This window comes from Bidens hawaiensis, unplaced genomic scaffold (assembly GCF_021521415.1).
Source record: "Bidens hawaiensis isolate Kalapana, Puna unplaced genomic scaffold, B.hawaiensis_p1.1 tig00002759_1, whole genome shotgun sequence".
NCBI lineage: Eukaryota > Viridiplantae > Streptophyta > Magnoliopsida > Asterales > Asteraceae > Bidens > Bidens hawaiensis.
In genome coordinates, this window is record NW_027491149.1 from 2,948,319 (window position 1) to 3,017,915 (window position 69,597).

General features: G+C 33.6%; 6 protein-coding genes across 6 annotated transcripts; all 6 read left to right on the forward strand.

Moving 5' to 3' along the window:
• Nucleotides 1-4,690: 4,690 nt before the first annotated feature.
• On the forward strand, nucleotides 4,691-8,295 carry LOC143621014 (immune-associated nucleotide-binding protein 9-like). Its single transcript, XM_077092552.1, has 5 exons — nucleotides 4,691-4,931; nucleotides 5,028-5,302; nucleotides 6,242-6,406; nucleotides 6,479-6,613; nucleotides 7,945-8,295. Exons 1-5 carry the CDS (start codon nucleotides 4,691-4,693, stop codon nucleotides 8,155-8,157), a joined length of 1,029 nt encoding a protein of 342 aa, XP_076948667.1. The 3' UTR covers nucleotides 8,158-8,295.
• Nucleotides 8,296-8,542: 247 nt separating this feature from the next.
• Nucleotides 8,543-12,823, forward strand: LOC143620991 (putative BOI-related E3 ubiquitin-protein ligase 2). The gene is made up of 4 exons (XM_077092534.1): nucleotides 8,543-8,656; nucleotides 8,721-8,780; nucleotides 10,507-10,722; nucleotides 12,141-12,823. Exons 1-4 carry the CDS (start codon nucleotides 8,543-8,545, stop codon nucleotides 12,675-12,677), a joined length of 927 nt encoding a protein of 308 aa, XP_076948649.1. The 3' UTR covers nucleotides 12,678-12,823.
• Nucleotides 12,824-24,483: 11,660 nt separating this feature from the next.
• Nucleotides 24,484-30,607, forward strand: LOC143620992 (immune-associated nucleotide-binding protein 9-like). The gene is made up of 6 exons (XM_077092535.1): nucleotides 24,484-24,525; nucleotides 27,043-27,241; nucleotides 27,348-27,622; nucleotides 28,555-28,719; nucleotides 28,792-28,926; nucleotides 30,258-30,607. Exons 1-6 carry the CDS (start codon nucleotides 24,484-24,486, stop codon nucleotides 30,468-30,470), a joined length of 1,029 nt encoding a protein of 342 aa, XP_076948650.1. The 3' UTR covers nucleotides 30,471-30,607.
• A 2,276-nt stretch (nucleotides 30,608-32,883) lies between these two features.
• Nucleotides 32,884-40,749, forward strand: LOC143620993 (uncharacterized). Its single transcript, XM_077092536.1, has 6 exons — nucleotides 32,884-32,981; nucleotides 33,100-33,149; nucleotides 33,256-33,459; nucleotides 37,174-37,621; nucleotides 38,542-38,650; nucleotides 40,048-40,749. The coding sequence occupies exons 1-6, from the start codon at nucleotides 32,884-32,886 to the stop codon at nucleotides 40,582-40,584; spliced, it is 1,446 nt and encodes a 481-aa protein (XP_076948651.1). The 3' UTR covers nucleotides 40,585-40,749.
• An 11,631-nt stretch (nucleotides 40,750-52,380) lies between these two features.
• Nucleotides 52,381-55,918, forward strand: LOC143621015 (immune-associated nucleotide-binding protein 9-like). The gene is made up of 5 exons (XM_077092553.1): nucleotides 52,381-52,621; nucleotides 52,733-53,007; nucleotides 53,940-54,104; nucleotides 54,177-54,311; nucleotides 55,638-55,918. The coding sequence occupies exons 1-5, from the start codon at nucleotides 52,381-52,383 to the stop codon at nucleotides 55,848-55,850; spliced, it is 1,029 nt and encodes a 342-aa protein (XP_076948668.1). The 3' UTR covers nucleotides 55,851-55,918.
• Nucleotides 55,919-56,246: 328 nt separating this feature from the next.
• LOC143620994 (putative BOI-related E3 ubiquitin-protein ligase 2) lies at nucleotides 56,247-60,527 on the forward strand. The gene is made up of 4 exons (XM_077092537.1): nucleotides 56,247-56,360; nucleotides 56,425-56,484; nucleotides 58,211-58,426; nucleotides 59,845-60,527. The coding sequence occupies exons 1-4, from the start codon at nucleotides 56,247-56,249 to the stop codon at nucleotides 60,379-60,381; spliced, it is 927 nt and encodes a 308-aa protein (XP_076948652.1). The 3' UTR covers nucleotides 60,382-60,527.
• Nucleotides 60,528-69,597: the final 9,070 nt, after the last annotated feature.

The window sequence follows — 69,597 nt, forward strand, 5'->3', positions numbered from 1 at the left end:
TGCCCCTTGGACCCCGCTAGGGGCTGCCGCCCCTAGAACCCCGCTGCCAGGGGCGCTGCCCCCGGACCCCCGTTCGTTGTGGGTCATATATAGATAGAAATACAAACGAGTAGCAGTAGTTAATTGATATGTGTAAATATTATACAGTTAGCCGAGCCCAGTTAAAGAAAGGAATTACGATCAACGGCGAGCGTAACAGGATCCAGGTGAGTTTCTAGCCCCATTCCTTGTTATGTTTTCGGGGCTGTGTGCATACTTGATGTGTTGTTAATACATTTATCCTAAGTGATAAGTGTATGCCATATGTGATATATGTGATATGTATGAATGATTGCTTGATGGTTCGTGAACGATCTTCGGATATTGCACGTACTGTCAGGTTGTAACGTTATAAAGCCATATGCGATATATGTGATATGTATGAATGATTGCTTGATGGTTCGTGAACGATCTTCGGATATTGCACGTACTGTCAGGTTGCAACGTTATAAATATGGCAAGTATGTTTATGTGTATGAACGTAATAAAGTTAATAAAAGAAGGAAATGACGGTTGTATGGTTGTATGGTTACGAAAAGGGTACCAGACCCTAATAATATCTGTGATGTTAGGGACCAGACCCTCATAATATCTGTGATGTTAGGGACCAGACCCTTATAATATCTGTGATGTTAGGGACCAGACCCTTATAATATCTGTGATGTTAGGGACCAGACCCTTATAATATCTGTGACGTTAGGGACCAGACCCTTATAATATCTGTGAGGTTATAGGGCGAAAGGCTCTTTAAAACGTATGATTATGAATGTAAAGAAAGTATGTAAGTAAGAAAGAAAGTATGTAAGTAAGAATGAAGGTATGAGTACTTATGTGTGTATAAAAGAAAGTTATGAGGTTAAGTACGTATGTATGTAACAAGGTATTGTATGGTAGTGTATGATTAACTAGAACTCACTCAGCGTAGCTGACTTTTAGTATGCACGCAGGTGAGTAGGATGAGACAGCTGGCTTGAGTGGAGGACACATGGCAGAAGACTAAAGCCTGGCATCTGAAGATCCGATATGTTTTATAAGTTACGTTTTGATTTTGAAAGACAAGAGGAATGTTTAAAGACATGATTATGAATTGATATGTAATGTTTTATGAAAGTTTTATATTCCGCGTAAAGTTTTTAATTAACTCTGATATTTAGAACTGTGTTTATGAGTAAATCCAACACGCAAGTAGGGTTACCGGTAACGGGGCCTTACATTCAAATTCGTTCCCCTATGATTACAAACGAAATCCTAGGTTATTATACCTGATTTTGTCATTAATTGATTATATCGTTTCCTGTTCGACCCCATTTACCAAATAAACGAACTCTGACTTTTATTATTATAACCAACCTATCAAGAAACCCAAAATACCTATGCAAACTCAGCCCCCACATCTTAAAAAATTATGCATAATGTTTCATGGTGTTTTCTTCAGGAATTTTCATTATACGGTTTGACTTTTATGCTTCAAAACCCTTTGACTCGTGATTTCTCATTGTTCCATAATCTTTCCGGGTAAGTTTGCTTCATGAAAAAGTTTGTTTTTATCTAACTAACAAAATCACTCAATCAATTTTACTGATTGATGGGCTTTTTTCGGTCAATTGCTCGCCGGTCCATTTTAGGGCATAATAGTCAAAATATTTGACTATTCGATTTCTCTATTAAAATTAGCTTTCAGGCCAGAAGACTTTTATGTTTATTTTGAGATTTTGATTGTACTGACTAAAACCCAACTCCCGAATCGCAGTTCGAATTATGTTTAGTACTTGCTCGCTTATTTATTAAAAATATCATAACCAGAGTTCTATACATCCGTTTGGATTAATTCCATCGGCTATGTTCTTGATTTTTATTTTAACTCTTTTTTTATATGTCTCAGGTCTATTTGGATCAGAATACATGTGCTAACCTTTCTCATTTATTTTATCTCACGGTTTACTCGTTTAATTATCAAGGTAAGTAATCACTCCCATAAATTACAGATTTTAAACCTTTTGGGGAATTTATGCATACCATATTATATTAACCATAATACTATCTCAATTGCAAATCTCAAATATTGTGTTATTGATCAATTGAATGCTTACGTGTTATTTGTTTACTTGCTCATTTATTTGTTTATCGTATTCGGAGTGGTCCATCATAATCACATTAAAGTATGATCATACGCCGTCTCAGTAGCCAAAGCCCGCAAGGCAATGGTCAACCAACATAATTATTTGTATTTCTTTCATCTTAGTAGCCAAAGCACAATTCGCAAGGCAATGGTCAGGCGACACTAATGACATGCTTTCATTTAATTGTTGATACTCATTATATTGATTTCCATATTTCATATAATATATTTATTATAAAAAACTGGTGATTAGTTACTCAACATGTGTTGTTGACAAACTATCTTATTTTCACGCATATTGCATGATGTTTATCTTGGATGGTTCAAGTTATTAATAAACTTAATTTATTTGGCTTTTAGGTTATTAATAAAAATACAAGATGTTACTATTATATTTGTTTTGTCTTTATTTGTAATCTCTTTTGAATAATGTGTATGTGATTTGAATTTAATAAAATAATTAGATATTGTCACTAATATTGTATGTTAATGCCTGATGAGCTGTGAACCAACAGTTCATGTCCCGACATTTCCGCCGTAGGTTGGGGTGTGACATAAGTAAACTAGTATATTAAATCATAGATTCCAGTTGTACTGGGAAGAGCCAAAGTAACTGAAGAAAATCTGTTCAAGTAAGTTACTTAACTACTTTCAAAACTCTGATACATGCTCATAAAACTATTTGGACTGTGATTGATCATGTATTTGCATGATGCATATGGTGTGGCACCCAAGGTGTTATATATATTATAGTAATCATTATATTTCCCCGAGGGGACATGCACTTAATACAGTAGTAGACTCGTGTAAAGTCTGTATGTGCAAATATATAATGTTGACCCGACTTTAACGTGAAACAGACGGGTTATAATTATGGCATGACATGCAATGAGCTCATACTTGATCAATAAAATTATTTTAGTATCAGTTTATTAAATATGTCGGTTTATGTGACTCACCAGCCCTGTGCTGACGTATTTTTACCCGAACATGTTTTACAGGTTGATAAATAAGGGCATGGAGTTAGATGCTAAGTGTTGGAAAAGTTTAGACGTTTGATCCTATTACCATTATGTTTTGTATTATGTGTAATAGTTAGACATGTAACAAATTTTTTTAGTTTTTAAATAAGCTTACGTTTCCGTTGAAAGTCTGTGCTGATTGATCACTTTAAGTACCCTAGTCTGGGTGGGGTGTGACACTATGATAGTCTTAACTCGCGACAATAATGCACATTGCTTTTTGTATGTCAGTCGCTGGATATTTAAATAACTTTTTTATAGAGTAAATTTACAAATTACATAATTTATTTATGCGGTCCACTGCTGATCATGTCCTCTAACTTCAATAAGCAAATTGGACGTCTCTAAGGTTCACATGATGAAAAGTGCGACAATCTATGAACTTTAGTGACACTTAATGCATTTGTTGAAGTTAAAGGACAAGATTTGCAAGTGATCCAAACATAATTGATTCTCTTTCATATCCTCATATGTTTATAGCATCACTTACCAAATATCTAATATCCTTTTGTGTCCTTGTGATTTATGGGCGGATGCACATTGTGCCCATGAAAGTCTTTAATATATATTCTTTAGCTTTTTAATAATATATTTAATATATTTTTTAATCATAAATGAGCAGAAGTGAAATTACCAAAATGGCCTACATGGTTGATACATGGCATGCCCGGGTTTTCGGATAAACATTAATCAAAAGGACAAAATACGCGGCACTTTAACTTTCAAAGGATAGTGAGTGAAAGTGAATTTATTAAAGAATCCGATCTATCAATTGACTATGCTTACAGAACAAATTGTAATTATATTTTTTTTAATCACAAAATTATTCTTTTAATAAACCAGGTTCTGGAAATTCTTATTTATAATAGTCATTTTTTTATAAAAAATGTACCTTATATTTGGAACTAGTCGTTGCATATTTTAAAAATTATTTAGTCAATACTTTTTATTTGTTGAACGTTTAAAAGTTAAAAAAAATATATTTTATTTTTAAACGTTGCACACACGACCCCAAATGAACCCCGTCCGCTCGCATCCAGAATTCACACTTACTCATCCCACCTGAAACTAAACAAACATGTCAATCCAAGTCACAAAACTTTGTGTTGAAGATGGTCTTAATTATTTATAACTTAAAAAAAAGGTTTTATCATTATAATCTTTTCCTAGTTTTGGTAAAAATTACGTGTAAATCCATTAAGTTTGTGTTCCGCTCACCACGCAAAATCTTGGTCTCTTATCCGATTTGACCAGAATTATGATTTCTTCTTCTCAATTAATAATAATAATAATAATAATAATAATAATAATAATAATATATTGAGTCCCATTCATTCATCTTAAACCTCAAATACACATTCGATCGGCGAATCAGGTACCTTGTTGTTCAATAATTATAATAATAATAATAGTTGTATTTGCAAGTTAGGGTTTACATCTATCACTATTGATTGATTGATTTATGATAATTGTGAGTGAGTTGGTTTAAAAGGTTAGGGTTAGAGACAGGATGGGTGGAAGTTCAGTTGATGATGACTGGGAGTTCACATCAGTATCACCTCTTTTGAATGCCCTGCGAACACTTGTTTTGGTTGGAAGGACCGGTAACGGCAAGAGTGCCACCGGTAATAGCATCCTTGGAAAGAAAGACTTTCTTTCCAAGGCCAGCTCGGCCGGTGTCACCACTACTTCCGAGATCAGGACCGCCGTCCTCGAAGATGGACAGATGCTTAATGTCATTGATACTCCTGGTATAAAACATTTTTATTATTATTATTAAGTTACAGTTTTGAAGTAGCGCAATAATAATTATGGGATGTTTCTGCTAACGGCTAACACAAATGCAGGATTGTTTGATTCTTCTGTTGATACTGAGTATATTGGAAAAGAGATTGTGAAATGCATAAATATGGCGAGGGATGGTATCCACGCGGTTCTTGTTGTCCTCACAGTTCGGAACCGGTTTTCAAAAGAAGAAGAAGCTGCAATAAGTAGTTTGAGGACTTTGTTTGGGAGCAAAATTAATGATTATATGATTGTCGTTTTTACTGGTGGAGATGAACTTGAGGAGAATGAACAAACTTTGGAAGAGTTCTTAGACGACTGTCCTGTATCATTAAAGGTGCACGTTAATACACAATATCTTGCTATTTTTTATTTTCATTTTCAAACTTATTATATACTAATCATCAGCCAATAATTAATTTTTTCTTTTACCTGTTTTCTCCATAAAGTAGGCTGTAGGGGTGACTATACTTTACATCTGTATAACCGTTTAATAAACATGTTGTGTTCAAAAATAATCAGTCTTTGGGTTTCACTTGTCATTTCTAAACCGTTTAATAAACATGTCGTGATCGGATTACATGTTTAAACTGTTTAGTAAAACGTGTCGTGTTCGGGTTGACTTGTCTCCTATATAACCTGTTTAATTAAACTGGTTTGACACGCCAATCTAAAATTAGAATATAAAAGTAAAAACAAAAGGCATATGTTAAAGGCCAACCCATTTATGACCGTTTAACCAATTTAATACAACCCATAACCCATTACCCACTAACCTGTTTATGATTCATTTAACCTGTTTACAACTTGATTATAACTTTAATCCATTCACTACAACCCGCCAACCTCTTTATGACCCGTTTAACCTGTATACAACTTGATTATAACTTTGATCAATTTATTACCACCCGCCAACCGGTTTATGACCATTTTAACTTGTTTACAACTTGATTATAACTTATTTACAACTCACTGGCATTTTTACAAATTGTCAACTCATTTGACTCGTTCAGATAAATGAGTTATACGTGTCGTGTTCCAAGTACACGATTTTAAGTGTCTAGATTCAGGTTGACTTATTGACGGTTGACACATGTAAGGCCGCGTTCAGATTCGTAAATTTAACCCAAAATCGGTTAACCCGACACGATCGCCACCCCTACATGCCATCAATTGGGGGTAGTTTTGGAAATTGAAAATGGTATTATTCACGAGTTTATTTTTCCTATTGGAAAGTGGAAACTATTGACTAATTAAAATTCAACTATCGGTTCAGGAAACCCTTAGCTTGTGTGGGGATAGATATGTCGTTTTTGATAACAGGACAAAAGATAAGAACAAGAAAACACAACAAGTACAAGAACTTCTGTCTCTGGTCAACATGGTGTTGACCAAGAATAACGGGAAACCATACACCGATGAGATTTTTAGTGAATTGAAGGTGAATAATGTCATTTTTTATTATCATTTTTAAGAATATTTTTTTAATCCAAATTGTACATTTACTTGACAGAGAGGGACTTTGAAGCTTCATGAACAAACCGAAGAAGTTCAATCGTTGCAGGGATATACAAAACAGGAGATATCTGAGCTCACAGAACAGATGCATAAATCATATGAAGAGCAACTCAAAAGAATAACTGAAATGGTATCTTTGCAGTTTACTGTCATTTTGATTTTTCACTGGTTTGCACATTAATTGAAAATCAACTGAACAGGTTTGCAAACTCGGTTTTTGGGTTCGGTTATCGGTTCCCCAAAATCTTGCATCTTTGGATAACTGAACCGAATTTAATCGAGTAAATCGAGTAATAACTAGATTAATCAGATAACTGAACCGATTTGTGAATTTGGTTTTCGGTTCCACAACTCTTGCTTATTCGAATAACTGAACCGAATTTAAATGAATAAACCGGATAACAACCGGTTTAATTGGATACCGAACTGAATTGTGAATTCAGTTTTCTATTCGGTTTTCGGTTTCCCATATCTTGCTTATCCGAACCGAATTCAATCGAAAAAACCGAATAATAATGGGCTTAGGTGGATAACCGAACCAAACCAAACCAAACCGAATAATTCAGTTGAATTCGGTTTGGTTAGACACACACAAACAATTCAAAAAAGAATAAACTGCATAAATTGATTTCCTATCAGATGATCACCCTGATAGGCTCATAGTTATGGGCAGATCATGTCAGATTGGGTTGACCCGCATGTCATATTATGCTAAAAATTAATGCCTTAAGGATGATTACAAAACTTGTGTTATTAAAAATTTAATCCAAAATTTTGTATAAATCATTTAGGAGTTTGTTGAATACATTAAATGTACTCTTCAGGCAAGTTTTGACTAGTTTGACTCATTCCTTATAGTTAAAAGAATTTAGCAGGCCCATTTGAGATAAACATAACCATTATGGGTGTGCATGAAACCGAAATAGCCGAACCCAAACAGAAACCGGCGGTTTGGTTCTATATTTTTTAAAATAACAAAATTTTCAGTTCGGTTTTGCATGTAATTGAAACCGAAAAACTGAACCAGACTGAATTTATGGATTTTCATATTTTCATTTTGTATGTTAAGTAATTTATATTAGCGTAAACGTATAATAATCAATTAATCATTGATGAACAACATGATTTAGGCCATTCATTATTTTGGACCAAATTTTGGTTCGGTCCAAAAAATTCAAGCTCAAATGGTTAAATTGAAACCAAAAAACCGAAACTGAATGGCCCATGCAGAACCCTAACATGGTCCATAGCACCCCATTTATAGACAAATGGCTCAAGATGACCAAATATAAATATAGCTAATAAATAACTATCCACTGCCACACAATATATGAATTTACATCTTGCAAAATTAAAAGAAAATTTTCTTTATATGGTATTTCCTTTATTCAACTCGTGTAGTGCATGAGCTTCTAGCCTAGTATTGCAAATAAATGGATATACGGTGTGATCGTTTCACAGGTGGAGTCGAGGTTGAAGGAAACAACCATCAGACTTGAACAACAATTGGCAGAAGAACAGCTTGCAAGGTTGAAGGCTGAAGAGACGGCTCAAGCTGCTCAAATGAAATCAAATGATGAGATCCGTAAGCTGAGGGAGACTTTAGAGAGAGCCCAAAGGGAGACCGAGGAGCTTCGTAAGAGAGCTGAAAGTGATAAATGTTTAATTTTGTAAGTCAACTTCGGCTCCTTTGTCCAAAAACGTATGTATTATATTTTCTATCACAACTGCTTGATAACTTTCATATGTTCCAACTCACTTGGAATTCTTATATGTGATATAAATCTAATGTTTGGGTTTTGATATCGTATGATTTGAAGCACTTGGGTATAAAAGTACAAAATGACAAGTTAATAAATATGTGAAACATATAAAGTATACTAGAATACAAATCTTTCTTCAGTGATACCTAGACAAAATTGCATCCAACACAAACATACAAAACTCTTATGACTTCAAATTAATCCTATGCTTCATCTCACCACTTAGACCATTTATAAACTCCTCATCGCATTTCAAACCTTTCATATACTCCGGCAAAAGACAAGCTTCCACATCCATGCTCCCGCCACCGTCCCGACCGCTTCATATAACCTCAAAGCCACCCAACCAAGCCAACAATTCCCCCAATGTTGCAGTTGCCCCGGGCTACCAAAATAATCACCCGGCAAAGGTGGGTTCAATATAATCACCGCTTCATTAGTCATTACCACTTGCGAGTTTGCAAATGGTTACAGTGTCGGGTAGGGACCGCCGTGCTTGTGTTATGCACCTCCACAAAAGCACTGATAGCTCTTGTAACTCGAGATCTTTTCTGTGCTGCATTCGGCATTCGCCTTTGGTTTGAGTTTTGAGATTGAATGCAATGAGAAGTTAAAGAATCTCTCTTTCAGGGGTGGGGATTGCAACCGTTCGATGAACTGATCTGATGGTGACGGGTATATGGAAGGTTTAATGATATAATCACATCCTTCAATGGATATATATACCCGTGATTCTGATATCATCGTTTTTGGTGGTGTTGGATTGGAATTCTTCGCTCCAAGCTGCCAGAAAGAAGTTCCATCGGCAACAACGTGGTTAATGGAGCCGCGATGAAGATTTCGTCCACAAGCTCAGTCACATGTGAAGATTTCAAAACATTATGAGTGGGGGCAAAAAGTTAGGACAAAGACCGTTAAAATTGTAAAACTATTCATAATTATTTACATGATGATAATAAAACATAATGAAAGTGAAATATATGAAATATATTTTATCAAATTTAAACATTTATAAGAATTTGGAAAACAAAAACACTTAAAATTCAATCAATTAACCACTTGAAACACATAATTTATCTACTAATCTTATTAGTAATCACCAATTTCTAATTTGAAGTCACTTATCTACTCAATTCAGGTATTTATAATTCAAATGACTTATTCATAAAATATTGAATGTTTAATTTTATGATTGTTTAAAATGCAAACAAACTAAACATATTTTTTTTCATTCCATAGTAATAATTCATTCCATTCCTCCTCTCATTCATACATAGTAACATACAAAACGTTACCTTTGTATATTATTATATAACAGATTGAACTACAGTGTCTAAACATTTAAAGTTTCAAAGTAAGTAGGACACCACATTTTGAGACAAGAAACATTATTATAATTCTTAAATCCAAATATCAAATTAACTATAGCAAGAGTTTAATGAGGAACCAAAATTCCAGAGTACATAATCACTATACTTGTTTTTTGCAACTGCTAATAATTATTTCGAAATATATATTAATTTAACCCTATCATAAGTACCTTTTATTCTATTTTTCAGTGGTAACCTAATCGCAACCTTCAATCTCAATCGCAAACCGCATATTCACATCCCATTCTATTAACCTTTCATTCTATTTATCAATGGAAAGATCATCTTTTGAGTTGCTTATAAATTGCTACCTTTTAAGTAATCCTCTACTTAGAAATTATGAAGTTTATTAATTTCTTTTAACAAAGTTTTTAATTCTGCGGTAAGCCATTATACCTACTAATCGCCAATAACCTTGCTCAAGCCTTGAAACAAGTTTCAATCGTCCCTAATTAGTTTGACGCTCCAGATGTCTGAACCCACAACCACCCTAGAAGGAAACCCCTAGGGTTTTGGTGAAGGTAGTTGTGGAATTGGTGGGTTTTGAATTTGATTTGATTCAGAGAGATGATGGGGGATTTTGATTCTGATTTTGTTTTTTGTTGCTGTTAATATAAGTTGGAGGGTGGTTTTGTAATGTTTAGAGGTGTATTCAACAACATGGAAGCTCCAATTGCAGCTACATCAACCTCCCTATATTCCTCAATGTAAACCCTAAATCTCTCTGCTTCTACTTTTTTTAGTGTTCGAAAACTCGATATTAATCGGATTGGAAATTTTATATGCAATTTTTTAACACAGGTCTTAATTTGTGTAGATGTAATGAACGTTTACATGTAGTACATATGAATTTTATTTTTTGCATCATCGTTAAATGGTGTTCTTGAGAGCAGCAGTTGTTTGGGAATAATAATGGGAATTCTCAGATATCGTCTATTGATTTCTTGCAGCAGCGATCGGTTTCAACTGGTTTAGGGTTGTCTCTTGACAATGGTAGATTGGTGTCATCTGGTGAGTCGTCTTTTGTTGCTGGGCTTGTGGAAGATGAACTTGAGCGTGAGTTGAGGAGACAAGATGCTGAGATTGATAGGTTCATGAAAATTCAGGTATGTTTGTGTGTTAAAGAATCCATTTACGTGTTCAGTTAGATTTCATTACATCAGTTTAAAATGCCAATATTCTGTTAGGTGCAATCTTTTAATAGGGTATATAGTGTCATTGCATTATATATAAAGTTTTGAGGTTGAAGTCTTGAACCAAATTAGTCTTTGATAGTTATTTAACATATGACAACTGTTTGTTTTTCTTGTTTGAAATTAGACGACACTTTATTAGTGAATTTGATTTTAAGGAGGCTGTGGATTGAGTGTAGCACGCCTATGTAAAAGTCACCAACTTATTGCACGTTGACTCATGATTTTTTATGATAAAGTTGCACTGATCTCTCTTAAAGTGCTTATAATTAAAGTAGGTTTTTCTTGACTAGCCGGTCTGCTCATTTTATTATTGTCAAGATTTACATCAGTTTCAATTTTATACAATCTAAAGCATTCGCAATGCTATTGTGGCATTTTCATAGAAATTATTAGTCTATTGCATGTGAAATTATTAGTCTATTGCATGTAAGCTGATGTCACCAGTATTTAAATCTGACTGTTTAATTGCACCCGTTTTACTCGTATGCTAAAACTGAGTGTACTTTGTATCATCATTTCATCATCTCTGTAATTCATTATCCATTAATATATTATGGCATTCCAATCCATGTACTTATGAATGGGCCAATTTTGGGTTGTGTCTCATGTTAAAAGGGTCAAATTAAAAAAAGAAGTTATAGTGTATTTCTAATGGAGACCACCCTCTTAAATTCCTTTTTGGAGTTGTGTGTTAAATATTGTTTTGTAATGATAATTAACACACAAATTATATTCACTGTTTAAAAATATGAGCAAATCAGCGTTTTTGTGTCAACTCAACCCGACCCTGCTCGCTTCAACTTTTATTTAAATTGACTGAACTCTTTATGAAACATGATCGTTCCCATCTGGTTACCTCTAATTATCCATTAAATAGGTTAGCTAAAACTAGGGGTGTAAATGAGCCAAACCACTTGTGAGCTATTCGTGACTGGCTCATTAAAAGCTCGTATTAAACCAAGCTTAAATGAGCTCAAGCCCATGCTCAAGCCTATAAGCATGTTTAGTAGACAAGACCGAGCCCAGGCTTCACTTACCGAGTGACTCGTGAGCCTAATTGTGCTACAACAGTTTTGAGATTTTTAACGAACGAACATGGACAAACACAAACATGTTCATTTCCTTAACGAACTAACATGAACAAAAACACTTGTTTGTGTTTGTGTTCGGTTAAAGTTAAATGAAAGAACATGAACATGCCCTCGTTCATGTCTGTCCAGTTCGTTTACAGGCCTACCCAACATTGTTTCTCATACCAGCATTTTTCCTTATTGGCTTATTTATAAGCGAACTTTTACCGATTCGTTAATATATATTGTATCAAAAAGGCTGATAGACTCAGGCAAGCAATTATGGAAAAGGTACAAACAAACCAGCTTCAACTAATCTCACATGTACAAGACAAGTTCATCCAAAAACTTCGTGAAAAGGAAACCGAGGTTGAAAACATCAACAGAAAAAACATTGAACTCGAGTTACAAGTTGAACAACTCGCCATGGAAGCTGGCACTTGGCAGCAGCGGGCCAAACACAATGAAAACTTAATCACCACTTTGCAATATGATCTTGAACAAGTGTACAACAACAGCAAACACATCAAAGATGGTAAAGAAGGGTGTGGTGATAGTGAGGTAGATGACACCGCCTCGTGTTGCAATGGGCGCGCAATTGATTTTCATCTGCTATGCAAGAATAATACTGGGATGAAGGAGATGATGACGTGTAAGGCGTGTAAAGTGAACGAGGTTTGCATGCTTTTGTTGCCGTGTAAGCATCTTTGTTTGTGTAAAGAGTGTGAGAGTAAGGTTAGCATGTGCCCGTTGTGTCGGGGGTCGAAGTATATTGGTATGGAGGTTTATATGTAATGGGTTGTTTGTGGACGGATCGGTTTAGATGAATTTAAGGATTGTTGTATGGTTTACTTTAAATCTATGTGTATAGTGTTGATGTGTTTTGGTTGCAGATTTATAATACGCTACAATGCATGTAGACGTGGTACGATCGGAGACATTTTATTAACCTGTTGGCATCAGCCAAAACATGTGAAGGATTGTTTGGTTATAATTTACTTAAAAGTAACCGGTTTAATTATGAACGTATTGAATGAGTTTGTTTTTTTTATTTTGGACAGTCAAATGTGAAGAATTATGGTTTTTCTCAAGTAAAAGTGTAAAACACTCGATTGTTTTGCTATGATTTTAAATTCAGACAATTATTTTAGATTAAACTACATTTATCTTAATCATTTTTTCACTACACTATTTCTACCTGACTTCTTTAATCCCGAATTTTTTTTTTGCTGCTTTATGAATTGCTTTTTAATTATCTGTTTTTTTTTTTAAATAAAGACGTATGAATTGCGAATTTAATAAATTAAGCCGTTTATATGACTTTTCTTTTAAATTAGTTTGTTAAAGTATAGTGGTCGGGCGACGGACTGGATTAGGCAACAAGTCAAAATAAGTTTGAATCAAACTCGGTTTGAGTAAGAACAATTTTTGAATGAAATGGGATCTATTCATAACGAATTATTTTGAAAAATTATCAATTTAGTTTTGGGTTTAAACGGTTCTAACCAAAATTTACCTGGGTTGTAAAATTAGTTTTGAATGGCTATGTATTTATAAATAGACCCAAAGTGTCGCCCAAACCGGCTAATACAAAGTCATCGTACATTTTTAACAATTTAAACATAAACAGTTATATAGTTAATAACATTATTTGTTGTATTCTTTTGAGAATACACGAGTTATTAAAACAGGAAGCATATAAACAAAAAGAAAAAGCTAACATAAAAAAATTATTATTAATTAATAATTATAAACATAAAGATAACACAATACACTTGGAGACTATATATTAGAGGAGGTAGAGACATTTGTACCTTTTTTGGTATTCAACAATAATTTCCTCAATTTACGATTTTCACGGTGAACATAAACGTCAATTTGAATACCTAATGTGAATTACAGATATTGTCATTTATGTTTGTATCAAATTTCACACATTGTCCTTTATGTTTAAAATTGATATGTTTTACCATTTACGTTTACAAATCCAACAACGGTTGTCCTTTAGCCCTAACCTAGTTAGTTTTTCTCGTTAAATCAGGGTCATGTGCATTACACGTGAGGGCAAATTTGTACTTTACCAAATTAATTAAAAATACATCGATATACGTCTCTTTCTTTCTTTCTTTCTTTAACCATAAATCCACACCACCAACCCACCATCCAACCACCGGTGACCACCACCATATTCTACCTCCGTCTCTCGATAAAAAACACCCTCAAACCGTACACGTTTTCACCATTTTCAATTTCATTTTGCCACCTCTTTTCCCCCAAATCTTTAACAGAACCCCACATGGCTCCATTAAAGATTCACAATTTCCTTCTAATCCTCATAATATACTCATCAATTTCTTGGAGAATTAGAGGAGTGGGTCTTTTATTTGGACTATAAGAATCAATATTCTTCGTTGATCTTCTCCGTAATAGTACAATGTATAAATAGTACAATATGAAGAGAGATTACATGACATATCTAAGGTTATACAATCATTCCTAATAAGTATAAACAACTTAAAAATACAAAGATACACCAATAATAGTGACAACTAATTATTGGTTAACACTCCCGCAGTTTGAGTTGAAGGTTGACGAAGGCATAAACTGGACCGAAACCGTTGGAAGAGATGCTTCGGTAGACCCTTGGTGAATATATCGGCATATTGATAGTCGGCAGGAACGTGTAGGAATTTAATTGTACCAAGTCAAACCTTTTTTCGAACAATGTGGATATCGAGCTCGACGTGTTTAGTGCGTTGGTGTTGCACAATATTTTCCGAAAGGTATATGTCACACCCCGAAAATCTTAACTTATAACAGCGGAAGACTTAACTTAAGTCGTTCGTGTTATGACAAATGCCGATAGCCAATAACAATAGAACAAGAAATAAAAGATTAACCTTTATTTAATAAAATATTTATACATTATCAGAGTCTTATATACGTGCTATCGCACAGTTTATTAAAATCCCATTTTCAACTTTTTTCAAACACAAACCGCCCTCCTTTCCATGCCTCATCGAAACCTTTACTTACCTGAAAAGCATATTAAAATAACGTCAACACATATGTTGGTGAGTTCTCTTTATTAAAAATAACACACACACACACACACACACACACACATATATATATATATATAAATACACACACACATATATATACACATATATAAGTACATATATTATAATATAATGAAAATAACGCAATTGAAACTTCCATATAAATCATCATGAAAAATCATAATAAATATTGTTATACCAATATATCAAATAACACAAAAACGAATTTATATATCCAATATTTCCATAACATGGTTCAACAACCATTCTTTTTATCATAATCCATTACCATAAGCAATGGTGGTGGCCTTTCCTACTGTTCTTTTAACATGGTAATAATATTTTCCAACAATCGAACTTACCATAAAACGAAGCATTTTATCTTTTAAACAAATCGTACTGTTGTAGACGAGCAAATAATACAACAAGTGTATGACTATCAAAATTGATAACTCGATACCTACCATACTCAAAATATTCCCATTTTTAACCCAACACGATTGGAAATGGGGGACGTCACCCCGATAAATCTACCAATATTTCTGTGCCTATATTAATTCGGTTAACAGTTATTTAACCAATTGTTGACTCATCACACTTTTTACTCGGTTTGTACAATAAAATGTTTTATATAAACTTCAATAAAAATCGATAAAGAATATGTTTTCCCCCAAAATATAATAAAAACATTTCGAAAACGAGGGGTTGATAGAGAAACTCCTGGTTTAACGCTTTTTGTTCCAAAATCTCGCGTACTATATTAGTACACGTTTTGTTAATAAAAACTTGGTTTTGGTTTATAAAAATTCTTTTAGTTTGTTAATCCTAATCTAGTGTCCACACAAGCACATAAACAATTAAGTTCCTATTAAGTTAACGAATACGTATAGTTCGGTTTTCGTTAACTATTATTTAAATAATTAAATAAATTAATAAACAATTAAAATATATAAATATAATAAAATATTTTAAGTTTCAGTTGCTGGAAAGTTTTAAGAAAATATTAATATATTATTTTTCTCAATTCTTGTCGGTTTTGTCGGTTTTATGTTTAAAATGAACCGTTTGGTTTTTCGTATTAAATGAAACTTTTAAATCATGAAAAATACTTGTTAAATATATATTAGTCAAGTTTTATAAGTTACCTTGTAAAAATATATCATTTTCATTTTCGTTAATATTTTCTTAAAAGAGCAACTTTTTAACGTTTTCGTGTCGGTTTTCGCGACACGAACCGTTTAGGACTAAGTTTTATCATCTTGTACTTTTCAGATATATTGACTTATGTTATATATAAGTACTTTACAACTTTCGGGGATCTCCGAAAACAGTCCCTAATAGTCGTGTCGGTTTACGTTTAAAAGCCGATTTTTCGACCGTTAAAGTTACCGACGAGTCAAATAAATCAAATAAAGTCCACACCAATTATATTATGAACTAATTACACATATAATAACACATAATCCATCATAAATTCCAGTTTTGATCACATACTCTCACAAGACACATTTAACTTAATTTTAAGTTCCTAGTTCATATTCTAAGTTTGTTAACAATGTTACTAATTAAGTTTACCTAAGAATCCAGATTTTTAACTTATTTTATGAGTTCACAATAAGTTAAAATATTACTTTTTAATAAAGTTCTTCTTATTCTATATTGGAAGAATCTAAGTTCGTGATTCAAGTATGTCTTTTCTCAAAGAATCAAGTATTAGCTTTTTGATGATTTTATTTTTTACTATTATCAATTAATTCACATCACTCCTATCATTATAAATCTTTAACAAATCACTCAAATCACAAGATTATGTACTCTTATGAATTTTCTAAATGTTAATCTAACAAAGTTTCCTATTATAGTAACTTTCAACTTTTAATAATTCTAACTAATTCAATCTTTCAAATTTGATTAAGTATGAATCTAAGTTCATTTCATTCAACTAGTTTTATAGGGTTTCAAGCATCCTAAGTGTTCTATTCAAGTTTTATTCTTTCAATTTTCAATTCAACAAAGTTTCTATTTCTAGTAAGTGGTTTGCTAATCCAATCAATGTGCTAACTAATCCATTCTTTAATCATGCACCTTATCTTAGTTTAAAGTTGTAATTAATCACTTATTGAACACATTCATATCAAGTATTCATATCAAAATAAAAAAAAATTAACTTTTCATTAATTAAAGTTTCCTTTATTAGCAACTTAACAATCTTTGTCAATCTGCAAGTATCAACTACTGGTTCTATGTGTTTACTGGCATGTACCCTATTTCATTTTCAATTATATTGTTCCATATCACCTATTGATTCATCATTCCATCCAAAATCCCTTAATTAATTCAAAATCTAGAAATCCCCAATTTTTCACTTATGAACAAATTCTTGTTTTGTTTACTTCTAACAACAATTTTCCAATAATTCAAGTCCATATTATCAAACTAATAATCAATAATTATCCTAAATCCATTCTAACATCAAACCATAACATCAAGTTTATTCAAGTTTGTATCAAACAATCAAAAGATCAACAACACTTAAAATCAAACTTAGCAAGCAATGCATGATCCTTTGGATGAATGTATGTGTTGGGTGTAGATTTTCTATCCTCAGGATGAGCTACGATTCAAGGATTTTGGGCTATCCTGTCAACGCTAATATTCCGAGGATGATATTTGACTAATTCAATTGTCCTATATTATTTTTATTTGTTTTGCAGATAAGATCACATGTTAAATATGCTAATATGAACGTGGACTTACAACGGCTAGTGCTTGAACTTCGTCAAATGGAACGTGGGCAAGCAACGGATTATGGAAGAAATAGTCTAGGGTTTCCGGATTATTCGGGATAACAGTTGTAACTTTATCTTATATAAACGAGCTGATAATATCACTAGAACACACACCTTCACTTACCTACTGGCATGCACTGTAACACTTAGCTTACGATCACTTATCAGCTCCATCATTTGTAACCACCATTTTATTATTAATAAGAGTGACCGTGATAGTTTTCACTGTCCAGGGGGTTTTTTGTGCCGGAGATTATCATAATCACGTACCAATTCGACCAAAGATTACGTTGTTAATCTTTGACTGAAGCAATTCGACCAAAGATTACACTGTTAATTTTTGACCGAGACAAGATTATCATAATCAAGGGTTTTTTCCCTCGTAATAACATCATTGTATTCAATCATTTTACCATTAAGCACCCCGCCTCACGCACTAATTTGATCAAAAGTTAGTTTGCTAATTTTTGACCGAAACAGTATGCATGTATAAATGAGTTTGATCTTCCCTCTTACACATACATACATACATACATACATACATACATACATACATACTGTTTTGGACAAAAATCTACTAAGGATCAAGTATCCAAATCTGTTAAGTGAGGTAAGGTGCTAACTCGATAATGACAAGTGTGCAATCGTAATATTGGTGAACACAAAGGTTTGATCACGAGGGAAAAAGCCCTTAACCAAGATAGTCTTACTTCGGTCAAAACTTATCAAGGTAATCTTTGGTCGAATCTCTTCAATCAAGGATTAACTAAGTAATCGTTGATTAAGTCCTTTCGATCAAGGATCAACAAGGTAACCTTTGGTCGATGAGTATGTGATTATCGTGATCTCCGGCACAAAAAACCCCCGGACGGTGAAAACTATCACCGTCAAGTTTATTAATGGTAAAAGGTATTACAATCGTTGTGGAGTATATGATCGAGATTACAACAATAAGCTAGTGAGTAGAGAGAGTAATTGTTTCTGCTCTAGAGTGTGTGTGATGGTACATGTGTTTCCTACTCGATCATAGCTCAAATAAATAAGAAAATATCACTAACAATATTTCCTAACTATCCGGAAGTCTTCCACTAGCCGCTCCACGACCTTTGACCACGTGCCAATAGCCATCCAGTAGCGAAATAGGTGGTAGACTGAGTCTTAGAGGCGTTGCACTTGATAAATATCTACCTTCATATAAGAAACAACCATTAAAAACACCAATTACTGAGGATCCTTGATCCTGGCATAGCTCTGGAACTCTTCAGAAGGATAATTGATCTAGACACGTCTTCAAGAATAACATATCCTCAGCACTCAGTTATTTGTGACTCAACAAGAAGTCCTATAAATCCGCCATTACCCCCACTAAACGTGTTACAACCATTTGACCACGTGATGCAGGTGCCTTGTAGTGAAATATATGGTATACCACATCCTATAGCCTTTATACCTATCAAACATTAACCTACACATGAGAAACAATCGTTAGTAATACCAATTGCTGAGGATCCTTGATCCTGACAGAATATGGAACATATTCTAAGGATAACTGATCCAGAAATATGCCAAGATAATGTATCCACAGTGTCAAATTTCCGTGCCCTAACAATTGCCCCAAAATGGCGGTTGTGATAAGTTCACAGCTGTCATTTTGCCTTTGAAATCAAACTTCCTGCAAAAATAGATGAGATTTGACAAGCTAGATATAATTATCAAATATCTATAGAGTTTCCTTGGGAACTTCCCTTCTGGCTATATATCCAACTCACCTTTTTGGTCTTTAATTTGCTCCCTGCCTCACTAATTGCGATCGAAAGTCGTATCTCTTTTTCAGTCGTCAAAAATATGTATATCCCCAGATAACCTACGACCATTTTTTATTACTTTTGAGGTGGCCCATGCTTCTTTTAGTGGGCCAGTGGATGATCCATCAATTAAAGAATACCTTTTCTTCTCGTGGTCACTGGACAAAACAAACAGAACATTTGTTATGTAATTTTGTAACTTCAAGATTCATATTAAATAATTCTTTTTTTTTTTACTATTTTTAAATGCGTGTTATCATTTTTAAGTTAGACAATTTAGTCATGAGATGAACGACTAATAATAGTGATAATCATAATAGTTCTATTCAACAATTCAGCCGTTGATCATAAATTTAATAATAGACTCCAATTTAGATGCTGTCTCTTGTAACTTTTTAAATCAAAATATGAGCCACTTGAAATATTATTCAATAAAAACTAACTCAAAACAACTCAAATATGTAGGAAATATATTTTGGATATATATATATATATAGGGGTGGGATCTAGAGAGAACTCCTCTTAAAGAGAGAACTAGAGAACTAGTAAAGAATTATTTTTAACTATTTTAAAAAAAATTATTTTTTGATTTTTTTTCTTTCCTCATTCTAATAAGATGATATTGACCCTAAAAAAAACAACTTGTCGGTGTAGTACTGTAGTGCATATGTGCATTAATGCCTACTGAATATATACAATAGTGTTTTATTGCAATACAACACAATTGCATTATCCAATACACACTATTGAATATATGCAAATACGACACTAATAATTGTATGCAAAACAAATTATCGCATATATGTAATACAACACTAATGTACATATGCACTATATCGATTTTTTTTTAATTTTTGTATATAATATAACACTATTGCAAATAAACAATACAAACAACTATATATATGCTATTCAACACTATTTCAAATATCAAAATGCACACTATTGCACATATGCATTATAAAAAAAGTCGGTGTATTGCATGTATGCATTACTCGTTAATTTTTTTTATTTTTTTTGTTTTTTTTAGTTTTATTTTTCTGTGGTGAAGTATAACAACATATAAGAAGGATGAAAGAAAAAAAATTTAAAAAATATTTTTTTAATTAAATTAAAAATACTTCATTATTAGTTTTCTAGTTCTCTCCATAAAATGGAGTTCTCTCATGATCCTCTCCCTATATATATATATATATATATATATATATATAATTTAGACCACATCAAAAGTTGTAACATTTCGGATTTTTCGTATTTGTATTCGTATTCGTTTACCTGACTCGGGATTGTAATTCGGATATTTCGTATTATTAAAAACTTGTATTTATTGGCATTAACTTTGTTTAACTTAGTTTACACTCTCATAACTTTCAAACTCGTCAAACAACTCTTAAAAACCCATAAAACGGCAAAAAATCGTGTTTATAGAAGTACAGAGACTACTTTTGCCAAAAATCAATAAACTTAAGCCGCAAGATAAGTCATATGACGTTATAATGTGTCCAAATTCGTTCCCCTATGATTACAAACGAAATCCCTAGGTTATTATACCTGATTTTGTCATTAATTGATTATATCGTTTCCTGTTCGACCCCATTTACCAAATAAACGAACTCTGACTTTTATTATTATAACCAACCTATCAAGAAACCCTAAATACCTATGCAAACTCAGCCCCCACATCTTAAAAAATTATGCATAATGTTTCATGGTGTTTTCTTCAGGAATTATCATTATACGGTTTGACTTTTATGCTTCAAAACCCTTTGACTCGTGATTTCTCTTTGTTACATAATCTTTCCGGGTAAGTTTGCTTCATGAAAAAGTTTGTTTTTATCTAACTAACAAAATCACTCAATCAATTTTACTGATTGATGGGCTTTTTTCGGTCAATTGCTCGCCGGTCCATTTTAGGGCATAATAGTTAAAATATTTGACTATTCGATTTCTCTATCAAAATTAGCTTTCAGGCCAGAAGACTTTTATGTTTATTTTGAGATTTTGATTGTACTGACTAAAACCCAACTCCCGAATCGCAGTTCGAATTATGTTTAGTACCTGCTCGCTTATTTATTAAAAATATCATAACCAGAGTTCTATACATCCGTTTGGATTAATTCCATCGGCTATGTTCTTGATTTTTATTTTAACTCTTTTTTTATATGTCTCAGGTCTATTTGGATCAGAATACATGTGCTAACCTTTCTCATTTATTTTATCTCACGGTTTACTCGTTTAATTATCAAGGTAAGTAATCACTCCCATAAATTACAGATTTTAAACCTTTTGGGGAATTTATGCATACCATATTATATTAACCATAATACTATCTCAATTGCAAATCTCAAATATTGTGTTATTGATCAATTGAATGCTTACGTGTTATTTGTTTACTTGCTCATTTATTTGTTTATCGTATTCGGAGTGGTCCATCATAATCACATTAAAGTATGATCATACGCCGTCTCAGTAGCCAAAGCCCGCAAGGCAATGGTCAACCAACATAATTATTTGTATTTCTTTCATCTTAGTAGCCAAAGCACAATTCGCAAGGCAATGGTCAGGCGACACTAATGACATGCTTTCATTTAATTGTTGATACTCATTATATTGATTTCCATATTTCATATAATATATTTATTATAAAAAACTGGTGATTAGTTACTCAATATGTGTTGTTGACAAACTATCTTATTTTCACGCATATTGCATGATGTTTATCTTGGATGGTTCAAGTTATTAATAAACTTAATTTATTTGGCTTTTAGGTTATTAATAAAAATACAAGATGTTACTATTATATTTGTTTTGTCTTTATTTGTAATCTCTTTTGAATAATGTGTATGTGATTTGAATTTAATAAAATAATTAGATATTGTCACTAATATTGTATGTTAATGCCTGATGAGCTGTGAACCAACAGTTCATGTCCCGACATTTCCGCCGTAGGTTGGGGTGTGACATAAGTAAACTAGTATATTAAATCATAGATTCCAGTTGTACTGGGAAGAGCCAAAGTAACTGAAGAAAATCTGTTCAAGTAAGTTACTTAACTACTTTCAAAACTCTGATACATGCTCATAAAACCATTTGGACTGTGATTGATCATGTATTTGCATGATGCATATGATGTGGCACCCAAGGTGTTATATATATTATAGTAATCATTATATTTCCCCGAGGGGACATGCACTTAATACAGTAGTAGACTAGTGTAAAGTCTGTATGTGCAAATATATAATGTTGACCCGACTTTAACGTGAAACAGACGGGTTATAATTATGGCATGACATGCAATGAGCTCATACTTGATCAATAAAATTATTTTAGTATCAGTTTATTAAATATGTCGGTTTATGTGACTCACCAGCCCTGTGATGACGTATTGTATTTTTACCCGAACATGTTTTACAGGTTGATAAATAAGGGCATGGAGTTAGATGCTAAGTGTTGGAAAAGTTTAGACGTTTGATCCTATTACCATTATGTTTTGTATTATGTGTAATAGTTAGACATGTAACAAATTTTTTTAGTTTTTAAATAAGCTTACGTTTCCGTTGAAAGTCTGTGCTGATTGATCACTTTAAGTACCCTAGTCTGGGTGGGGTGTGACACTTTGATAGTCTTAACTCGCGACAATAATGCACATTGCTTTTTGTATGTCAGTCGCTGGATATTTAAATAACTTTTTTATAGAGTAAATTTACAAATTACATAATTTATTTATGCGGTCCACTGCTGATCATGTCCTCTAACTTCAATAAGCAAATTGGACGTCTCTAAGGTTCACATGATGAAAAGTGCGACAATCTATGAACTTTAGTGACACTTAATGCATTTGTTGAAGTTAAAGGACAAGATTTGCAAGTGATCCAAACATAATTGATTCTCTTTCACATCCTCATATGTTTATAGCATCACTTACCAAATATCTAATATCCTTTTGTGTCCTTGTGATTTATGGGCGGATGCACATTGTGCCCATGAAAGTCTTTAATATATATTCTTTAGCTTTTTAATAATATATTAAATATATTTTTTAATCATAAATGAGCAGGAGTGAAATTACCAAAATGGCCTACATGGTTGATACATGGCATGCCCGGGTTTTCGGATAAACATTAATCAAAAGGACAAAATACGAGGCACTTTAACTTTCAAAGGATAGTGAGTGAAAGTGAATTTATTAAAGAATCCGATCTATAAATTGACTATGCTTACAGAACAAATTGTAATTATATTTTTTTTAATCACAAAATTATTCTTTTAATAAACTAGGTTCTGGAAATTCTTATTTATAATAGTCATTTTTTTTATAAAAAATATACCTTATATTTGGAACTAGTCGTTGCATATTTTAAAAATTATTCAGTCAATACTTTTTATTTGTTGAACGTTTAAAAGTTAAAAAAAATATATTTTATTTATAAACGTTGCACACACGACCCCAAATGAACCCCGTCTGCTCGCATCCAGAATTCACACTTACTCATCCCACCTGAAACTAAACAAACATGTCAATCCAAGTCACAAAACTTTGTGTTGAAGATGGTCTTAATTATTTATAACTTAAAAAAAAGGTTTTATCATTATAATCTTTTCCTAGTTTTGGTAAAAATTACGTGTAAATCCATTAAGTTTGTGTTCCGCTCACCACGCAAAATCTTGGTCTCTTATCCGATTTGACCAGAATTATGATTTCTTCTTCTCAATTAATAATAATAATAATAATAATAATAATAATAATAATAATAATATATTGAGTCCCATTCATTCATCTTAAACCTCAAATACACATTCGATCGGCGAATCAGGTACCTTGTTGTTCAATAATTATAATAATAATAATAGTTGTATTTGCAAGTTAGGGTTTACATCTATCACTATTGATTGATTTATGATAATTGTGAGTGAGTTGGTTTAAAAGGTTAGGGTTAGAGACAGGATGGGTGGAAGTTCAGTTGATGATGACTGGGAGTTCACATCAGTATCACCTCCTTTGAATGCCCTGCTGTCACACCCCGGTCGTAATGGCGGAAAACCGAGGCGTGGCGACTAGGTCGTGATTGATTGAGCACAATAGTATAAAAGTCTAAATGCATAAACATAACCAAACTGTCAAATATTACATCATCCAGGTAACATGAAACAAATTGTTTTAATACAAAATATCAAGTTTCCAAACAACTCCTAGCCTAGCCTTCATCTCTCTAAGGCCTCTATCAGCTATTAGCTACTTCCTGCTTCATTTCCTGAAAACATGTAATAAAACGTCAACTACAAAAAGTAGATGAGTGAATTCATAGGTTAACTAATACTGTAGTGATAAGCCCTACACAAGCATACTAGGCTAAGTTGTAGGGGTTTATATATAGGGTGTACCATCGGCTAACCCACCACTCCTACAACTTATCCTACTATGCTTGGTATGCTTATCATCTCAACTGAATCTGCAAGAGTTTCGTATAAAGATTCCAATTATTGTTTCCATGCATGCAGGAGGAACGGTATCAAGGATATATGTATAAGATACCCAAGAATCATATGTAACCATGCCATGATGAAAAATGATAATGATGCATAATGATCACACAAGACCTGACATCGACCCCACACAAGACCACACTATGTTACTTGATTTCCTTGATGGTAACCCAAATCGATCACTTTGGGTACCATGAGAGAATTCTAAAGCGTACTTTAGTATCCCTTGGATTCCTAATCGATCACTTAGGAGATCCTTCGGATCCTTAATCGAACACTTAAGAGATCCTTCGGATTCTTAATCGAACACTTAAGAACCCCATAGGTCACGTGTATTCTAAATCGATCACTTTAGAATCCCACATCTAGTGACGGCCTGTCTACCAATCGTCCACTTGGAGATCAAACCTATGCACTATTGTGACCTATATTGCCACTGTTCACACGATCACAAGACTGACCAATGAATAATGTGTTTTCATGATAAAGTATAACGGGTACATGACTTTGATTTCCAAACGTCCAATGTTCCCTAAACGCTGAGTGATTCCCATATTTACTCCTGAATATTTGATTATGCATACACAACTTCCGAGAAAGTTAAGGTACGCGTAACCTGCCATGATTACTTGTTTTCCCAATGTTCATTGTTTGCAAAAGATTTGTCAAGTGTTTATGATAAGTAATGTTTGAATAAATGTGTTTTGTCAAAACGTGTACATTTACCATGTTTTCACCCCCAATGATTTGAAAGGCTTTAAAAGAAAAATGGGGGCTATGAACTCACCTTGTTGACTAGGTGTGGTTGCTAGGGCGGTCGGGTGCTGTCAAACGTCGATCCTCTAAGTCTAGACAAGGACATAATAAGTTAACAACGCAGTTTAAGTCTAAGAGTGTAAGCCTTACACGATCTCGAGCAAAAACTAGGTTTTAAAGACGAAACAGCTTGGTTCTGACCTGATTCGATCGAATAGGAACACATTCGATCGAATCGAAACACATTCGATCGAATAGACACACATTCGATCGAATAGAAACACATTCGATCGAATAGACACTCATTCGATCGAATAGACAGACGTTCGATCGAATACGAAGCTCATTCGGTCGAATGAGTTGGAGACCATTCGGTTGCTTTCCTATTCGGTCGACTGGACTGGTTCGATCGACACATTCGATCGAATGAACTGATTCGATCGACTGGTTCGATCGACTGGACTGATTCGATCGACTGGTTCGATCGAATGAGTCTGATTCGACTCCTTCAAGCTGGGCGACGGAGATACCCACGGGTTTTCCAGATTTTCCAGATTTTTGACCCAAAATCGAAGTTTTTGACATGGAAATGCTCGGGATTGAAAGGGGTATCGATTCCTAGTACTTTTAAACACAAAAGCTTGCATTTTGACACCAAAAATGACGGTTTTTGACCAAGAACACACTTGACACAAAAGTCGGAGTTTTTGCTCGATTCGGGGCGGGTTTTGGTTGTAAAAACGTATGATTTTCAAGAAGATCTTACCGACAACAACGATAAACAGATTGGTGGACTCGAATCTTAGATTGGATGACTTTCTCTCACTACTCTCTCTCTAGAAGTGGGAGTGTTTGGGTGGGAAGTGTTGGTGGAAATGAAAGAGATGGTGTAAGAATACTTGATTTTCCGCTTAAATACTCGGGTGACTCGGGTTCGGGTTTAGACTACCGACGGGTCAAGACTAGTCGAGTTCATAAGTTTTTAAACAAACTAAAACTTTTTCAGCAAAACTTTTATAAACCATTTTCCGAATAATTATTTAAAATCTTTTTTTTTTTTTTTTTTTTTTTTTTTTTTTTTAAATAAGAACATTTTATTTTTCAAAAGCATAAAAATTAATATTTTCCAGACGTAAATGTCGTTTTATAAAATAAACATTTCAAATGATAAAAGCAGATTTCTCCAATGATATGGGTTCCGAACTTATCGTCCAGAACCCCAAAGTGTATAGTTTCCGATGATTCCTTGATTTTTGTCTACCAGTCAAATTCCAGGGCGTTACACCTGCGAACACTTGTTTTGGTTGGAAGGACCGGTAACGGCAAGAGTGCCACCGGTAATAGCATCCTTGGAAAGAAAGACTTTCTTTCCAAGGCCAGCTCGGCCGGTGTCACCACTACTTCCGAGATCAGGACCGCCGTCCTCGAAGATGGACAGATGCTTAATGTCATTGATACTCCTGGTATAAAACATTTTTATTATTATTATTAAGTTACAGTTTTGAAGTAGCGCAATAATAATTATGGGATGTTTTACTTTTAGACTGCTAACGGCTAACACAAATGCAGGATTGTTTGATTCTTCTGTTGATACTGAGTATATTGGAAAAGAGATTGTGAAATGCATAAATATGGCGAGGGATGGTATCCACGCGGTTCTTGTTGTCCTCACAGTTCGGAACCGGTTTTCAAAAGAAGAAGAAGCTGCAATAAGTAGTTTGAGGACTTTGTTTGGGAGCAAAATTAATGATTATATGATTGTCGTTTTTACTGGTGGAGATGAACTTGAGGAGAATGAACAAACTTTGGAAGAGTTCTTAGACGACTGTCCTGTATCATTAAAGGTGCACGTTAATACACAATATCTTGCTATTTTTTATTTTCATTTTCAAACTTATTATATACTAATCATCAGCCAATAATTAATTTTTTCTTTTACCTGTTTTCTCCATAAAGTAGGCTGTAGGGGTGACTATACTTTACATCTGTATAACCGTTTAATAAACATGTTGTGTTCAAAAATAATCAGTCTTTGGGTTTCACTTGTCATTTCTAAACCGTTTAATAAACATGTCGTGATCGGATTACATGTTTAAACTGTTTAGTAAAACGTGTCGTGTTCGGGTTGACTTGTCTCCTATATAACCTGTTTAATTAAACTGGTTTGACACGTCAATCTAAAATTAGAATATAAAAGTAAAAACAAAAGGCATATGTTAACCCATTTATGACCGTTTAACCAATTTAATACAACCCATAACCCATTACCCACTAACCTGTTTATGATTCATTTAACCTGTTTACAACTTGATTATAACTTTAATCCATTCACTACAACCCGCCAACCTCTTTATGACCCGTTTAACCTGTATACAACTTGATTATAACTTTGATCAATTTATTACCACCCGCCAACCGGTTTATGACCATTTTAACTTGTTTACAACTTGATTATAACTTATTTACAACTCACTGGCATTTTTACAAATTGTCAACTCATTTGACTCGTTCAGATAAATGAGTTATACGTGTCGTGTTCCAAGTACACGATTTTAAGTGTCTAGATTCAGGTTGACTTATTGACGGTTGACACATGTAAGGCCGCGTTCAGATTCGTAAATTTAACCCAAAATCGGTTAACCCGACACGATCGCCACCCCTACATGCCATCAATTGGGGGTAGTTTTGGAAATTGAAAATGGTATTATTCACGAGTTTATTTTTCCTATTGGAAAGTGGAAACTATTGACTAATTAAAATTCAACTATCGGTTCAGGAAACCCTTAGCTTGTGTGGGGATAGATATGTCGTTTTTGATAACAGGACAAAAGATAAGAACAAGAAAACACAACAAGTACAAGAACTTCTGTCTCTGGTCAACATGGTGTTGACCAAGAATAACGGGAAACCATACACCGATGAGATTTTTAGTGAATTGAAGGTGAATAATGTCATTTTTTATTTTCATTTTTAAGAATATTTTTTTAATCCAAATTGTACATTTACTTGACAGAGAGGGACTTTGAAGCTTCATGAACAAACCGAAGAAGTTCAATCGTTGCAGGGATATACAAAACAGGAGATATCTGAGCTCACAGAACAGATGCATAAATCATATGAAGAGCAACTCAAAAGAATAACTGAAATGGTATCTTTGCAGTTTACTGTCATTTTGATTTTTCACTGGTTTGCACATTAATTGAAAATCAACTGAACAGGTTTGCAAACTCGGTTTTTGGGTTCGGTTATCGGTTCCCCAAAATCTTGCATCTTTGGATAACTGAACCGAATTTAATCGAGTAAATCGAGTAATAACTAGATTAATCAGATAAATGAACCGATTTGTGAATTTGGTTTTCGGTTCCACAACTCTTGCTTATTCGAATAACTGAACCGAATTTAAATGAATAAACCGGATAACAACCGGTTTAATTGGATACCGAACTGAATTGTGAATTCAGTTTTCTATTCGGTTTTCGGTTCCCCATATCTTGCTTATCCGAACCGAATTCAATCGAAAAAACCGAATAATAATGGGTTTAGGTGGATAACCGAACCAAACCAAACCAAACCGAATAATTCAGTTGAATTCGGTTTGGTTAGACACACACAAACAATTCAAAAAAGAATAAACTGCATAAATTGATTTCCTATCAGATGATCACCCTGATAGGCTCATAGTTATGGGCAGATCATGTCAGACTGGGTTGACCCGCATGTCATATTATGCTAAAAATTAATGCCTTAAGGATGATTACAAAACTTGTGTTATTAAAAATTTAATCCAAAATTTTGTATAAATCATTTAGGAGTTTGTTGAATACATTAAATGTACTCTTCAGGCAAGTTTTGACTAGTTTGACTCATTCCTTATAGTTAAAAGAATTTAGCAGGCCCATTTGAGATAAACATAACCATTATGGGTGTGCATGAAACCGAAATAGCCGAACCCAAACAGAAACCGGCGGTTTGGTTCTATATTTTTTAAAATAACAAAATTTTCAGTTCGGTTTTGCATGTAATTGAAACCGAAAAACTGAACCAGACTGAATTTATGGATTTTCATATTTTCATTTTGTATGTTACGTAATTTATATTAGCGTAAACGTATAATAATCAATTAATCATTGATGAACAACATGATTTAGGCCATTCATTATTTTGGACCAAATTTTGGTTCGGTCCAAAAAATTCAAGCTCAAATGGTTAAATTGAAACCAAAAAACCGAAACTGAATGGCCCATGCAGAACCCTAACATGGTCCATAGCACCCCATTTATAGACAAATGGCTCAAGATGGCCAAATATAAATATAGCTAATAAATAACTATCCACTGCCACACAATATATGAATTTACATCTTGCAAAATTAAAAGAAAATTTTCTTTATATGGTATTTCCTTTATTCAACTCGTGTAGTGCATGAGCTTCTAGCCTAGTATTGCAAATAAATGGATATACGGTGTGATCGTTTCACAGGTGGAGTCGAGGTTGAAGGAAACAACCATCAGACTTGAACAACAATTGGCAGAAGAACAGCTTGCAAGGTTGAAGGCTGAAGAGACGGCTCAAGCTGCTCAAATGAAATCAAATGATGAGATCCGTAAGCTGAGGGAGACTTTAGAGAGAGCCCAAAGGGAGACCGAGGAGCTTCGTAAGAGAGCTGAAAGTGATAAATGTTTAATTTTGTAAGTCAACTTCGGCTCCTTTGTCCAAAAACGTATGTATTATATTTTCTATCACAACTGCTTGATAACTTTCATATGTTCCAACTCACTTGGAATTCTTATATGTGATATAAATCTAATGTTTGGGTTTTGATATCGTATGATTTGAAGCACTTGGGTATAAAAGTACAAAATGACAAGTTAATAAATATGTGAAACATATAAAGTATACTAGAATACAAATCTTTCTTCAGTGATACCTAGACAAAATTGCATCCAACACAAACATACAAAACTCTTATGACTTCAAATTAATCCTATGCTTCATCTCACCACTTAGACCATTTATAAACTCCTCATCGCATTTCAAACCTTTCATATACTCCGGCAAAAGACAAGCTTCCACATCCATGCTCCCGCCACCGTCCCGACCGCTTCATATAACCTCAAAGCCACCCAACCAAGCCAACAATTCCCCCAATGTTGCAGTTGCCCCGGGCTACCAAAATAATCACCCGGCAAAGGTGGGTTCAATATAATCACCGCTTCATTAGTCATTACCACTTGCGAGTTTGCAAATGGTTACAGTGTCGGGTAGGGACCGCCGTGCTTGTGTTATGCACCTCCACAAAAGCACTGATAGCTCTTGTAACTCGAGATCTTTTCTGTGCTGCATTCGGCATTCGCCTTTGCTTTGAGTTTTGAGATTGAATGCAATGAGAGGTTAAAGAATCTCTCTTTTCAGGGGTGGGGATTGCAACCGTTCGATGAACTGATCTGATGGTGACGGGTATATGGAAGGTTTAATGATATAATCACATCCTTCAATGGATATATATACCCGTGATTCTGATATCATCGTTTTTGGTGGTGTTGGATTGGAAATCTTCGCTCCAAGCTGCCAGAAAGAAGTTCCATCGGCAACAACGTGGTTAATGGAGCCGCCGATGAAGATTCCGTCCACTAGCTCAGTCACATGTGAAGATTTCAAAACATTATGAGTGGGGGCAAAAAGTTAGGACAAAGACCGTTAAAATTGTAAAACTATTCATAATTATTTACATGATGATAATAAAACATAATGAAAGTGAAATATATGAAATATATTTTATCAAATTTAAACATTTATAAGAATTTGGAAAACAAAAACACTTAAAATTCAATCAATTAACCACTTGAAACACATAATTTATCTACTAATCTTATTAGTAATCACCAATTTCTAATTTGAAGTCACTTATCTACTCAATTCAGGTATTTATAATTCAAATGACTTATTCATAAAATATTGAATGTTTAATTTTATGATTGTTTAAAATGCAAACAAACTAAACATATTTTTTTTTTCATTCCATAGTAATAATTCATTCCATTCCTCCTCTCATTCATACATAGTAACATACAAAACGTTACCTTTGTATATTATTATATAACAGATTGAACTACAGTGTCTAAACATTTAAAGTTTCAAAGTAAGTAGGACACCACATTTTGAGACAAGAAACATTATTATAATTCTTAAATCCAAATATCAAATTAACTATAGCAAGAGTTTAATGAGGAACCAAAATTCCAGAGTACATAATCACTATACTTGTTTTTTGCAACTGCTAATAATTATTTCGAAATATATATTAATTTAACCCTATCATAAGTACCTTTTATTCTATTTTTCAGTGGTAACCTAATCGCAACCTTCAATCTCAATCGCAAACCGCATATTCACATCCCATTCTATTAACCTTTCATTCTATTTATCAATGGAAAGATCATCTTTTGAGTTGCTTATAAATTGCTACCTTTTAAGTAATCCTCTACTTAGAAATTATGAAGTTTATTAATTTCTTTTAACAAAGTTTTTAATTCTGCGGTAAGCCATTATACCTACTAATCGCCAATAACCTTGCTCAAGCCTTGAAACAAGTTTCAATCGTCCCTAATTAGTTTGACGCTCCAGATGTCTGAACCCACAACCACCCTAGAAGGAAACCCCTAGGGTTTTGGTGAAGGTAGTTGTGGAATTGGTGGGTTTTGAATTTGATTTGATTCAGAGAGATGATGGGGGGTTTTGATTCTGATTTTGTTTTTTGTTGCTGTTAATATAAGTTGGAGGGTGGTTTTGTAATGTTTAGAGGTGTATTCAACAACATGGAAGCTCCAATTGCAGCTACATCAACCTCCCTATATTCCTCAATGTAAACCCTAAATCTCTCTGCTTCTACTTTTTTTAGTGTTCGAAAACTCGATATTAATCGGATTGGAAATTTTATATGCAATTTTTTAACACAGGTCTTAATTTGTGTAGATGTAATGAACGTTTACATGTAGTACATATGAATTTTATTTTTGCATCATCGTTAAATGGTGTTCTTTCAACCACTTGAGTGAGCTCGGTATCAGTACCGGTACAGAAAATACTGGTACTGGAAAACCCAAAAATGGGTACCGGTTCCGAAGGCAAAACTTTGGGAAATAACGGTATCGTACTGATCCCGAAACCTCAAAACATTGGTACCGAATTGGTTCCAATGTACCGGTATTAAAATGTTTTATATAATTTTTCGAACCTACTAATTGGATTGGATTAATAAGTATATATTTTCAAATACTTCATAGGTTTTGACCTTTTTTGACCAAAATTTGACCGATTATAGGTGCCGATTAGTTCAAATCGCATCAGCAGACCAGTGTTATCAAGTGAACGGTGATTAATGCCGTCTAGAATTGATTTTCACACATTGTGATTGTTTGGCTATTTTTTGTGTTCTCATTGATAGGAATATGAACTGTTGGATTTTGTTTTGCTGCAGTTCATGTGGTAGGATTTGCACTCGGTACGGATGCTAGTGACGGTGGATTTGAGTTGCAGAGGAATTATGATTTGGAGTTGATGAACAAGAGACCAAGAGAGCAGCAGTTGTTTGGGAATAATAATGGGAATTCTCAGATATCGTCTATTGATTTCTTGCAGCAGCGATCGGTTTCAACTGGTTTAGGGTTGTCTCTTGACAATGGTAGATTGTGTTATGTTGTGGTCTCCGATCCATCATGGGTCGGGTCCGGTTTAGACGAATAGACAGAATTAGGAGATTAAGCTGTTTGAGTTTTGGCCAAGCCCAAAAGCTCTAATCAGGCCCAGTTTAGTTAAAGGGTCAAACCCTAATTGTCTAGTCTATATATTCTCTCATGTACTTGTAAGTTTGTATCACTCAATAATAAGAAAACCCTAGTTATCGACAGTGGACGTAGGTCATACACCGTGACCGAACCACTTAAATCCTTGTGTCTCTTTCGTTTATTCTTTCAGTTTTACTATTGTATTCGTGTTTGTGTGTGACTCCGAACCTAACAATTGGCATCAGAGCCTGGTTCTCGATTATACACACAGTTCCGCCGCCGCTGCTCCGCTGCTACAGTTCCACTGCCGCTGCTACAGTACCGCCGCCGCTACAGTACCGCCGCCGCCGCTACAGTACCGCGCCGCCGCCGCTGCTACAGTTCCGCCGCCGCTGATTAGGGTTCCGCAGCTGCTGGTTCGTTTTTTCTGATCAGTTTCCAGTCCTTTTATTCCTTGGGTAGTTTGGTTGTTTGCTGTAATCAAAACTCAGTTTGGATAATGGCTGAGGACGGAAAGATCAAGATTGAGAAGTTTGATGGTCAGGATTTTGGATGGTGGAAAATGCAAATTGAGGATTTGCTATGTCAGAAAGACTTAATGGAAGCACTAGAAGAGAGGAAACCGGAAAGTATGAAAGATGATGAGTGGAAGGTACTTGACAGAAAAGCCATAGTTGTTATTAGACTCTCACTAGCTAAGAATGTGGCATTCAATATTGTAAATGAAACTACCACGTATGGTCTTATGAAAGCCTTGTCAAATATGTATGAAAAGCCTTCTGCATCAAACAAGGTATTTCTGATTAGACAGCTAGTTAACACCAGAATGAAGGAAGGGGCATCTGTTACCTCTCATGTTAATGACTTCAACACTATTATTTCTCGTTTGTCTTCTGTTGATATCAAGTTTGATGATGAAGTTCAAGCGTTACTCTTGTTATCCTCGTTACCCGAAAGTTGGTCAGGGACTGTTACTGCAGTTAGTAGTTCTTCTGGGAATACTAAGCTTACTTTTGAAGGAGTCCGGGATTTGATTTTAGGGGAGGACATAAGAAGAAGGAATTCTGGTGAGACATCTAGTTCTATATTGAGCACCGAAGGGAGAAGTAGGAGAAGAGAGAAAGGTAATGGCAGGGGTAGGTCAAAGTCTAGAAGAAGAAGTCAGTCAAAGCCCAGAAAAGACATTGAGTGTTGGAATTGCAAAGAAATGGGGCATTTCAGAAACCAATGCCCTAACCCCTCAATTTCAAAAGAAAAGAAAGAATCTAAGAAGGAAGTTAATCTGGCCACCGGTTCAGATGATTCAGAAGGTTCAAAAGAGACTCTTATCTGCTGTGTTGAAGAATCAACAGATTCATGGATTATGGATTCTGGTGCATCTTTTCATGCCACTTATAGCACGAAGAAGATGAAGAATCTCCGAACAGGTAATTTTGGTAAAGTTCGTTTGGCTAATAATCATGCTGTTGATATCACGGGGATGGGGGATATTGAACTAAAAACTTCATTGGGCACCTCATGGACTCTAAAGGATGTTCGGGTCGTTCCTAGCCTTAGAAGAAAGCTAATTTCTGTTGGGCAGTTAGATGACCAAGGATATGATGTTATGTTTGGTGGGGGTCAATGGAAAGTTGTGAAAGGGAATCTTGTGATCGCCAGAGGTAAAAAGAAGGGCACTTTATACATGGTTGAAATTCCAGCTGATGGGGTAAATGCAGTGACCAGTGGACCGAGTCAGTCTAGTTTGTGGCACCAACGACTCGGCCACATGAGTGAAAAAGGGATGAAAATGCTCGTTGCTAGAGGAAAAATTCCAGAACTGAAGAAGGTTGAATCTGAATTTTGTGAACCATGTGTTTTCGGTAAAAAGAAGAAAGTATCTTTTGTGAAGACCGAAAAACAACCGAAAGCTCAGAAATTGGAGCTTATTCACTCTGACGTCTATGGACCAACTTCAGTCTCTTCTTTGGGAGGATCGCACTATTATGTCACCTTCATTGATGATTCGACACGCAAGGTATGGGTTTACTTTCTTAAAAATAAATCTGATGTTTTTGATACTTTTAAGAAATGGAAAACTGCTGTTGAATTGGAAACTGATTTGAAGGTGAAATGCTTGAAGTCGGATAACGGTGGTGAATACGTTAGCAAAGAATTCCGTGATTATTGTGAAGAGTACGGTATTCGGATGATCTTTACAGTCCCTGGCACTCCTCAACAAAATGGAGTGGCAGAACGAATGAACAGGACGTTAAATGAAAGGGCAAGAAGTATGAGACTTAATGCCGGGCTTCCAAAGACGTTCTGGGCAGATGCAGTTAACACTGCAGCTTATTTAATTAACCGGGGATTGTCAGTACCGCTGGGTTTCAAGACACCAGAAGAAGAGTGGAAAGGTAAAGCTGCAGATTATAAGCATTTGAAAGTCTTTGGGTGTAGCGCTTATGATCTAGTGAAAAATGACAAGCTTGATGCTAAAGCTAAAAAATATGTTTTCATTGGATATGGGTCAAACGAAATGGGCTACAGGCTTTGGGATTTAGAAAGCAGAAAAGTAGTCAGAAGCAAGCATGCAACTTTTAATGAGGCTGAGTTATACAAAGATAGAAACACTTCAAAATCAGGGGTTCAGAAAGAGCAGGTTGAATATGAAATTGATGCTCAGAAAAAGACAGTTGAGTCAGCTACCGAACCCGAGACAGAAACTGAAGAAACCACAGTTCCTGAATTTGAAGATGATGATATTGGTGGAAATGAAGAGTCAGAGGGAGTCTCTGACAGTGGGAGTTCAGAGTCTGAGGATGAACAGTCTCCACAAGAACCTGACCCGCCTCAGCACTGGGTTAGGAGGTCCACCAGAGTTTCTAAACAGCCGGTACGTTACAAACCTTCAGTTAATTATCTCCTTTTAACTGAAAATGGTGAGCCAGAGAGTTATTATGAAGCACTTAAGTTGAAAGATTCGCTCCAGTGGGAGCATGCTATGAAGGAGGAGATGAACTCTTTGAGTAAAAACCAGACATGGGTTTTAACCAAGTTTCCACCAGATAAAAGAGTTCTACAGAATAAATGGGTCTATAGAGTCAAAGAAGAACATGATGGGTCTAAACGATACAAAGCTCGTTTAGTGGTCAAGGGTTTCCAGCAAAAGAAGGGAATTGATTATAATGAAATATTCTCTCTAGTTGTGAAGATGACCACCATCAGATTGATCTTAAGTATTGTTGCTGCAGAAAATTTACATCTAGAGCAATTAGATGTTAAGACAGCATTTTTACATGGTGATCTTGACGAGGAGATCTATATGGCACAACCTGAGGGATTTCAGGTTGCCGGGAAAGAAAAATGGGTCTGCAAATTGAAGAAAAGCTTGTATGGTCTGAAGCAGGCACCTAGGCAATGGTACCTAAAGTTTGATGATTTTATGGTGAGAACTGGGTACAAGAAATGCGAGGCCGACCATTGCTGCTACTTAAAGAAGTTTAAAGGCTCATATATCATTCTACTTCTTTATGTAGATGATATGTTAATTGCAGGATCTGATATGAAGGAGATTCGCAAGTTGAAGAAACAGTTGTCTGATGAATTTGAGATGAAAGATCTTGGTCCAGCCAAAAAGATTTTGGGGATGAGTATATCCAGAAAGAAAGATGGCTCCATAACACTATCCCAAGAGAAATACATAGGGAAAGTGTTAGAAAGATTCAGGATAAATGATGAGAAGACTAAACCGAGAAACACACCTTTGGGAAGTCATTTCAAACTTACCAAAGACCAGTCTCCCAGAACAGAGGAAGAAAGAACAGAGATGGCTAAAGTTCCGTATGCATCTGCTGTTGGCAGTCTCATGTACGCCATGGTTTGTACACGGCCAGACATTGCTTATGCTGTCGGGGTAGTTAGTCGTTTTATGTCGGATCCGGGAAAGGAACGTTGGGAAGCGGTGAAATGGTTACTCAGATACTTAAAGGGTACTTCCAGTTTGGGGTTATGTTTTAAGGGGAAGGATACAATTCTCAGGGGTTATTCAGATGCTGATCTGGGTGGATGTAAGAAGACGTTTAAAAGCACTACTGGTTATGTTTTCACAGTTGGGGGAACAACAATATGTTGTATGTCCAGACTTCAGAAAAGTGTTGCTTTATCAACCACTGAGGCAGAATATATGGCAGCAGCCGAAGCAAGTAAAGAATTAGTATGGTTGAGAACTTTTCTTGAAGAGTTGGGAAAGAAACAGGCAGAGTTCTTCTTATATTGTGACAATGAGAGTGCAGTGAAACTTGCGAAGAATCCAGTCTATCATTCGAAGACTAAGCACATCGGGAGGAGATATCACTTTGTCAGAGATTTGATCAGTGATGGTGTTTTCAGTTTGAAAAATATCTCAGGTGCTAAGAATCCAGCAGATATGTTCACCAAGCCGGTGATACTGGATAAGCTGAAGCTGTGCAGAGCTTCAGCAGGCCTTCAGGAATAATGTTGAGAAGGCGAAGGGTAACTAGGAGGTGCAAAACTAGATGGGTTTTATTTTACATGTACAAGGCAATGCAGGTGAAGACATTTTACGTCTCCAAATGGGAGCAGGTTGAAATGTTTGACGCATCCAAGTGGTGGTTTAGAGAAGATGTCTCGAAGCCCAAGTGGGAGATTGTTATGTTGTGGTCTCCGATCCATCATGGGTCGGGTCCGGTTTAGACGAATAGACAGAATTAGGAGATTAAGCTGTTTGAGTTTTGGCCAAGCCCAAAAGCTCTAATCAGGCCCAGTTTAGTTAAAGGGTCAAACCCTAATTGTCTAGTCTATATATTCTCTCCTGTACTTGTAAGTTTGTATCACTCAATAATAAGAAAACCCTAGTTATCGACAGTGGACGTAGGTCATACACCGTGACCGAACCACTTAAATCCTTGTGTCTCTTTCGTTTATTCTTTCGGTTTTACTATTGTATTCGTGTTTGTGTGTGACTCCGAACCTAACAGATTGGTGTCATCTGGTGAGTCGTCTTTTGTTGCTGGGCTTGTGGAAGATGAACTTGAGCGTGAGTTGAGGAGACAAGATGCTGAGATTGATAGGTTCATGAAAATTCAGGTATGTTTTGTGTGTTAAAGAATCCATTTACGTGTTCAGTTAGATTTCATTACATCAGTTTAAAATGCCAATATTCTGTTAGGTGCAATCTTTTAATAGGGTATATAGTGTCATTGCATTATATATAAAGTTTTGAGGTTGAAGTCTTGAACCAAATTAGTCTTTGATAGTTATTTAACATATGACAACTGTGTGTTTTTCTTGTTTGAAATTAGACGACACTTTATTAGTGAATTTGATTTTAAGGAGGCTGTGGATTGAGTGTAGCACGCCTATGTAAAAGTCACCAACTTATTGCACATTGACTCATGATTTTTTATGATAAAGTTGCACTGATCTCTCTTAAAGTGCTTATAATTAAAGTAGGTTTTCCTTGACTAGCCGGTCTGCTCATTTTATTATTGTCAAGATTTACATCAGTTTCAATTTTATACAATCTAAAGCATTCGCAATGCTATTGTGGCATTTTCATAGGAATTATTAGTCTATTGCATGTAAGCTGATGTCACCAGTATTTAAATCTGACTGTTTAATTGCACCCGTTTAACTCGTATGCTAAAACTGAGTGTACTTTGTATCATCATTTCATCATCTCTGTAATTCATTATCCATTAATATATTATGGCATTCCAATCCATGTACTTATGAATGGGCCAATTTTGGGTTGTGACTCATGTTAAAAGGGTCAAATTAAAAAAAGAAGTTATAGTGTATTTCTAATGTAGACCATCCTCTTAAATTCCTTTTTGGAGTTGTGTGTTAAATATTGTTTTGTAATGATAATTAACACACAAATTATATTCACTGTTTAAAAATATGAGCAAATCAGCGTTTTTGTGTCAACTCAACCCGACCCTGCTCGCTTCAACTTTTATTTAAATTGACTGAACTCTTTATGAAACATGATCGTTCCCATCTTGTTACCTCTAATTATCCATTAAATAGGTTAGCTAAAACTAGGGGTGTAAATGAGCCAAACCGCTTGTGAGCTATTCCTGACTGGCTCATTAAAAGCTCGTATTAAACCAAGCTTAAATGAGCTCAAGCCCATGCTCAAGCCTATAAGCATGTTTAGTAGACAAGACCGAGCCCAGGCTTCACTTACCGAGTGACTCGTGAGCCTAATTGTGCTACAACAGTTTTGAGATTTTTAACGAACGAACATGGACAAACACAAACATGTTCATTTCCTTAACGAACTAACATGAACAAAAACACTTGTTTGTGTTTGTGTTCGGTTAAAGTTAAATGAAAGAACATGAACATGCCCTCGTTCATGTCCGTCCAGTTCGTTTACAGGCCTACCCAACATTGTTTCTCATACCAGCATTTTTCCTTATTGGCTTATTTATAAGCGAACTTTTACCGATTTGTTAATATATTTTTGTATCAAAAAGGCTGATAGACTCAGGCAAGCAATTATGGAAAAGGTACAAACAAACCAGCTTCAACTAATCTCACATGTACAAGACAAGTTCATCCAAAAACTTCGTGAAAAGGAAACCGAGGTTGAAAACATCAACAGAAAAAACATTGAACTCGAGTTACAAGTTGAACAATTCGCCATGGAAGCTGGCACTTGGCAGCAGCGGGCCAAACACAATGAAAACTTAATCACCACTTTGCAATATGATCTTGAACAAGTGTACAACAACAGCAAACACATCAAAGATGGTAAAGAAGGGTGTGGTGATAGTGAGGTAGATGACACCGCCTCGTGTTGCAATGGGCGCGCAATTGATTTTCATCTGCTATGCAAGAATAATACTGGGATGAAGGAGATGATGACGTGTAAGGCGTGTAAAGTGAACGAGGTTTGCATGCTTTTGTTGCCGTGTAAGCATCTTTGTTTGTGTAAAGAGTGTGAGAGTAAGGTTAGCATGTGCCCGTTGTGTCGGGGGTCGAAGTATATTGGTATGGAGGTTTATATGTAATGGGTTGTTTGTGGACGGATCGGTTTAGATGAATTTAAGGATTGTTGTATGGTTTACTTTAAATCTATGTGTATAGTGTTGATGTGTTTTGGTTGCAGATTTATAATACGCTACAATGCATGTAGACGTGGTACGATCGGAGACATTTTATTAACCTGTTGGCATCAGCCAAAACATGTGAAGGATTGTTTGGTTATAATTTACTTAAAAGTAACCGGTTTAATTATGAACGTATTGAATGAGTTTGTTTTTTTTATTTTGGACAGTCAAATGTGAAGAATTATGGTTTTTCTCAAGTAAAAGTGTAAAACACTCGATTGTTTTGCTATGATTTTAAATTCAGACAATTATTTTAGATTAAACTACATTTATCTTAATCATTTTTTCACTACACTATTTCTACCTGACTTCTTTAATCCCGAATTTTTTTTTTGCTGTTTTATGAATTGCTTTTTAATTATCTGTTTTTTTTTTAAATAAAGACGTATGAATTGCGAATTTAATAAATTAAGCCGTTTATATGACTTTTCTTTTAAATTAGTTTGTTAAAGTATAGTGGTCGGGCGACGGACTGGATTAGGCAACAAGTCAAAATAAGTTTGAATCAAACTCGGTTTGAGTAAGAACAATTTTTGAATGAAATGGGATCTATTCATAACGAATTATTTTGAAAAATTATCAATTTAGTTTTGGGTTTAAACGGTTCTAACCAAAATTTACCTGGGTTGTAAAATTAGTTTTGAATGGCTATGTATTTATAAATAGACCCAAAGTGTCGCCCAAACCGGCTAATACAAAGTCATCGTACATTTTTAACAATTTAAACATAAACAGTTATATAGTTAATAACATTATTTGTTGTATTCTTTTGAGAATACACGAGTTATTAAAAAAGGAAGCATATAAACAAAAAGAAAAAGCTAACATATAAAAAAATTATTATTAATTAATAATTATAAACATAAAGATAACACAATACACTTGGAGACTATATATTAGAGGAGGTAGAGACATTTGTACCTTCTTTGGTATTCAACAATAATTTCCTCAATTTACGATTTTCACGGTGAACATAAACGTCAATTTGAATACCTAATGTGAATTACAGATATTGTCATTTATGTTTGTATCAAATTTCACACATTGTCCTTTATGTTTAAAATTGATATGTTTTACCATTTACGTTTACAAATCCAACAACGGTTGTCCTTTAGCCCTAACCTAGTTAGTTTTTCTCGTTAAATCAGGGTCATGTGCATTACACGTGAGGGCAAATTTGTACTTTACCAAATTAATTAAAAATACATCGATATACGTCTCTTTCTTTCTTTCTTTAACCATAAATCCACACCACCAACCCACCATCCAACCACCGGTGACCACCACCATATTCTACCTCCGTCTCTCGATAAAAAAACACCCTCAAACCGTACACGTTTTCACCATTTTCAATTTCATTTTGCCACCTCTTTTCCCCCAAATCTTTAACAGAACCCCACATGGCTCCATTAAAGATTCACAATTTCCTTCTAATCCTCATAATATACTCATCAATTTCATGGAGAGTTAGAGGAGTGGGTCTTTTATTTGGACTATAAGAATCAATATTCTTCGTTGATCTTCTCCGTAATAGTACAATGTATAAATAGTACAATATGAAGAGAGATTACATGACATATCTAAGGTTATACAATCATTCCTAATAAGTATAAACAACTTAAAAATACAAAGATACACCAATAATAGTGACAACTAATTATTGGTTAACACTCCCGCAGTTTGAGTTGAAGGTTGACGAAGGCATTAACTGGACCGAAACCGTTGGAAGAGATGCTTCGGTAGACCCTTGGTGAATATATCGGCATATTGATAGTCGGCAGGAACGTGTAGGAATTTAATTGTACCAAGTCAAACCTTTTTTCGAACAATGTGGATATCGAGCTCGACGTGTTTAGTGCGTTGGTGTTGCACAATATTTTCCGAAAGGTATATGTCACACCCCGAAAATCTTAACTTATAACAGCGGAAGACTTAACTTAAGTCGTTCGTGTTATGACAGATGCCGATAGCCAATAACAATAGAACAAGAAATAAAAGATTAACTTTTATTTAATAAAATATTTATACATTATCAGAGTCTTATATACGTGCTATCGCACAGTTTATTAAAATCCCATTTTCAACTTTTTTCAAACACAAACCGCCCTCCTTTCCATGCCTCATCGAAACCTTTACTTACCTGAAAAGCATATTAAAATAACGTCAACACATATGTTGGTGAGTTCTCTTTATTAAAAATAACACACACACACACACATATATATATATAAATACACACACACATATATATACACATATATAAGTACATATATTATAATATAATGAAAATAACGCAATTGAAACTTCCATATAAATCATCATGAAAAATCATCATAAATATTGTTATACCAATATATCAAATAACACAAAAACGAATTTATATATCCAATATTTCCATAACATGGTTCAACAACCATTCTTTTTATCATAATCCATTACCATAAGCAATGGTGGTGGCCTTTCTTACTGTTCTTTTAACATGGTAATAATATTTTCCAACAATCGAACTTACCATAAAACGAAGCATTTTATCTTTTAAACAAATCGTACTGTTGTAGACGAGCAAATAATACAACAAGTGTATGACTATCAAAATTGATAACTCGATACCTACCATACTCAAAATATTCCCATTTTTAACCTAACACGATTGGAAATGGGGGACGTCACCCCGATAAATCTACCAATATTTCTGTGCCTATATTAATTCGTTTAACAGTTATTTAACCAATTGTTGACTCATCACACTTTTTACTCGGTTTGTACAATAAAATGTTTTATATAAACTTCAATAAAAATCGATAAAGAATATGTTTTTCCCTAAAATATAATAAAAACATTTCGAAAACGAGGGGTTGATAGAGAAACTCCTGGTTTAACGCTTTTTGTTCCAAAATCTCGCGTACTATATTAGTACACGTTTTGTTAATAAAAACTTGGTTTTGGTTTATAAAAATTCTTTCAGTTTGTTAATCCTAATCTAGTGTCCACACAACCACATAAACAATTAAGTTCCTATTAAGTTAACGAATACGTATAGTTCGGTTTTCGTTAACTATTATTTAAATAATTAAATAAATTAATAAACAATTAAAATATATAAATATAATAAAATATTTTAAGTTTCAGTTGCTGGAAAGTTTTAAGAAAATATTAATATATTATTTTTCTCAATTCTTGTCGGTTTTGTTGGTTTTGTCGGTTTTATGTTTAAAATGAACCGTTTGGTTTTTCGTATTAAATGAAACTTTTAAATCATGAAAAATACTTGTTAAATATATATTAGTCAAGTTTTATAAGTTACCTTGTAAAAATATATCGTTTTCATTTTCGTTAATATTTTCTTAAAAGAGCAACTTTTTAACGTTTTCGTGTCGGTTTTCGCGACACGAACCGTTTAGGACTAAGTTTTATCATCTTGTACTTTTCAGATATATTGACTTATGTTATATATAAGTACTTTACAAATTTCGGGGATCTCCGAAAACAGTCCCTAATAGTCGTGTCGGTTTACGTTTAAAAGCCGATTTTTCGACCGTTAAAGTTACCGACGAGTCAAATAAATCAAATAAAGTCCACACCAATTATATTATGAACTAATTACACATATAATAACACATAATCCATCATAAATTCCAGTTTTGATCACATACTCTCACAAGACACATTTAACTTAATTTTAAGTTCTTAGTTCATATTCTAAGTTTGTTAACAATGTTACTAATCAAGTTTGTTATTCTTATATGAAAAATTATTATATAACTTAAGAATCCAGATTTTTAACTTATTTTATGAGTTCACAATAAGTTAAAATATTACTTTTTAATAAAGTTCTTCTTATTCTATATTGGAAGAATCTAAGTTCATGATTCAAGTATGTCTTTTCTCAAAGAATCAAGTATTAGCTTTTTGATGATTTTATTCTTTACTATTATCAAATAATTCACATCACTCCTATCATCATAAATCTTTAACAAATCACTCAAATCACAAGATTATGTACTCTTATGAATTTTCTAAATGTTAATCTAACAAAGTTTCCTATTATAGTAACTTTCAACTTTTAATAATTCTAACTAATTCAATCTTTCAAATTTGATTAAGTATGAATCTAAGTTCATTTCATTCAACTAGTTTTATAGGGTTTCAAGCATCCTAAGTGTTCTATTCAAGTTTTATTCTTTCAATTTTCAATTCAACAAAGTTTCTATTTCTAGTAAGTGGTTTGCTAATCCAATCAATGTGCTAACTAATCCATTCTTTAATCATGCACCTTATCTTAGTTTAAAGTTGTAATTAATCACTTATTGAACACATTCATATCAAGTATTCATATCAAAATAAAAAAAAATTAACTTTTCATTAATTAAAGTTTCCTTTATTAGCAACTTTAACAATCTTTGTCAATCTGCAAGTATCAACTACTGGTTCTATGTGTTTATTGGCATGTACCCTATTTCATTTTCAATTATATTGTTCCATATCACCTATTGATTCATCATTCCATCCAAAATCCCTTAATTACTTCAAAATCTAGAAATCCCCAATTTTTCACTTATGAACAAATTCTTGTTTTGTTTACTTCTAACAACAATTTTCCAATAATTCAAGTCCATATTATCAAACTAATAATCAATAATTATCCTAAATCCATTCTAACATCAAACCATAACATCAAGTTTATTCAAGTTTGTATCAAACAATCAAAAGATCAACAACACTTAAAATCAAACTTAGCAAGCAATGCATGATCCTTTGGATGAATGTATGTGTTGGGTGTAGATTTTCTATCCTCAGGATGAGCTACGATTCAAGGATTTTGGGCTATCCTGTCAACGCTAATATTCCGAGGATGATATTTGACTAATTCAATTGTCCTATATTATTTTTATTTGTTTTGCAGATAAGATCACATGTTAAATATGCTAATATGAACGTGGACTTACAACGGCTAGTGCTTGAACTTCGTCAAATGGAACGTGGGCAAGCAACGGATTATGGAAGAAATAGTCTAGGGTTTCCGGATTATTCGGGATAACAGTTGTAACTTTATCGTATATAAACAAGCTGATAATATCACTAGAACACACACCTTCACTTACCTACTGGCATGCACTGTAACACTTAGCTTACGATCACTTATCAGCTCCATCATTTGTAACCACCATTTTATTATTAATAAGAGTGACCGTGATAGTTTTCACTGTCCAGGGGGTTTTTTGTGCCGGAGATTATCATAATCACGTACCAATTCGACCAAAGATTACGTTGTTAATCTTTGACTGAAGCAATTCGACCAAAGATTACACTGTTAATTTTTGACCGAGACAAGATTATCATAATCAAGGGTTTTTTCCCTCGTAATCACATCATTGTATTCAATCATTTTACCATTAAGCACCCCGCCTCACGCACTAATTTGATCAAAAGTTAGTTTGCTAATTTTTGACCGAAACAGTATGCATGTATAAATGAGTTTGATCTTCCCTCTTACACATACATACATACATACATACATACTGTTTTGGACAAAAATCTACTAAGGATCAAGTATCCAAATCTGTTAAGTGAGGTAAGGTGCTAACTCGATAATGACAAGTGTGCAATCGTAATATTGGTGAACACAAAGGTTTGATCACGAGGGAAAAAGCCCTTAACCAAGATAGTCTTACTTCGGTCAAAACTTATCAAGGTAATCTTTGGTCGAATCTCTTCAATCAAGGATTAACTAAGTAATCGTTGATTAAGTCCTTTCGATCAAGGATCAACAAGGTAACCTTTGGTCGATGAGTATGTGATTATCGTGATCTCCGGCACAAAAAACCCCCGGACGGTGAAAACTATCACCGTCAAGTTTATTAATGGTAAAAGGTATTACAATCGTTGTGGAGTATATGATCGAGATTACAACAATAAGCTAGTGAGTAGAGAGAGTAATTGTTTCTGCTCTAGAGTGTGTGTGATGGTACATGTGTTTCCTAATCGATCATAGCTCAAATAAATAAGAAAATATCACTAACAATATTTCCTAACTATCCGGAAGTCTTCCACTAGCCGCTCCACGACCTTTGACCACGTGCCAATAGCCATCCAGTAGCGAAATAGGTGGTAGACTGAGTCTTAGAGGCGTTGCACTTGATAAATATCTACCTTCATATAAGAAACAACCATTAAAAACACCAATTACTGAGGATCCTTGATCCTGGCATAGCTCTGGAACTCTTCAGAAGGATAATTGATCCAGATACGTCTTCAAGAATAACATATCCTCAGCACTCAGTTATTTGTGACTCAACAAGAAGTCTTATAAATCCGCCATTACCCCCACTAAACGTGTTACAACCATTTGACCACGTGATGCAGGTGCCTTGTAGCGAAATATATGGTATACCACATCCTATAGCCTTTATACCTATCAAACATTAACCTACACATGAGAAACAATCGTTAGTAATACCAATTGCTGAGGATCCTTGATCCTGACAGAATCTGGAACATATTCTAAGGATAACTGATCCAGAAATATGCCAAGATAACGTATCCACAGTGTCAAATTTTCGTGCCCTAACAATTGCCCCAAAATGGCGGTTGTGATAAGTTCACAGCTGTCATTTTGCCTTTGAAATCAAACTTCCTGCAAAAATAGATGAGATTTGACAAGCTAGATATAATTATCAAATCTCTATAGAGTTTCCTTGAGAACTTCCCTTCTGGCTATATATCCAACTCACCTTTTTTGGTCTTTAATTTGCTCCCTGCCTCACTAATTGCGATCGAAAGTCGTATCTCTTTTTCAGTCGTCAAAAATATGTATATCCCCAGATAACCTACGACCATTTTTTATTACTTTTGAGGTGGCCCCATGCTTCTTTTAGTGGGCCAGTGGATGATCCATCAATTAAAGAATACCTTTTCTTCTCGTGGTCACTGGACAAAACAAACAGAACATTTGTTATGTAATTTTGTAACTTCAAGATTCATATTAAATAATTCTCTTTTTTTTACTATTTTTAAATGTGTGTTATCATTTTTAAGTTAGACAATTTAGTCATGAGATGAACGACTAGTAATAGTGATAATCATAATAGTTCTATTCAACAATTCAGCCGTTGATCATAAATTTAATAATAGACTCCAATTTAGATGCTGTCTCTTGTAACTTTTTAAAATCAAAATATGAGCCACTTGAAATATTATTCAATAAAAACTAACTCAAAACAACTCAAATATGTAGGAAATATATTTTGGATATATATATATATATATATATATAGGGGTGGGATCTAGAGAGAACTAGAGAACTAGTAAAGAATTATTTTTAACTATTTTAAAAAAAATTATTTTTTGATTTTTTTTCTTTCCTCATTCTAATAAGATGATATTGACCCTAAAAAAACAAAAAAAACAACTTGTCGGTGTAGTACTGTAGTGCATATGTGCATTAATGCCTACTGCATATATACAATAGTGTTTTATTGCAATACAACACAATTGCATTATCCAATACACACTATTGAATATATGCAAATACGACACTAATAATTGTATGCAAAACAAATTATCGCATATATGTAATACAACACTAATGTACATATGCACTATATCGATTTTTTTTAATTTTTGTATATAATATAACACTATTGCAAATAAACAATACAAACAACTATATATATGCTATTCAACACTATTTCAAATATCAAAATGCACACTATTGCACATATGCATTATAAAAAAAGTCGGTGTATTGCATGTATGCATTACTCGTTAATTTTTTTTTATTTTTTTTGTTTTTTTTAGTTTTATTTTTCTGTGGTGAAGTATAACAACATATAAGAAGGATGAAAGAAAAAAAATTTTAAAAATATTTTTTTAATTAAATTAAAAATACTTCATTATTAGTTTTCTAGTTCTCTCCATAAAATGGAGTTCTCTCATGATCCTCTCCCTATATATATATATATATATATAATTTAGACCACATCAAAAGTTGTAACATTTCGGATTTTTCGTATTTGTATTCGTATTCGTTTACCTGACTCGGGATTGTAATTCGGATATTTCGTATTATTAAAAACTTGTATTTATTGGCATTAACTTTGTTTAACTTAGTTTACACTCTCATAACTTTCAAACTCGTCAAACAACTCTTAAAAACCCATAAAACGGCAAAAAATCGTGTTTTTAGAAGTACAGAGACTACTTTTGCCAAAAATCAATAAACTTAAGCCGCAAGATAAGTCATATGACGTTATAATGTGTTCAAATTCGTTCCCCTATGATTACAAACGAAATCCCTAGGTTATTATACCTGATTTTGTCATTAATTGATTATATCGTTTCCTGTTCGACCCCATTTACCAAATAAACGAACTCTGACTTTTATTATTATAACCAACCTATCAAGAAACCCAAAATACCTATGCAAACTCAGCCCCCACATCTAAAAAAATTATGCATAATGTTTCATGGTGTTTTCTTCAGGAATTTCATTATACGGTTTGACTTTTATGCTTCAAAACCCTTTGACTCGTGATTTCTCATTGTTCCATAATCTTTCCGGGTAAGTTTGCTTCATGAAAAAGTTTGTTTTTATCTAACTAACAAAATCACTCAATCAATTTTACTGATTGATGGGCTTTTGTCGGTCAATTGCTCGCCGGTCCATTTTAGGGCATAATAGTCAAAATATTTGACTATTCGATTTCTCTATCAAAATTAGCTTTCAGGCCAGAAGACTTTTATGTTTATTTTGAGATTTTGATTGTACTGACTAAAACCCAACTCCCGAATCGCAGTTCGAATTATGTTTAGTACCTGCTCGCTTATTTATTAAAAATATCATAACCAGAGTTCTATACATCCGTTTGGATTAATTCCATCGGCTATGTTCTTGATTTTTATTTTAACTCTTTTTTTATATGTCTCAGGTCTATTTGGATCAGAATACATGTGCTAACCTTTCTCATTTATTTTATCTCACGGTTTACTCGTTTAATTATCAAGGTAAGTAATCACTCCCATAAATTACAGATTTTAAACCTTTTGGGGAATTTATGCATACCATATTATATTAACCATAATACTATCTCAATTGCAAATCTCAAATATTGTGTTATTGATCAATTGAATGCTTACGTGTTATTTGTTTACTTGCTCATTTATTTGTTTATCGTATTCGGAGTGGTCCATCATAATCACATTAAAGTATGATCATACGCCGTCTCAGTAGCCAAAGCCCGCAAGGCAATGGTCAACCAACATAATTATTTGTATTTCTTTCATCTTAGTAGCCAAAGCACAATTCGCAAGGCAATGGTCAGGCGACACTAATGACATGCTTTCATTTAATTGTTGATACTCATTATATTGATTTCCATATTTCATATAATATATTTATTATAAAAAACTGGTGATTAGTTACTCAACATGTGTTGTTGACAAACTATCTTATTTTCACGCATATTGCATGATGTTTATCTTGGATGGTTGAAGTTATTAATAAACTTAATTTATTTGGCTTTTAGGTTATTAATAAAAATACAAGATGTTACTATTATATTTGTTTTGTCTTTATTTGTAATCTCTTTTGAATAATGTGTATGTGATTTGAATTTAATAAAATAATTAGATATTGTCACTAATATTGTATGTTAATGCCTGATGAGCTGTGAACCAACAGTTCATGTCCCGACATTTCCGCCGTAGGTTGGGGTGTGACATAAGTAAACTAGTATATTAAATCATAGATTCCAGTTGTACTGGGAAGAGCCAAAGTAACTGAAGAAAATCTGTTCAAGTAAGTTACTTAACTACTTTCAAAACTCTGATACATGCTCATAAAACTATTTGGACTGTGATTGATCATGTATTTGCATGATGCATTTGGTGTGGCACCCAAGGTGTTATATATATTATAGTAATCATTTTATTTCCCCGAGGGGACATGCACTTAATACAGTAGTAGACTAGTGTAAAGTCTGTATGTGCAAATATATAATGTTGACCCGACTTTAACGTGAAACAGACGGGTTATAATTATGGCATGACATGCAATAAGCTCATACTTGATCAATAAAATTATTTTAGTATCAGTTTATTAAATATGTCGGTTTATGTGACTCACCAGCCCTGTGCTGACGTATTTTTACCCGAACATGTTTTACAGGTTGATAAATAAGGGCATGGAGTTAGATGCTAAGTGTTGGAAAAGTTTAGACGTTTGATCCTATTACCATTATGTTTTGTATTATGTGTAATAGTTAGACATGTAACAAATTTTTTTAGTTTTTAAATAAGCTTACGTTTCCGTTGAAAGTCTGTGTTGATTGATCACTTTAAGTACCCTAGTCTGGGTGGGGTGTGACACTATGATAGTCTTAACTCGCGACAATAATGCACATTGCTTTTTGTATGTCAGTCGCTGGATATTTAAATAACTTTTTTATAGAGTAAATTTACAAATTACATAATTTATTTATGCGGTCCACTGCTGATCATGTCCTCTAACTTCAATAAGCAAATTGGACGTCTCTAAGGCTCACATGATGAAAAGTGCGACAATCTATGAACTTTAGTGACACTTGATGCATTTGTTGAAGTTAAAGGACAAGATTTGCAAGTGATCCAAACATAATTGATTCTCTTTCATATCCTCATATGTTTATAGCATCACTTACCAAATATCTAATATCCTTTTGTGTCCTTGTGATTTATGGGCGGATGCACATTGTGCCCATGAAAGTCTTTAATATATATTCTTTAGCTTTTTAATAATATATTTAATATATTTTTTAATCATAAATGAGCAGGAGTGAAATTACCAAAATGTCCTACATGGTTGATACATGGCATGCCCGGGTTTTCGGATAAACATTAATCAAAAGGACAAAATACGAGGCACTTTAACTTTCAAAGGATAGTGAGTGAAAGTGAATTTATTAAAGAATCCGATCTATAAATTGACTATGCTTACAGAACAAATTGTAATTATATTTTTTTTAATCACAAAATTATTCTTTTAATAAACCAGGTTCTGGAAATTCTTATTTATAATAGTCATTTTTTTTATAAAAAATATACCTTATATTTGGAACTAGTCGTTGCATATTTTAAAAATTATTTAGTCAATACTTTTTATTTGTTGAACGTTTAAAAGTTAAAAAAAATATATTTTATTTATAAACGTTGCACACACGACCCCAAATGAACCCCGTCCGCTCGCATCCAGAATTCACACTTACTCATCCCACCTGAAACTAAACAAACATGTCAATCCAAGTCACAAAACTTTGTGTTGAAGATGGTCTTAATTATTTATAACTTAAAAAAAAGGTTTTATCATTATAATCTTTTCCTAGTTTTGGTAAAAATTACGTGTAAATCCATTAAGTTTGTGTTCCGCTCACCACGCAAAATCTTGGTCTCTTATCCGATTTGACCAGAATTATGATTTCTTCTTCTCAATTAATAATAATAATAATAATAATAATAATAATAATAATAATATATTGAGTCCCATTCATTCATCTTAAACCTCAAATACACATTCGATCGGCGAATCAGGTACCTTGTTGTTCAATAATTATAATAATAATAATAGTTGTATTTGCAAGTTAGGGTTTACATCTATCACTATTGATTGATTGATTTATGATAATTGTGAGTGAGTTGGTTTAAAAGGTTAGGGTTAGAGACAGGATGGGTGGAAGTTCAGTTGATGATGACTGGGAGTTCACATCAGTATCACCTCTTTTGAATGCCCTGCGAACACTTGTTTTGGTTGGAAGGACCGGTAACGGCAAGAGTGCCACCGGTAATAGCATCCTTGGAAAGAAAGACTTTCTTTCCAAGGCCAGCTCGGCCGGTGTCACCACTACTTCCGAGATCAGGACCGCCGTCCTCGAAGATGGACAGATGCTTAATGTCATTGATACTCCTGGTATAAAACATTATTATTATTATTATTATTATTATTATTATTAAGTTACAGTTTTGAAGTAGCGCAATAATAATTATGGGATGTTTCTGCTAACGGCTAACACAAATGCAGGATTGTTTGATTCTTCTGTTGATACTGAGTATATTGGAAAAGAGATTGTGAAATGCATAAATATGGCGAGGGATGGTATCCACGCGGTTCTTGTTGTCCTCACAGTTCGGAACCGGTTTTCAAAAGAAGAAGAAGCTGCAATAAGTAGTTTGAGGACTTTGTTTGGGAGCAAAATTAATGATTATATGATTGTCGTTTTTACTGGTGGAGATGAACTTGAGGAGAATGAACAAACTTTGGAAGAGTTCTTAGACGACTGTCCTGTATCATTAAAGGTGCACGTTAATACACAATATCTTGCTATTTTTTATTTTCATTTTCAAACTTATTATATACTAATCATCAGCCAATAATTAATTTTTTCTTTTACCTGTTTTCTCCATAAAGTAGGCTGTAGGGGTGACTATACTTTACATCTGTATAACCGTTTAATAAACATGTTGTGTTCAAAAATAATCAGTCTTTGGGTTTCACTTGTCATTTCTAAACCGTTTAATAAACATGTCGTGATCGGATTACATGTTTAAACTGTTTAGTAAAACGTGTCGTGTTCGGGTTGACTTGTCTCCTATATAACCTGTTTAATTAAACTGGTTTGACACGTCAATCTAAAATTAGAATATAAAAGTAAAAACAAAAGGCATATGTTAACCCATTTATGACCGTTTAACCAATTTAATACAACCCATAACCCATTACCCACTAACCTGTTTATGATTCATTTAACCTGTTTACAACTTGATTATAACTTTAATCCATTCACTACAACCCGCCAACCTCTTTATGACCCGTTTAACCTGTATACAACTTGATTATAACTTTGATCAATTTATTACCACCCGCCAACCGGTTTATGACCATTTTAACTTGTTTACAACTTGATTATAACTTATTTACAACTCACTGGCATTTTTACAAATTGTCAACTCATTTGACTCGTTCAGATAAATGAGTTATACGTGTCGTGTTCCAAGTACACGATTTTAAGTGTCTAGATTCAGGTTGACTTATTGACGGTTGACACATGTAAGGCCGCGTTCAGATTCGTAAATTTAACCCAAAATCGGTTAACCCGACACGATCGCCACCCCTACATGCCATCAATTGGGGGTAGTTTTGGAAATTGAAAATGGTATTATTCACGAGTTTATTTTTCCTATTGGAAAGTGGAAACTATTGACTAATTAAAATTCAACTATCGGTTCAGGAAACCCTTAGCTTGTGTGGGGATAGATATGTCGTTTTTGATAACAGGACAAAAGATAAGAACAAGAAAACACAACAAGTACAAGAACTTCTGTCTCTGGTCAACATGGTGTTGACCAAGAATAACGGGAAACCATACACCGATGAGATTTTTAGTGAATTGAAGGTGAATAATGTCATTTTTTATTATCATTTTTAAGAATATTTTTTTAATCCAAATTGTACATTTACTTGACAGAGAGGGACTTTGAAGCTTCATGAACAAACCGAAGAAGTTCAATCGTTGCAGGGATATACAAAACAGGAGATATCTGAGCTCACAGAACAGATGCATAAATCATATGAAGAGCAACTCAAAAGAATAACTGAAATGGTATCTTTGCAGTTTACTGTCATTTTGATTTTTCACTGGTTTGCACATTAATTGAAAATCAACTGAACAGGTTTGCAAACTCGGTTTTTGGGTTCGGTTATCGGTTCCCCAAAATCTTGCATCTTTGGATAACTGAACCGAATTTAATCAAGTAAATCGAGTAATAAGTAGATTAATCAGATAACTGAACCGATTTGTGAATTTGGTTTTCGGTTCCACAACTCTTGCTTATTCGAATAACTGAACCGAATTTAAATGAATAAACCGGATAACAACCGGTTTAATTGGATACCGAACTGAATTGTGAATTCAGTTTTCTATTCGGTTTTCGGTTCCCCATATCTTGCTTATCCGAACCGAATTCAATCGAAAAAACCGAATAATAATGGGTTTAGGTGGATAACCGAACCAAACCAAACCGAATAATTCAGTTGAATTCGGTTTGGTTAGACACACACAAACAATTCAAAAAAGAATAAACTGCATAAATTGATTTCCTATCAGATGATCACCCTGATAGGCTCATAGTTATGGGCAGATCATGTCAGATTGGGTTGACCCGCATGTCATATTATGCTAAAAATTAATGCCTTAAGGATGATTACAAAACTTGTGTTATTAAAAATTTAATCCAAAATTTTGTATAAATCATTTAGGAGTTTGTTGAATACATTAAATGTACTCTTCAGGCAAGTTTTGACTAGTTTGACTCATTCCTTATAGTTAAAAGAATTTAGCAGGCCCATTTGAGATAAACATAACCATTATGGGTGTGCATGAAACCGAAATAGCCGAACCCAAACAGAAACCGGCGGTTTGGTTCTATATTTTTTAAAATAACAAAATTTTCAGTTCGGTTTTGCATGTAATTGAAACCGAAAAACTGAACCAGACTGAATTTATGGATTTTCATATTTTCATTTTGTATGTTAAGTAATTTATATTAGCGTAAACGTATAATAATCAATTAATCATTGATGAACAACATGATTTAGGCCATTCATTATTTTGGACCAAATTTTGGTTCGGTCCAAAAAATTCAAGCTCAAATGGTTAAATTGAAACCAAAAAACCGAAACTGAATGGGCCATGCAGAACCCTAACATGGTCCATAGCACCCCATTTATAGACAAATGGCTCAAGATGGCCAAATATAAATATAGCTAATAAATAACTATCCACTGCCACACAATATATGAATTTACATCTTGCAAAATTAAAAGAAAATTTTCTTTATATGGTATTTCCTTTATTCAACTCGTGTAGTGCATGAGCTTCTAGCCTAGTATTGCAAATAAATGGATATACGGTGTGATCGTTTCACAGGTGGAGTCGAGGTTGAAGGAAACAACCATCAGACTTGAACAACAATTGGCAGAAGAACAGCTTGCAAGGTTGAAGGCTGAAGAGACGGCTCAAGCTGCTCAAATGAAATCAAATGATGAGATCCGTAAGCTGAGGGAGACTTTAGAGAGAGCCCAAAGGGAGACCGAGGAGCTTCGTAAGAGAGCTGAAAGTGGTAAATGTTTAATTTTGTAAGTCAACTTCGGCTCCTTTGTCCAAAAACGTATGTATTATATTTTCTATCACAACTGCTTGATAACTTTCATATGACTTTCATATGTTCCAACTCACTTGGAATTCTTATATGTGATATAAATCTAATGTTTGGGTTTTGATATCGTATGATTTGAAGCACTTGGGTATAAAAGTACAAAATGACAAGTTAATAAATATGTGAAACATATAAAGTATACTAGAATACAAATCTTTCTTCAGTGATACCTAGACAAAATTGCATCCAACACAAACATACAAAACTCTTATGACTTCAAATTAATCCTATGCTTCATCTCACCACTTAGACCATTTATAAACTCCTCATCGCATTTCAAACCTTTCATATACTCCGGCAAAAGACAAGCTTCCACATCCATGCTCCCGCCACCGTCCCGACCGCTTCATATAACCTCAAAGCCACCCAACCAAGCCAACAATTCCCCCAATGTTGCAGTTGCCCCGGGCTACCAAAATAATCACCCGGCAAAGGTGGGTTCAATATAATCACCACTTCATTAGTCATTACCACTTGCGAGTTTGCAAATGGTTACAGTGTCGGGTAGGGACCGCCGTGCTTGTGTTATGCACCTCCACAAAAGCACTGATAGCTCTTGTAACTCGAGATCTTTTCTGTGCTGCATTCGGCATTCGCCTTTGGTTTGAGTTTTGAGATTGAATGCAATGAGAAGTTAAAGAATCTCTCTTTCAGGGGTGGGGATTGCAACCGTTCGATGAACTGATCTGATGGTGACGGGTATATGGAAGGTTTAATGATATAATCACATCCTTCAATGGATATATATACCCGTGATTCTGATATCATCGTTTTTGGTGGTGTTGGATTGGAATTCTTCGCTCCAAGCTGCCAGAAAGAAGTTCCATCGGCAACAACGTGGTTAATGGAGCCGCGATGAAGATTTCGTCCACAAGCTCAGTCACATGTGAAGATTTCAAAACATTATGAGTGGGGGCAAAAAGTTAGGACAAAGACCGTTAAAATTGTAAAACTATTCATAATTATTTACATGATGATAATAAAACATAATGAAAGTGAAATATATGAAATATATTTTATCAAATTTAAACATTTATAAGAATTTGGAAAACAAAAACACTTAAAATTCAATCAATTAACCACTTGAAACACATAATTTATCTACTAATCTTATTAGTAATCACCAATTTCTAATTTGAAGTCACTTATCTACTCAATTCAGGTATTTATAATTCAAATGACTTATTCATAAAATATTGAATGTTTAATTTTATGATTGTTTAAAATGCAAACAAACTAAACATATTTTTTTTCATTCCATAGTAATAATTCATTCCATTCCTCCTCTCATTCATACATAGTAACATACAAAACGTTACCTTTGTATATTATTATATAACAGATTGAACTACAGTGTCTAAACATTTAAAGTTTCAAAGTAAGTAGGACACCACATTTTGAGACAAGAAACATTATTATAATTCTTAAATCCAAATATCAAATTAACTATAGCAAGAGTTTAATGAGGAACCAAAATTCCAGAGTACATAATCACTATACTTGTTTTTTGCAACTGCTAATAATTATTTCGAAATATATATTAATTTAACCCTATCATAAGTACCTTTTATTCTATTTTTCAGTGGTAACCTAATCGCAACCTTCAATCTCAATCGCAAACCGCATATTCACATCCCATTCTATTAACCTTTCATTCTATTTATCAATGGAAAGATCATCTTTTGAGTTGCTTATAAATTGCTACCTTTTAAGTAATCCTCTACTTAGAAATTATGAAGTTTATTAATTTCTTTTAACAAAGTTTTTAATTCTGCGGTAAGCCATTATACCTACTAATCGCCAATAACCTTGCTCAAGCCTTGAAACAAGTTTCAATCGTCCCTAATTAGTTTGACGCTCCAGATGTCTGAACCCACAACCACCCTAGAAGGAAACCCCTAGGGTTTTGGTGAAGGTAGTTGTGGAATTGGTGGGTTTTGAATTTGATTTGATTCAGAGAGATGATGGGGGATTTTGATTCTGATTTTGTTTTTTGTTGCTGTTAATATAAGTTGGAGGGTGGTTTTGTAATGTTTAGAGGTGTATTCAACAACATGGAAGCTCCAATTGCAGCTACATCAACCTCCCTATATTCCTCAATGTAAACCCTAAATCTCTCTGCTTCTACTTTTTTTAGTGTTCGAAAACTCGATATTAATCGGATTGGAAATTTTATATGCAATTTTTTAACACAGGTCTTAATTTGTGTAGATGTAATGAACGTTTACATGTAGTACATATGAATTTTATTTTTTGCATCATCGTTAAATGGTGTTCTTGAGAGCAGCAGTTGTTTGGGAATAATAATGGGAATTCTCAGATATCGTCTATTGATTTCTTGCAGCAGCGATCGGTTTCAACTGGTTTAGGGTTGTCTCTTGACAATGGTAGATTGGTGTCATCTGGTGAGTCGTCTTTTGTTGCTGGGCTTGTGGAAGATGAACTTGAGCGTGAGTTGAGGAGACAAGATGCTGAGATTGATAGGTTCATGAAAATTCAGGTATGTTTGTGTGTTAAAGAATCCATTTACGTGTTCAGTTAGATTTCATTACATCAGTTTAAAATGCCAATATTCTGTTAGGTGCAATCTTTTAATAGGGTATATAGTGTCATTGCATTATATATAAAGTTTTGAGGTTGAAGTCTTGAACCAAATTAGTCTTTGATAGTTATTTAACATATGACAACTGTTTGTTTTTCTTGTTTGAAATTAGACGACACTTTATTAGTGAATTTGATTTTAAGGAGGCTGTGGATTGAGTGTAGCACGCCTATGTAAAAGTCACCAACTTATTGCACGTTGACTCATGATTTTTTATGATAAAGTTGCACTGATCTCTCTTAAAGTGCTTATAATTAAAGTAGGTTTTTCTTGACTAGCCGGTCTGCTCATTTTATTATTGTCAAGATTTACATCAGTTTCAATTTTATACAATCTAAAGCATTCGCAATGCTATTGTGGCATTTTCATAGAAATTATTAGTCTATTGCATGTGAAATTATTAGTCTATTGCATGTAAGCTGATGTCACCAGTATTTAAATCTGACTGTTTAATTGCACCCGTTTTACTCGTATGCTAAAACTGAGTGTACTTTGTATCATCATTTCATCATCTCTGTAATTCATTATCCATTAATATATTATGGCATTCCAATCCATGTACTTATGAATGGGCCAATTTTGGGTTGTGTCTCATGTTAAAAGGGTCAAATTAAAAAAAGAAGTTATAGTGTATTTCTAATGGAGACCACCCTCTTAAATTCCTTTTTGGAGTTGTGTGTTAAATATTGTTTTGTAATGATAATTAACACACAAATTATATTCACTGTTTAAAAATATGAGCAAATCAGCGTTTTTGTGTCAACTCAACCCGACCCTGCTCGCTTCAACTTTTATTTAAATTGACTGAACTCTTTATGAAACATGATCGTTCCCATCTGGTTACCTCTAATTATCCATTAAATAGGTTAGCTAAAACTAGGGGTGTAAATGAGCCAAACCACTTGTGAGCTATTCGTGACTGGCTCATTAAAAGCTCGTATTAAACCAAGCTTAAATGAGCTCAAGCCCATGCTCAAGCCTATAAGCATGTTTAGTAGACAAGACCGAGCCCAGGCTTCACTTACCGAGTGACTCGTGAGCCTAATTGTGCTACAACAGTTTTGAGATTTTTAACGAACGAACATGGACAAACACAAACATGTTCATTTCCTTAACGAACTAACATGAACAAAAACACTTGTTTGTGTTTGTGTTCGGTTAAAGTTAAATGAAAGAACATGAACATGCCCTCGTTCATGTCTGTCCAGTTCGTTTACAGGCCTACCCAACATTGTTTCTCATACCAGCATTTTTCCTTATTGGCTTATTTATAAGCGAACTTTTACCGATTCGTTAATATATATTGTATCAAAAAGGCTGATAGACTCAGGCAAGCAATTATGGAAAAGGTACAAACAAACCAGCTTCAACTAATCTCACATGTACAAGACAAGTTCATCCAAAAACTTCGTGAAAAGGAAACCGAGGTTGAAAACATCAACAGAAAAAACATTGAACTCGAGTTACAAGTTGAACAACTCGCCATGGAAGCTGGCACTTGGCAGCAGCGGGCCAAACACAATGAAAACTTAATCACCACTTTGCAATATGATCTTGAACAAGTGTACAACAACAGCAAACACATCAAAGATGGTAAAGAAGGGTGTGGTGATAGTGAGGTAGATGACACCGCCTCGTGTTGCAATGGGCGCGCAATTGATTTTCATCTGCTATGCAAGAATAATACTGGGATGAAGGAGATGATGACGTGTAAGGCGTGTAAAGTGAACGAGGTTTGCATGCTTTTGTTGCCGTGTAAGCATCTTTGTTTGTGTAAAGAGTGTGAGAGTAAGGTTAGCATGTGCCCGTTGTGTCGGGGGTCGAAGTATATTGGTATGGAGGTTTATATGTAATGGGTTGTTTGTGGACGGATCGGTTTAGATGAATTTAAGGATTGTTGTATGGTTTACTTTAAATCTATGTGTATAGTGTTGATGTGTTTTGGTTGCAGATTTATAATACGCTACAATGCATGTAGACGTGGTACGATCGGAGACATTTTATTAACCTGTTGGCATCAGCCAAAACATGTGAAGGATTGTTTGGTTATAATTTACTTAAAAGTAACCGGTTTAATTATGAACGTATTGAATGAGTTTGTTTTTTTATTTTGGACAGTCAAATGTGAAGAATTATGGTTTTTCTCAAGTAAAAGTGTAAAACACTCGATTGTTTTGCTATGATTTTAAATTCAGACAATTATTTTAGATTAAACTACATTTATCTTAATCATTTTTTCACTACACTATTTCTACCTGACTTCTTTAATCCCGAATTTTTTTTTTGCTGCTTTATGAATTGCTTTTTAATTATCTGTTTTTTTTTTTAAATAAAGACGTATGAATTGCGAATTTAATAAATTAAGCCGTTTATATGACTTTTCTTTTAAATTAGTTTGTTAAAGTATAGTGGTCGGGCGACGGACTGGATTAGGCAACAAGTCAAAATAAGTTTGAATCAAACTCGGTTTGAGTAAGAACAATTTTTGAATGAAATGGGATCTATTCATAACGAATTATTTTGAAAAATTATCAATTTAGTTTTGGGTTTAAACGGTTCTAACCAAAATTTACCTGGGTTGTAAAATTAGTTTTGAATGGCTATGTATTTATAAATAGACCCAAAGTGTCGCCCAAACCGGCTAATACAAAGTCATCGTACATTTTTAACAATTTAAACATAAACAGTTATATAGTTAATAACATTATTTGTTGTATTCTTTTGAGAATACACGAGTTATTAAAACAGGAAGCATATAAACAAAAAGAAAAAGCTAACATAAAAAAATTATTATTAATTAATAATTATAAACATAAAGATAACACAATACACTTGGAGACTATATATTAGAGGAGGTAGAGACATTTGTACCTTTTTTGGTATTCAACAATAATTTCCTCAATTTACGATTTTCACGGTGAACATAAACGTCAATTTGAATACCTAATGTGAATTACAGATATTGTCATTTATGTTTGTATCAAATTTCACACATTGTCCTTTATGTTTAAAATTGATATGTTTTACCATTTACGTTTACAAATCCAACAACGGTTGTCCTTTAGCCCTAACCTAGTTAGTTTTTCTCGTTAAATCAGGGTCATGTGCATTACACGTGAGGGCAAATTTGTACTTTACCAAATTAATTAAAAATACATCGATATACGTCTCTTTCTTTCTTTCTTTCTTTAACCATAAATCCACACCACCAACCCACCATCCAACCACCGGTGACCACCACCATATTCTACCTCCGTCTCTCGATAAAAAACACCCTCAAACCGTACACGTTTTCACCATTTTCAATTTCATTTTGCCACCTCTTTTCCCCCAAATCTTTAACAGAACCCCACATGGCTCCATTAAAGATTCACAATTTCCTTCTAATCCTCATAATATACTCATCAATTTCTTGGAGAATTAGAGGAGTGGGTCTTTTATTTGGACTATAAGAATCAATATTCTTCGTTGATCTTCTCCGTAATAGTACAATGTATAAATAGTACAATATGAAGAGAGATTACATGACATATCTAAGGTTATACAATCATTCCTAATAAGTATAAACAACTTAAAAATACAAAGATACACCAATAATAGTGACAACTAATTATTGGTTAACACTCCCGCAGTTTGAGTTGAAGGTTGACGAAGGCATAAACTGGACCGAAACCGTTGGAAGAGATGCTTCGGTAGACCCTTGGTGAATATATCGGCATATTGATAGTCGGCAGGAACGTGTAGGAATTTAATTGTACCAAGTCAAACCTTTTTTCGAACAATGTGGATATCGAGCTCGACGTGTTTAGTGCGTTGGTGTTGCACAATATTTTCCGAAAGGTATATGTCACACCCCGAAAATCTTAACTTATAACAGCGGAAGACTTAACTTAAGTCGTTCGTGTTATGACAAATGCCGATAGCCAATAACAATAGAACAAGAAATAAAAGATTAACCTTTATTTAATAAAATATTTATACATTATCAGAGTCTTATATACGTGCTATCGCACAGTTTATTAAAATCCCATTTTCAACTTTTTTCAAACACAAACCGCCCTCCTTTCCATGCCTCATCGAAACCTTTACTTACCTGAAAAGCATATTAAAATAACGTCAACACATATGTTGGTGAGTTCTCTTTATTAAAAATAACACACACACACACACACACACACACACATATATATATATATATAAATACACACACACATATATATACACATATATAAGTACATATATTATAATATAATGAAAATAACGCAATTGAAACTTCCATATAAATCATCATGAAAAATCATAATAAATATTGTTATACCAATATATCAAATAACACAAAAACGAATTTATATATCCAATATTTCCATAACATGGTTCAACAACCATTCTTTTTATCATAATCCATTACCATAAGCAATGGTGGTGGCCTTTCCTACTGTTCTTTTAACATGGTAATAATATTTTCCAACAATCGAACTTACCATAAAACGAAGCATTTTATCTTTTAAACAAATCGTACTGTTGTAGACGAGCAAATAATACAACAAGTGTATGACTATCAAAATTGATAACTCGATACCTACCATACTCAAAATATTCCCATTTTTAACCCAACACGATTGGAAATGGGGGACGTCACCCCGATAAATCTACCAATATTTCTGTGCCTATATTAATTCGGTTAACAGTTATTTAACCAATTGTTGACTCATCACACTTTTTACTCGGTTTGTACAATAAAATGTTTTATATAAACTTCAATAAAAATCGATAAAGAATATGTTTTCCCCCAAAATATAATAAAAACATTTCGAAAACGAGGGGTTGATAGAGAAACTCCTGGTTTAACGCTTTTTGTTCCAAAATCTCGCGTACTATATTAGTACACGTTTTGTTAATAAAAACTTGGTTTTGGTTTATAAAAATTCTTTTAGTTTGTTAATCCTAATCTAGTGTCCACACAAGCACATAAACAATTAAGTTCCTATTAAGTTAACGAATACGTATAGTTCGGTTTTCGTTAACTATTATTTAAATAATTAAATAAATTAATAAACAATTAAAATATATAAATATAATAAAATATTTTAAGTTTCAGTTGCTGGAAAGTTTTAAGAAAATATTAATATATTATTTTTCTCAATTCTTGTCGGTTTTGTCGGTTTTATGTTTAAAATGAACCGTTTGGTTTTTCGTATTAAATGAAACTTTTAAATCATGAAAAATACTTGTTAAATATATATTAGTCAAGTTTTATAAGTTACCTTGTAAAAATATATCATTTTCATTTTCGTTAATATTTTCTTAAAAGAGCAACTTTTTAACGTTTTCGTGTCGGTTTTCGCGACACGAACCGTTTAGGACTAAGTTTTATCATCTTGTACTTTTCAGATATATTGACTTATGTTATATATAAGTACTTTACAACTTTCGGGGATCTCCGAAAACAGTCCCTAATAGTCGTGTCGGTTTACGTTTAAAAGCCGATTTTTCGACCGTTAAAGTTACCGACGAGTCAAATAAATCAAATAAAGTCCACACCAATTATATTATGAACTAATTACAATATAATAACACATAATCCATCATAAATTCCAGTTTTGATCACATCTCCACAAGACACATTTAACTTAATTTTAAGTTCCTAGTTCATATTCTAGTTTGTTAACAATGTTACTAATTAAGTTTACCTAAGAATCCAGATTTTTAACTTATTTATGAGTTCACAATAAGTTAAAATATTACTTTTTAATAAAGTTCTTCTTATTCTATATTGGAAGAATCTAAGTTCGTGATTCAAGTATGTCTTTTCTCAAAGAATCAAGTATTAGCTTTTTGATGATTTTATTTTTTACTATTATCAATTAATTCACATCACTCCTATCATTATAAATCTTTAACAAATCACTCAAATCACAAGATTATGTACTCTTATGAATTTTCTAAATGTTAATCTAACAAAGTTTCCTATTATAGTAACTTTCAACTTTTAATAATTCTAACTAATTCAATCTTTCAAATTTGATTAAGTATGAATCTAAGTTCATTTCATTCAACTAGTTTTATAGGGTTTCAAGCATCCTAAGTGTTCTATTCAAGTTTTATTCTTTCAATTTTCAATTCAACAAAGTTTCTATTTCTAGTAAGTGGTTTGCTAATCCAATCAATGTGCTAACTAATCCATTCTTTAATCATGCACCTTATCTTAGTTTAAAGTTGTAATTAATCACTTATTGAACACATTCATATCAAGTATTCATATCAAAATAAAAAAAAATTAACTTTTCATTAATTAAAGTTTCCTTTATTAGCAACTTAACAATCTTTGTCAATCTGCAAGTATCAACTACTGGTTCTATGTGTTTACTGGCATGTACCCTATTTCATTTTCAATTATATTGTTCCATATCACCTATTGATTCATCATTCCATCCAAAATCCCTTAATTAATTCAAAATCTAGAAATCCCCAATTTTTCACTTATGAACAAATTCTTGTTTTGTTTACTTCTAACAACAATTTTCCAATAATTCAAGTCCATATTATCAAACTAATAATCAATAATTATCCTAAATCCATTCTAACATCAAACCATAACATCAAGTTTATTCAAGTTTGTATCAAACAATCAAAAGATCAACAACACTTAAAATCAAACTTAGCAAGCAATGCATGATCCTTTGGATGAATGTATGTGTTGGGTGTAGATTTTCTATCCTCAGGATGAGCTACGATTCAAGGATTTTGGGCTATCCTGTCAACGCTAATATTCCGAGGATGATATTTGACTAATTCAATTGTCCTATATTATTTTTATTTGTTTGCAGATAAGATCACATGTTAAATATGCTAATATGAACGTGGACTTACAACGGCTAGTGCTTGAACTTCGTCAAATGGAACGTGGGCAAGCAACGGATTATGGAAGAAATAGTCTAGGGTTTCCGGATTATTCGGGATAACAGTTGTAACTTTATCTTATATAAACGAGCTGATAATATCACTAGAACACACACCTTCACTTACCTACTGGCATGCACTGTAACACTTAGCTTACGATCACTTATCAGCTCCATCATTTGTAACCACCATTTTATTATTAATAAGAGTGACCGTGATAGTTTTCACTGTCCAGGGGGTTTTTTGTGCCGGAGATTATCATAATCACGTACCAATTCGACCAAAGATTACGTTGTTAATCTTTGACTGAAGCAATTCGACCAAAGATTACACTGTTAATTTTTGACCGAGACAAGATTATCATAATCAAGGGTTTTTTCCCTCGTAATAACATCATTGTATTCAATCATTTTACCATTAAGCACCCCGCCTCACGCACTAATTTGATCAAAAGTTAGTTTGCTAATTTTTGACCGAAACAGTATGCATGTATAAATGAGTTTGATCTTCCCTCTTACACATACATACATACATACATACATACATACATACATACATACTGTTTTGGACAAAAATCTACTAAGGATCAAGTATCCAAATCTGTTAAGTGAGGTAAGGTGCTAACTCGATAATGACAAGTGTGCAATCGTAATATTGGTGAACACAAAGGTTTGATCACGAGGGAAAAAGCCCTTAACCAAGATAGTCTTACTTCGGTCAAAACTTATCAAGGTAATCTTTGGTCGAATCTCTTCAATCAAGGATTAACTAAGTAATCGTTGATTAAGTCCTTTCGATCAAGGATCAACAAGGTAACCTTTGGTCGATGAGTATGTGATTATCGTGATCTCCGGCACAAAAAACCCCCGGACGGTGAAAACTATCACCGTCAAGTTTATTAATGGTAAAAGGTATTACAATCGTTGTGGAGTATATGATCGAGATTACAACAATAAGCTAGTGAGTAGAGAGAGTAATTGTTTCTGCTCTAGAGTGTGTGTGATGGTACATGTGTTTCCTACTCGATCATAGCTCAAATAAATAAGAAAATATCACTAACAATATTTCCTAACTATCCGGAAGTCTTCCACTAGCCGCTCCACGACCTTTGACCACGTGCCAATAGCCATCCAGTAGCGAAATAGGTGGTAGACTGAGTCTTAGAGGCGTTGCACTTGATAAATATCTACCTTCATATAAGAAACAACCATTAAAAACACCAATTACTGAGGATCCTTGATCCTGGCATAGCTCTGGAACTCTTCAGAAGGATAATTGATCTAGACACGTCTTCAAGAATAACATATCCTCAGCACTCAGTTATTTGTGACTCAACAAGAAGTCCTATAAATCCGCCATTACCCCCACTAAACGTGTTACAACCATTTGACCACGTGATGCAGGTGCCTTGTAGTGAAATATATGGTATACCACATCCTATAGCCTTTATACCTATCAAACATTAACCTACACATGAGAAACAATCGTTAGTAATACCAATTGCTGAGGATCCTTGATCCTGACAGAATATGGAACATATTCTAAGGATAACTGATCCAGAAATATGCCAAGATAATGTATCCACAGTGTCAAATTTCCGTGCCCTAACAATTGCCCCAAAATGGCGGTTGTGATAAGTTCACAGCTGTCATTTTGCCTTTGAAATCAAACTTCCTGCAAAAATAGATGAGATTTGACAAGCTAGATATAATTATCAAATATCTATAGAGTTTCCTTGGGAACTTCCCTTCTGGCTATATATCCAACTCACCTTTTTGGTCTTTAATTTGCTCCCTGCCTCACTAATTGCGATCGAAAGTCGTATCTCTTTTTCAGTCGTCAAAAATATGTATATCCCCAGATAACCTACGACCATTTTTTATTACTTTTGAGGTGGCCCTGCTTCTTTTAGTGGGCCAGTGGATGATCCATCAATTAAAGAATACCTTTTCTTCTCGTGGTCACTGGACAAAACAAACAGAACATTTGTTATGTAATTTTGTAACTTCAAGATTCATATTAAATAATTCTTTTTTTTTTTACTATTTTTAAATGCGTGTTATCATTTTTAAGTTAGACAATTTAGTCATGAGATGAACGACTAATAATAGTGATAATCATAATAGTTCTATTCAACAATTCAGCCGGTTGATCATAAATTTAATAATAGACTCCAATTTAGATGCTGTCTCTTGTAACTTTTTAAATCAAAATATGAGCCACTTGAAATATTATTCAATAAAAACTAACTCAAAACAACTCAAATATGTAGGAAATATATTTTGGATATATATATATATATAGGGGTGGGATCTAGAGAGAACTCCTCTTAAAGAGAGAACTAGAGAACTAGTAAAGAATTATTTTTAACTATTTTAAAAAAAATTATTTTTTGATTTTTTTTCTTTCCTCATTCTAATAAGATGATATTGACCCTAAAAAAAACAACTTGTCGGTGTAGTACTGTAGTGCATATGTGCATTAATGCCTACTGAATATATACAATAGTGTTTTATTGCAATACAACACAATTGCATTATCCAATACACACTATTGAATATATGCAAATACGACACTAATAATTGTATGCAAAACAAATTATCGCATATATGTAATACAACACTAATGTACATATGCACTATATCGATTTTTTTTTAATTTTTGTATATAATATAACACTATTGCAAATAAACAATACAAACAACTATATATATGCTATTCAACACTATTTCAAATATCAAAATGCACACTATTGCACATATGCATTATAAAAAAAGTCGGTGTATTGCATGTATGCATTACTCGTTAATTTTTTTTATTTTTTTTGTTTTTTTTAGTTTTATTTTTCTGTGGTGAAGTATAACAACATATAAGAAGGATGAAAGAAAAAAAATTTAAAAAATATTTTTTTAATTAAATTAAAAATACTTCATTATTAGTTTTCTAGTTCTCTCCATAAAATGGAGTTCTCTCATGATCCTCTCCCTATATATATATATATATATATATATATATATAATTTAGACCACATCAAAAGTTGTAACATTTCGGATTTTTCGTATTTGTATTCGTATTCGTTTACCTGACTCGGGATTGTAATTCGGATATTTCGTATTATTAAAAACTTGTATTTATTGGCATTAACTTTGTTTAACTTAGTTTACACTCTCATAACTTTCAAACTCGTCAAACAACTCTTAAAAACCCATTAAAACGGCAAAAAATCGTGTTTATAGAAGTACAGAGACTACTTTTGCCAAAAATCAATAAACTTAAGCCGCAAGATAAGTCATATGACGTTATAATGTGTCCAAATTCGTTCCCCTATGATTACAAACGAAATCCCTAGGTTATTATACCTGATTTTGTCATTAATTGATTATATCGTTTCCTGTTCGACCCCATTTACCAAATAAACGAACTCTGACTTTTATTATTATAACCAACCTATCAAGAAACCCTAAATACCTATGCAAACTCAGCCCCCACATCTTAAAAAATTATGCATAATGTTTCATGGTGTTTTCTTCAGGAATTATCATTATACGGTTTGACTTTTATGCTTCAAAACCCTTTGACTCGTGATTTCTCTTTGTTACATAATCTTTCCGGGTAAGTTTGCTTCATGAAAAAGTTTGTTTTTATCTAACTAACAAAATCACTCAATCAATTTTACTGATTGATGGGCTTTTTTCGGTCAATTGCTCGCCGGTCCATTTTAGGGCATAATAGTTAAAATATTTGACTATTCGATTTCTCTATCAAAATTAGCTTTCAGGCCAGAAGACTTTTATGTTTATTTTGAGATTTTGATTGTACTGACTAAAACCCAACTCCCGAATCGCAGTTCGAATTATGTTTAGTACCTGCTCGCTTATTTATTAAAAATATCATAACCAGAGTTCTATACATCCGTTTGGATTAATTCCATCGGCTATGTTCTTGATTTTATTTTAACTCTTTTTTTATATGTCTCAGGTCTATTTGGATCAGAATACATGTGCTAACCTTTCTCATTTATTTTATCTCACGGTTTACTCGTTTAATTATCAAGGTAAGTAATCACTCCCATAAATTACAGATTTTAAACCTTTTGGGGAATTTATGCATACCATATTATATTAACCATAATACTATCTCAATTGCAAATCTCAAATATTGTGTTATTG

Excerpts from the sequence above, each read along its gene's own strand:
- LOC143621014 (XM_077092552.1), top strand. The coding sequence starts at position 4,691 with ATGGGTGGAAGTTCAGTTGATGATGACTGGGAGTTCACATCAGTATCA. Across the intron at positions 6,407-6,478 it reads AGATTTTTAGTGAATTGAAG|AGAGGGACTTTGAAGCTTCA; the intron begins GTGAATAATGTC and ends TTTACTTGACAG. Across the intron at positions 6,614-7,944 it reads TCAAAAGAATAACTGAAATG|GTGGAGTCGAGGTTGAAGGA; the intron begins GTATCTTTGCAG and ends ATCGTTTCACAG.
- LOC143620991 (XM_077092534.1), top strand. The coding sequence starts at position 8,543 with ATGCTCCCGCCACCGTCCCGACCGCTTCATATAACCTCAAAGCCACCC. Across the intron at positions 8,657-8,720 it reads AAAATAATCACCCGGCAAAG|TGTCGGGTAGGGACCGCCGT; the intron begins GTGGGTTCAATA and ends AAATGGTTACAG. Across the intron at positions 10,723-12,140 it reads ATAGGTTCATGAAAATTCAG|GCTGATAGACTCAGGCAAGC; the intron begins GTATGTTTGTGT and ends TGTATCAAAAAG.
- LOC143621015 (XM_077092553.1), top strand. The coding sequence starts at position 52,381 with ATGGGTGGAAGTTCAGTTGATGATGACTGGGAGTTCACATCAGTATCA. Across the intron at positions 53,008-53,939 it reads ACTGTCCTGTATCATTAAAG|GAAACCCTTAGCTTGTGTGG; the intron begins GTGCACGTTAAT and ends CTATCGGTTCAG. Across the intron at positions 54,105-54,176 it reads AGATTTTTAGTGAATTGAAG|AGAGGGACTTTGAAGCTTCA; the intron begins GTGAATAATGTC and ends TTTACTTGACAG.
- LOC143620992 (XM_077092535.1), top strand. The coding sequence starts at position 24,484 with ATGGGTGGAAGTTCAGTTGATGATGACTGGGAGTTCACATCA. Across the intron at positions 24,526-27,042 it reads ATGACTGGGAGTTCACATCA|TCAAATTCCAGGGCGTTACA; the intron begins GTATCACCTCCT and ends TTTGTCTACCAG. Across the intron at positions 28,927-30,257 it reads TCAAAAGAATAACTGAAATG|GTGGAGTCGAGGTTGAAGGA; the intron begins GTATCTTTGCAG and ends ATCGTTTCACAG.
- LOC143620993 (XM_077092536.1), top strand. The coding sequence starts at position 32,884 with ATGGGTACCGGTTCCGAAGGCAAAACTTTGGGAAATAACGGTATCGTA. Across the intron at positions 33,150-33,255 it reads CCAGTGTTATCAAGTGAACG|TTCATGTGGTAGGATTTGCA; the intron begins GTGATTAATGCC and ends GTTTTGCTGCAG. Across the intron at positions 38,651-40,047 it reads ATAGGTTCATGAAAATTCAG|GCTGATAGACTCAGGCAAGC; the intron begins GTATGTTTTGTG and ends TGTATCAAAAAG.
- LOC143620994 (XM_077092537.1), top strand. The coding sequence starts at position 56,247 with ATGCTCCCGCCACCGTCCCGACCGCTTCATATAACCTCAAAGCCACCC. Across the intron at positions 56,361-56,424 it reads AAAATAATCACCCGGCAAAG|TGTCGGGTAGGGACCGCCGT; the intron begins GTGGGTTCAATA and ends AAATGGTTACAG. Across the intron at positions 56,485-58,210 it reads CAAAAGCACTGATAGCTCTT|CAGCAGTTGTTTGGGAATAA; the intron begins GTAACTCGAGAT and ends TGTTCTTGAGAG.